The sequence below is a fragment of the Carya illinoinensis genome, chromosome 9 (genome assembly GCF_018687715.1).
Source record: "Carya illinoinensis cultivar Pawnee chromosome 9, C.illinoinensisPawnee_v1, whole genome shotgun sequence".
In the NCBI taxonomy this organism is placed as follows: domain Eukaryota; kingdom Viridiplantae; phylum Streptophyta; class Magnoliopsida; order Fagales; family Juglandaceae; genus Carya; species Carya illinoinensis.
Genome location: NC_056760.1, coordinates 44,293,038 through 44,365,126, shown reverse-complemented (window position 1 = coordinate 44,365,126; position 72,089 = coordinate 44,293,038). Strand labels below are relative to the sequence as shown.

Sequence of the window (72,089 nt, the reverse complement as noted above, 5' to 3'; positions counted from 1 at the left end):
TTATTTCTATCAAACAATTTTTCCCTACTTACATAATGCTTCAATATCTCATTATTTTCAAGTACATTTTTTTCTTTAGGAGATTCTATTCTGAGAGAATTTTGTACAGAAAGTTTGGATGGATTCATAACTCTTATCACTTATTTGTGAGTATGACTTTTTAAGGAGCATCAATTTTTTTTTCCTCTTCCAGTGAGTCTTATCGTTTGCATCAATAGATCTTTAATATTTCATATTTGTCTAAGATTCCTTAACTATTGTATTATCTGATTATTCTATAAGGACATCGATCTTTACTAGAGGATTAGTAGCTAGAATGTGAGACTACACTTTTTTTCTTTTTGTCAATAAAGGTATTCGATAATTCAATTGCAATAACTTGCAAATGGATGACCATTTGAATTTATAGTTCGCAATGATTTGTATGATGATCAAAATGAGATAGTGTCAAAGTGTTCCATGTTATTTGTTTGTGCGCTTCTAATAACTTTTCCCCCCTAATGGTGAAGAAGATTGTTTCATTAGATTATTTCATTAAAATGAAAATCTTCAAAACATACCTTAAAACATTCATAGTTAAAGGCTCGATGTATCTATTGATAGATGGAGAGTCAAAACCAACATATATTCAAAGTCTATATTAAGAACCTATGTTAGTGCATTAGAAAGCTGCAATCGAATATATACAATACAACCAAAAGTACGAAAATGAAAAATATTCAGTAGTTGACCAAATGGAATAGGAAATATTTATTATAGGCACTTGGCCTTATTCAAACTAATGATGCGGCATGCAAAATTGTATGTTTTAAAGCAGAGTTAGGTACTCTTATTTTCAAAAGTAATGGTCAAGTAAATAAATGCAAACATTTAATAAATGACACAATTAAACCATTTTGAGTATGTGTATGGACAATAGGATGTTCAATACTAATTCCAATTGATATACAATAATCATCAAAAAGTTTGAGATGCGAATTCTCCTAAATTATCCAAACGAATCGGCTGAATTGGAAAATCAAGAAATTGAGCCCGTTATCTAATAACTTGTATAAGAAGTTAGCAAATACAATATTTCAAGTAGAGAGTAGGTGAGTGTATAGTGCACATTTATCTTCATAGATTATTTGTAGAAATGATGGAAATTCAATAATTACCTTGGAAGGAAATTGTTTGATTATTAGATTCCTTAGGAACATGCTTCATATGGATAATCAATTGATAAAAGAATCTTCTGATTCTTAAGGGATGTTTATGAATTCTCAGTTATTCGATGATCATGATTAATCTTGGAGGACAAAGACAATTATACTAAAGTATAAAGATATTAAGATTAAAGCAATTCTGGTACACTACAACATGTGATTTAATTGTTTTCATTATTGTATAATATAATCTAGAATAGAAAGCTGACAATTTTTCTAATATAAGCTCTTAACCCAAATTTATTTTGTAATGTAAAGATATTCAACATTTTGTTTATTGATAGTTTCATCATATAACCATGATGACGAATATCTCTAAAACTGATTAAATGTTTTCTAGATTTTGAAAAATATAAAGTATCATCAATACAAAATTTAACTCATTTTGGTAATATGATATTGACTTTTTTGAAGCTTTTAATTAGGTTTGATGAACTGGATATATGTATTAACGTTTGCACTATTTAATGTAATTAATTATTGAAAATATTTCTTATATTTAAAAATTGTGTGTTGTACAATTGTCTATAGACACAGATTTTCACCAATAATTTTGGAATAGGTCAATGCATCAATATGTATAAAATATGTATAAAATAAGTTAAATTCTTGTTAATGTATAAAAAATATTATAAACAACAATATTTATAAAATTTTGTTAATGTAGAAGAAAGTTTAACAAGATGAAATATAACAATTCAAACATAATATGATAACATAATAAATAGAGTAAATTAATTGTTATGGCCATATGTATCACTCAACATAAGATTATTGTTTCCGTTAGGATCCACGAAGAAATAAAAAACCATCCGAGAAGAGTTAGGTCCATTAAATTTGGATTATTAAAACAAGTTAGATAATTTTCTGGATCTTTGTGATTGGCAGAATCTATTTCAATCTAGTTTTCCTTTTCCTTTATGGATGCTTGATATAGGTTTACTAAATGTTTGAACGTACGATAGGTAACTAACCAAAGTCATTTCATACAACGTATTTGACATTTATATTCATATTTCTTTACAAGCTTATTTTGCAAGCATTTGTTTTCATTTTGCTTTATTGCAATGTGGTTCCACTTTTAGATCTGATTTAGATAGTGAAACTATCTCAACTCATCTAATTACTACAATTTTTTCAAACTTTCAAACAAAATACAATAAAAAATTCAACATTTTCAAATACTAAAACAAAAATAATATTCTAATAATATTTTATGTAACTTTCAATTTTCATCTCATGTCAACTCATTATCCAAACCAGACCTTAGTGGTATGTAGGATTCTCTTTGAAAAACTTTTGAGTATGCTCTCCTTAATTTCAATAGTTTTGTTTTATCACGTCCAAATCACTGTTTCCTTTATTGTGATAAAATGACACTCCATTCGTTTCAGAGATTGGAGTAGAACCATTTGGACAAGACTAATGATTTTTTAGTAACAAATCATTATTTTTCTTAGCCAATAGCAAATAAGATATTAGTTCAGAATACTTTGTGAACTTTTACTCTTGATATTGCTACTGCACAAGCACACTCGAGGCATATAAGTTTCTTCCAATATATCCTCATAATTGACCTTTTCAATTGCAAACTAATTTTAAAAAATGCATAATTATATTCAATAACAATTTTGAAATCTTGCAACCACGGGTGCATTTAATCATAATAAAATTTTGAGATTATGGTCTTCTGGTACTCGTATCTCTCACTTAAAGTATCTCATAGAATCAATGATATTGAGTTTTCAATTCTTCATGTAGATGGTGGCGAAGAAAAATCATTGATTTAGTACGATTATATAGGGATGCTTCATTTCATGTCTTAATCATATTTCCAAGATTCATTGCATTAAGATGAATCTCAACATATTTGGTTTATGATAAATAATTGTTGCTAGAAACATTAAGGGTAACAAAGTCAAGTTTTGTTAGATTTGACATGATATATAACAAATATATTAAGCATTGAATGAGAAAGAAGTATTTAAAATCAAACAGACATAGAATGTAAGAATATTCATTGCATTAATATGATAATATTATGCTTTATATAATATCACATAGATCATATAAAAAAATATTTATGTCACAATAAGAAGATAATAATATTTATACAAAAGAAACTTACAATGGTCGAAAAATATTACACATGTATTTTGTCAAAAATAAAAAGAACACAACGATTGGATAGAGTCTAGTGCTGATAATAAGTTATAAAATAAAAAGAAGTAGCAAGAGGATTGGAAGAATATAATATATACTTAACTCTTCAGAAGTTTAATAGCATTCACTTCAAATTTCTTTTGTTGTACAAATAATTCTCAAGACGCCATTTTATAGGCAAAAGAAGCAAAAGAAGATAATGAATATGTAAATGTAATACATAAATTTTCAAAGGCGAAATCTAATTGATCATCCATTATATTCATGAATACATTTAGGCTCCGTTTGGACAGTGAAATGAATATGTAAATGTGATACATAAATTCTCAAAGGCAAAATCTAATTGATCATTCATTATATTCATGAATACATTTAGGCTCTGTTTGGATAGTGAAAGTGTTTCATATCATTTCATCTCATCATTATAATTTTTTCAAATTTTTATACAAAATATAATAAATAATTCAAATTTTTTAAATCTTAAAATAATAATAATATTAAAAAATAATATTTTACTCAATTTTTAATTTTTATCTAAAATTATCTCATATTATTTTATTATTCAAATCGGGCCTTACAAACCATCGATATATATACAAGAGAAATGAATTTTTACTATTAAAATTTTGCAATAGTCATTTTTTTTTTTTTTTGGAGAAATTCTACTCGTAAGCCCACTTTTCACCAACACCACACATAGGGGGTGAGGTTGCTTTTTTAATTGTTTTTTCAAAACGAGCCGTATTACCCCCTATCCCATCAAAATACCCATTCAAAACGTGCTTTTGACACCTTCCCATGTTTTCCTCATTCTCCACGTTACCTCCTCCACACTTTGGATTGGCAGGTCCTCCATTATCTCTACAATATAAAAGGATTTGGTAGGGACTCTTTTTCAAGTTGGAGGGGACGAAAGCTTTCTTCAGTTCAATATTCACTTTCTTTCTTGTGTGCTGTTAGAATATCAATTCAAAAGGTATTTAATAATCTCCAACTTGAATCTCTACATCAAAGCAAAACCATCAAAACTGCAACTGGGTTAGAAGCATTCGGCATACCTGGGAGGTTGACAAAAGTCGGTCTTGGGGAGCTTTCGGAATATCAAAAAATTAGAACTTTCGGCATAAACCTACAGTAGAACTTTCAGCATATCAAAAAATATGAACATCTGGGAGGGACAAATAATAGAGAATAAATTGTTGGAATCAAACAAACGTGTTCCAAGAATCATTTTTTTTTTCTCTACAATGTAAAGAGATTGGTTAAAATGTTGATGTTTGAGATAGAATGATTTGATTTTTTTTGTTTCTTTGTAGTACTCAAAACCATAGCAGTACTAAAAAACACAACAATATAGAAGGATTTGATTTTTTTTTCTCTACAATATAGAAGGATTAAATTTTTTTTCCTCTGCAATATAGAAGGAGTTGATATTTTTTTTTCTCTGCAATATGGAAGGATTTAATTTTCAAGACATTGCTTTGGAAATTGCAAGTCTACTTCATTGCTAAACTTTTGGGTATCCCTTGAGGATTTGAACCAAACCTTAGGTTCTAAAGTGAGAAGAAGGGATGCATGAAGTGGATTTTGCAATATTTATGGTTTGAGCGAATTTGCTAAGAAGCATTAAATGTCCAATATATGTAATGAAGCCTACTTTTTGTGTTTATTTCTTACTTACCCAAGACTCTATAGTTCAGGTAATCTCTACATGTCCAATGAGTAAGTTTCAGTAGTACAATGTTCAGCTGCATGTGAAGCCTCTACACAAACAATCCCGTAATATTTTGCAGGCCGAACTGGATTATGTTACACCACTTTTAGACCTACTTGCTAACTATTCATTTATATATTTTGGAATAAATGGCACATTTTCTACCTCTGCCTCTCTATTTAAATAAAAATTACAAAAATAGAGAGGGTATCCTAAACTAGGAGTCTTACAAAATTAGAAATTAGAGAAGCCTATAAATTCATTGAACCAAAAAAAGGGTTGTTCTTTTTGCATTATAACATGATAATTTAATCAATTCAATAATTTAGAAGTGCAAAGTGATGAAATGATTTATGCATTTCTGTTTAGTAACTTCGTTTTTTTAACTCAATTGAAATAGCGTGATGGACAAAGAGGGAGATGAAAGGCCACCCAGGCCATCTACATCAATTCCAACAACTCAGGTATAATAGATATTGGTCATAATAATAATATAAATGTTCGTTGTGTATTATAGGGATATTATAGTTCAGGAAATTTATACTACTCACCATTTATGATGCATCCAAATGCATATCCAAAGTCATATACATATATATGGGGTAGCCAGGTAGATTCCTTTCTAACTTTCTATTTTTTTTTCTTATATGCATTTGAGCTGTTCTAACATAGTGCCTGATTACAGCCCCCATCAATGCCACCTTTTGGAACAACGATCATATACCCTTCGTCGAGTAATACAAAGGAGTTGAGCCAAGTTCAACAAACCATCCCAGTAGATTATTTTTTAACTTTTTTAATTTTTTTTTCTTACGTGCATTTGAGCCGTTCTAACGTAATGCTTAGTTACAGTCCCTATCAATGCCGCCTTTTGGAACAACAATCATATACCCTTAGTCGAGTAATGTAGATGAGTCGAGCCGAGCTCAACAAACCATCCTGGTAGATTATTTTCTAACTTTCTAATTTTTTTTTCTTACATGCATTTGAGACGTTCTAATACCATGCATAATTATAGCCCCCATCAATGCCACCTTTTGGAACAACTATCATATACCCTCTGTCAAGTAATGCGAAGAAGTCGAGCCAAGCTCAACAAACCATCCTGGTAGGTTATTTTTTAACTTTCTATTTTTTTTTCTTACGTGCATTTGAGCCATTCTAATACCGTGCATAATTACAGCCCCCATCAATGCCACCTTTTGAAACAACGATCATATACCCTTCATTGAGTAATGCGGAGGAGTTAAGCTGAGTTCAACAAACCATCCCAATAGATTATTTTTTTAACTTTTTTATTTTTTTTTTCTTACGTGCATTTGAGTTGTTCTAATACCGTACCCAATTACAGCCCCCATCAATGCCATACCCTCCGTCGAGTAACGCGGAGGAGTCGAGCCAAGTTCAACAAACGATCCTAGTTGATTATTTTCTAACTTTAAAATTTTTTTTTTCTTACGTGCATTTGAGCCATTCTAACACTATGTCTAATTACATCCCCCATCAATGTCATGCCCTCCATCAAGTATTCCAGAGGAGTTGATAAGATCTAAAAAGACCCCTAAGCTTGCAAGTACAGAGTTTTTTGCATCGTTTAGATTTGAAAGTGAAAACAATTTTGGAGGTACATCACACATGAATGATCAAAGTTTTCATATGAGTAATGGTATTTAACTTTTAACCTGATTGATTTAACATCCAGTGTATGTATATAATATAAATGCTAATCCTAAGAGTACATTTTCATTGTCAGAAACTTCATTAGACGTAGAGGTAGAGGCTGAGGAGATTAATGAAGTATCAGATAATGATGACATAGTTGAGGAGCCCAATCTTGGTATGGAGTTTGCCACTGATCAAGAGCTTATGGCCGATTACAAATGATATGCCAAGCAACAACGTTTTGGTGTTATAACACAAAGGACAAAGAGAGAGGCATATGAGAGTGTGAAGTATCTGACAATTGGGTGTGCATGAGGTGGCAAGTACCATCCTAGCCATAGTAATATCTCAAGGCTACGGCTAACGATTAAAACGGATTGTAAGGCGAGGATAAATACTCACTTGGTGAAGGGTGTATGGGTGGTGACCACTATTGAGACTGGCCATAATCATAATACTATCAGCCCCAAAAAGTCTTGATTTTTTAGATCATACAAGTGTTTAGATAAATACAGTCAAATGATGCTCGATTTGAATGATAGAGCAGGTATTCAAATGAACAAGAATTTTGGTGCACTTGTTGTTGATGCGAGGGGTTTGAGAATCTTAATTTTCAATAAAAAGACTGTCAAAATTTTCTTGACAAAGCCAGAAACTTAAGATTGGGTAAAGGAGGTGGCGAAGCACTTACTGAATACTTTAAGAGGATAAGGTTAATGAACAATGATTTTGTTTATGAGGTTGATGTGGATGAGGAGTTGAGAATCAGAAATGTGTTCTGGGCTGAAGTACGAAGTCGAACAGCATATGAGTATTTTGGAAATGTTATCACTTTCGATACGACATACTTAACAAATAGATACGGTATGCCGTTTGCTTCATTTATTGGGATCAACCATCATGGGTAGTCTATACTATTAGGGGCTGGCTTGATTTGAAGTAAGGACACAACTACTATTGTTTGGTTGTTTCGCACATGGTTTCAGTGCATGGATGATCAAGCTCCAAAAGCAATCATAATAGACCAAGACCGAGCAATGAAGTCTGATATTGCATTGGTATTCCTAGACACTCACCATAGATATTGTCTATGGCATATATTATGAAAACTTCCTGAGAAATTGGGATCCCACTCTCAATTCAAAATCGGGTTGAAGACTTCTATTCTTAGTTCTATATACGATTCACAAACATGCGCTGAATTTGAGGAGAAGTGGGGGCAACTAATTCAGAAGTATGACCTTGGTGATAATGAATGGCTGCAAGGGTTATACAATGAGAGATCGTTCTGGGTACCAGCTTACTTGAAAGGTGTATTTTAGGCTGGTATGAGCACTACACAACGAGCATGAATGCTTTCTTCGATGGATTTGTGCATTCTAGTACAACATTGAAAGAATTCGTGGATCAATTTGACAATGCACTGAGGAAGAAGGTAGAGGTCGAGACTACAGCTGATTTCATGTCAAGCAACCAAACAATCCCATGTGTATCCCCATTTCACATTGAGAAGTAGTTTCAAGCATTATATACAAATGCGAAGTATAAAGAGGTTCAAAAAGAGTTGTTAGGGATGATGTGTTGTAATTGCATATTTGTCAGTAAGCAAGGTTGCATTTCCAGATTTGATGTTTTGGATGAAATTACCATTGAGGATAACCATATCAAAACTGTCAAGTACTCAGTTTATTATAACGAGGAGTACGAACTGAAATGCACGTGTGCATTATTTGAAATGAGGGGGATCCTTTGTAATCATGCATTGAAAGTTTGTCAGATGAAGAAGATTCATGTGTTACCAGAGAAGTACATATTGGATCGATGACGAAAAAACTTCAAGAAGAGATACACAGTGGTCAAAAATAGCTACGATGACATGTGGCAAAATGCAAACGCACGGAGGTATGAGCTTGTGTTGAAACAATGTCTAAAATTAGCAACCTGTGTATCCCAACATGATGACCATGTCAATGCATTCATGTACCATTTGGATGAGTTTGAGAATAATTTTAAAGGATTACCACTTGAGTTTGGTTTAGCCAAGGTCAAAGAAAACGTGGTCACGGACAAGGGTAAGAAAATATTAAGCCCACACGTTATTCGAGAAAAATGGAGGCCTCCATCAAAAAGGAAGGTTCCCCCTGTAGAGAAGGTTGCAACCAAAAGAAGAAAGAACCAGGTAGTAAATTTTTTCATATTAATTATATGTTTAGACTTGCAAAAAAATATTTGATGATAAATCACATCATGGTGAGGTATCGAAAGCTCAACTTGATGCTAACGTGGATCAACTTGGTGCTAACGTGGATCAACTTCTTGTTGAAACACAGTGTAGTACTATCACACAACCAACACCATTGGATAGTGAGGAGACCGTGGTTGTAACTTAGTAATTTGTTGTATTTTGGGTGTTGTGATGAAATATGTTGTGGGTGTATGCCCATTGTTTTTAATACTGTACCGTACCAGCCGATACAGATATTGTACTTGTTTCGTACCGGTTGAAATACCGGCCGCACCGGCCTGTATTTCAGCTTGTACCGACCTATGTATATGCCGGTATTTCAGCCTTTACCTTTTTTTTTCCAAATTGTAATCTCATTTTTGACCCTCAATTCAGACCAGACTATTTATAATTTATATATATATATATATATTCATATATAATTTATTTATATATAGACTATTATTTTGAAATATAATTTATATATATAATTTATTTATATATCGACTATCTTGAAACGGTACCAGTACCGAAATATTTCGTTCCAGTGCCTTAACTGGTACGACATCCGGTACGGTATTCAAAACATTGTGTGAGCCTCTTTAATGTAAAGACTTGTTGAGTTTGTAAAGAATGTTGTTTGGGAGGTGTAGCTTGTTGTTTTTTGGGTTTGGTGATGAAATATGTTGTTGGGTAGATTTTTTTGATAGATTTATTCTACTTGCATTTGTAGTGTACTAATTTGTTGTGGTTGTAAAGGATGTAAAGGGAACGAGTTTGGCTGTCATGCATTTTTGGAAAGATTTGTTCTATTGGTGTACTATTTTGTATGAAATTAGGTATTAGATATTTGTATGAAATCAAGCATTACATATTTTGGACAAGTTTCTTCTACTTGTTATTAGTAGATCAGTTGATTGACCTTGGTGAAAATATTCGCAGATTTGTGATGCCTATTAACACTAAACATATTTTTTTCACTACTTAGATTTTGAAACTGGATAGATTTTTTTCCCAATAAAATTGGATAGATTTTTTCACTGCTTAGGTTTTGAAACTAGACAGATTTTTCTTCTAGTAAAATTGGATAGGTTTTTTCACTGCTTAGATTTTGAAACTGGACAGATTTTTGTTCTAGTAAAACTGGATAGATTTTTTTCACTGATTAGGTTCTGAAACTGGATAGATTTTTTTCCCAGTAAAACTGGACATATTTTTTTCACTACTTAGGTTCTGATATCATGTTTGACTTATGTCATCAGTAATGCATATCAAGTACATTTAAATGTACAGTACCATTCTCATAAATACAAAAAAGTTAACATCCATTACCATACACAAATTGTTCCACAATTACAAAACATTCATAGAGAATTCTATAATTACAATAACAATATAAGGATACATCTACAATTAATAGTTACACGATACATCTATCAGCTGAATAAACCAAAAACTATTACAATAGAAGACATCCAATACAGACACAATAATATACATGCACATCTATTTTCTACAACCCACCTTCGACCTTCATCCTTTTGCTTGTGCAAATCATTCTCTCTCTGCATTAGTTTATCTTCTTTTCTCAAGACCTAATACTCACTCAACAATAAATCATCCTCTCTCTTTCGAAGTGCATTCTCTCTTGTTATAAATTTCATCTTAACCAGCTAAAGTATATCGGCCCATATGAAGAATTGACAACTTGCTTCTCCCTGCATACAATGCATGAATTTCAAACATTAAAATATGACAAACATATAATGCAATAAAAATTATTTACGAAATAAGGACAGTGAAAATAATGAGGAAAATGTCCATACTGAAAAAAATCAATTAACAGCACAAAGTTTACTACTAACTGCATTTCTTCAATATTCCATTCAAATCTTGATAAATGTTGAAGGTGGGAATATGTTGAAGCATGGTTTAGCTGGGGGACCGAAGAGCTGTTCTTTAAGGCGACTTCATTTTTCTGGATGGACCTCATTTTTCTAGATTGAGTTCTCTAAGATGAGCTGTTAAGAATTTTCATGGGGTAGCTGAGGGCATGTGAAAGAAGATACTTGCATTATAGAGACCTCAAGTGTGCTATAAGGGTCTGTTCTAAGCCAAGTATGTTTTACCAAATGGGTTTCATGAAAAGTGATTTTTTTTTTTTTCTTTTGGAACCTCATGCAATTAAGACTGGCTCTAAAACTTCACTTCTTTTAAAGACCTAAGGCTTCTCCCAAAGTTTTCATAGCTTTAAAGATGTATGAATAAGAAAAAACGTAAAAAAATTCCAATGATTAAGGTAATGGAATTCTATCATGTGCAGATTTGATCAATTGGAATTTGAAGTTGCGTTTCATACTTTTTTTAGCATACAGATTCACAATTGTGAGCTAATGTTAAGCTCTTGATGATGTGTAAAGACTTTCATTCAATGGGGAATATCTCTAATGTAGTGATAAACTCATACAGAGAGATTTGTATATAGAAATGTTAGTAAAAAATTTGGATCTGTAATTTAATATAATAAGGTGCACAACATATATCTAAGCTTTTGGGTTGGTATGGTATTCAAATATATTACATTATGGTAAAACTTTAAGACTCCCTTGGTATTCATTTTTCTAACCATAATATTTCTTCTAGGACGTTCCAACTCATCAATCACTATCGATCCAGCTTCTTTTTTTTAGCATATAATGCAATATGCCTTTCCTTATGCAAGTTCAACAATGTCAATCATAGTCAACATGGTAGGACATAAAATAATAAAGGAGATGATCAAGACATGTGGCTGCATGTATTATATATATGGATCATCTTCCGTAAGGACTTGATAATTCATGAACATCATGGCCGTAAATCTCAACAACCAAAGCAGACAGCCGGTTACAGAGCCCATAAGGAAGAGGATTGGCTGAGAGGTATACTTCTACACTACTATGAATCAACTAATGGAGAGTTCAATATAAGCATTGGTCAGAAATTTTTTTTATTTTTTGTAAACATAACCATAGAAGGTGGATACTAAATCTTGTATTAAACTATAATTATATTCTACAATTAATTAAAAAAACCTCCCAAGCGTACTTCCCCTAACATATACTTTGGGTAATATAAGAAACATCAAACACTATATAGGTAAGAATAGATTTTAGGCTGACAACCTTTGATCTTAGCAACCTTTATGTGCTCAATTTGGGCTATTAATGGGCATTGCATCTTGGTCCAACTTATTGGAACCATCGTTGTAAGGGTGAGATTCGGCCAGTCCAGACTAGCCAAACCGACCAGACCGGCCATTTTTGGACTGTACCAAATGAAAAATAAAATAAAATATCATTTTAATATATATTATTTATATAAATAATTTTATAAATTAATGATATAATTTTTAACTAATAATCTAATATAGTACTAAAAAAATAATACTATTAGTTTAATATTATAATATACTATAATTATACTAATGTAGACTATATAGTTATATTAAATACTATAAGTAATACTAATACTTATACTAATATAGTTATAACTAAATCACTATAACTATATATTTAGTATGAATGTAATATGATATTCTTTAATGTATAACTATAATATATAGTACTAGTATATATTAATATTTAACATACTATAAGAGTTATAGTATAAATTATAATATAGAAAATATAATATACTAAATCACTATAACAATATGACTAATACTAATATATAGCTATACTATTAGTCTACTATTAATACTACAGAGGCGCTTCACACCAGTCGGGCTGTAAATCACACAAAAACAACCCTCCATTCATCTTATGCCATATAGGAAAAACCAGTGTAAAATAAATGTACTCCACCACAGAGAATCATCAATTCGTATGGCCCCTTTCCATCTGCCCTTCTCCCATTCATCACCAATGCCGATGGACGCATCTCAGCACGATGCCAAAGCAAGCATCTCAACCCGACGTTGATGCCGACTCAACCATCTAAGTCTGAAGCCGATGCCAACGTAGCTCATAAATCGCACCCTTCTCTCTTTGTCGCTGCCCCTCTCTTCCAACTCATTTGCACCACCCTTTGCTACCGTTGTTCACCCCCTCATTTTTCATGGCTAACACTCAAGTATCTAATTTTAGTAGGAATTGTGAAATCCATACTAGATAAAATGAAAGTCTGATGACAATGATCTAACTCACTCTAGAAGGGAGCCTAAAGCCCAATATTAGGAAATATGGTTCATAATTTTATTGCAAGCACTCTTTCTTATACATTTATTATAAAACTGCAGTGATCTAGTTCACTCTTATGAGGGCCTACATTCCAATTTCCTTTTTTTAAAACATCAGAGTAAACTGTACAAAACTATACATTCTTTGCTCCAAATTTGTTGTATAAAATATGAAGGGATTATAGTGATAGCCCATGTTAACTGTAAATGCTTATTGGTTCAACGAGAAAGTTAAATAATCAATAAACTACTTTGAATATTTAGTGTAGCCCCGCAATTATGGATGGCCCACTTTGTCAAGTGGACGTTGTGATAAGATTTTTAATTGACAGTTCCCACCATTTCTCTTGAAGTCTCTTAATTGAAATTATGAGACCCAATTTGTTTGTCTTGCAATGTCCCACAACCTAATTATATTATGAAACAAAGCGCTTATGTGAATTCTAGCTCAATTCCAATTTGGTCAGCATTGATTTTCCTTATCATAGGATGAGTAGACAACACTTTTCATCTGTTGATTTTGCCACTATTAGCTACCTAAAAGTCTCCAGCAAGTGATTTGGCCACTTATATGGACCAAGGGATTGCTATGGTTAGAAGATTATGACTCTTTGAAATGTCCTAATGTGAATATTCCTCAAATTGGAACTGGCCTTATATGACACAAGAATGATTAAATATTCTTTAAATTGGAACTGCATGCTCAATTAACACAAAAATAGGAACGAGTGAATGTGGAGATACGAAAGCTGTTCCAATATTATACAATTTGAATAAATTAAAGATCTTAGTGCTTGTTTAGAGGGGCATAACAGAAATTTCTTGAATTTAATGGACCCATGTTAGATTCTTTTTTTTTTTTTTTGCTCAAGCATGGTGTTGACCCATGTTAGATAGATTTGTGCAGTAGACTATGTTTGCACGAGATAAGGATTTCGACGAGTAAGTTGGAAAGAAAAAGAACAAATAGTTCCTAAACTTACAAAGACAAAGATTGGATGTAAAGCAATTATGGGAATAAAAAAAGATGGTGAAAAGTGGATGGTCAACAAGTTTATGGTTGGACATAACCACATTCTACTTCATCGAGAAGTGCTAGTTTGCTCCGTGGAAATAGGAAAGTTATTAAAGTCCAAAAAAAACTTATCATGACTTTGAATGGGTCCGGTATACTGACAAGGAAAATTATGTCAGTGTTGAGTAAAGAATAAGGTGGTAACTTCAATGTTGGCTGTATTGACAAGAATGTTGAAAATTACTTGAGAAACAAAAGGAGAAAAGTATTTGAAAAGGGGGATGCACAAAGATTATATTCTTACTTTCTTTAGCGACAATTCAAAACCTGGGTTTGTGTACTCCATGCAAGTTGATAAGGATGAGTGTATAGGAAGTTATTTTTGGGTTGCACAATCAAGAACTGCATATCAGTATTTTGGAGATGATGTTACATTTGATGCCACATACCTGATCAATATTTATAAGATGTCATTTGTGCCATTTTCTGGAGTTAACCATCATCATCAGACCATAATGTTTGGTTGTGCCTTGTTAGTTAATGAAATAGTTGAATCATATACATGGTTATTGAAAACATGACAAGAGGCAATGCTTGGTAAAGCCCCTTTAACTATAATTACCTATGATGACAAGATAATGACAAAAGCCATTGCAGAGGTACTCCGAATACAACTCATAGGTTATGCTTGTAGCATATTTTACAAAAGTTTCTTGAACACTTGGCCCATGTTAATAACAAATTTTTGGACTTTGGCAAATATTTTCATCATTGCATCCATGAGACAATTACAACCGATGAGTTTGAGTAAGAATGAGGCTGTATATTATCCAAGTATGAACTAGGAAAAAATAATTGGTTGCAAAATCTTTATAGCAGACAGGATAAGTGGGTTTTAGCTTACTTGCATTCAACATTCTGTACCAGTATGTCAACAAGTTAAAGGAGTGAAAGCATGAACAAATTTTTCAAATATTATGTTCATTCAAGCACTACTGTTAGTGACTTTGTATATCAGTATAAAAAAGCTTTAAATGTATGTTACTTTAAAGAAAAAGAGAAGAATGTGCAAACAAATTTTTCGCAGGCGATATTGAAGACACCTCTTAAAATTGAAGAGGAGGCAGTATTGGTTTATACAAGAAAGTCTTTCATGATCTTTCAAGATGAGTTGTTCAATAGTTTATGGTACAAAGCAACAAAATTATCTAAAGAGGGTGAAAGCAAGACATATGGAGTGATAATAAGTGGTAAAGAGAAACCACTTTACCATGTGACATTGGAGAATGGTGACGAACATACAACATGTACATGCCATATGTGAGAGTTTATGGAGCTTCTTTGTAGGCACATATTGTGTGTTTTTGGCAAGAAAACCAAATTAGATAAATTGTCACAGCATTGGATGAAAGAAAGATGGACTATTAATGCTAAGACTCAACCCATTCCTAACATATCATTAATTGAAGGGCAAGTTCGGTAAGGACAAGATGATCCTACGATGAGAAAAAGCAAGTTGATGATACAACTTTATGACATTGTTGAACTTGGGTCACAGTTAGCTGAGAAACACAATCACCTATGTCTTGCATTGGAGAATATTCACAAAGAGTTACTTGTAATGGAAGATCATGTAGGATGTTCACAAAGAGGGGAGTCAACCAATGACATTCAAATAGAAAGAAGTCAAGTTGTATCGAATTTTTCACAAACGGTCCAGGATCCTCCACGGGTGCCAATAAAAGGACGGCCAAAATTTTTAATATCGAAGAACTCAAAAGAAACACAAACAACAAAGAAAAGACACTGTAGCAGTTGCAATAATGAGGGACATGCTAAAAATAATTGTCCTTCAGTGAGGTATAGTAGTTTTGTAGTTACTTGTATTTTATCAACTATTAATTGAAGAAGTTAATAAAATTTGTGTTTTTGTTGTTGCTTATGTAGGGATTTTGGGCAAAGAACTGATAACATATCGATACATTTAGAATCATAGTCGAACTTGTGCAATATTTTGTAAGTGATTTTATATGTCTTTTGTCATGTTTAATTCAGCTTCTATTTATCGGTTAATTTAATCCATCTTTATTTTACCTGTGATAGGGAATGTAGCAGTTTGGCTTACTTTACATGGTCCTTTCTTCACAAGTCTGCTCAGATTTAATTTTTGTACCAATGTGGCAGTTTAGCTACAAGACATTGCACGTACTTTGTTATTGGAGCTAAAACTAGAAAAAATGAAAAAACTTTGTTATTTTTAATTACTAAAGTTCAGTTTGGTGATGTGATGTAGTAGCTCGATATGAGCAAAGATCTTAGTTTAATTAGTCCAAAAATATGCACGTACTGGAAGCATATCAAAATAATGCCATTATTGGGCCAAACATGCATGCTAAGAATCATGTCAATATGAGCAAGGGGGATAAATTATTAAGATTCATGTTTTCATGAAGTCCAATGAGAGCCACACCCTCCCAACAGAAAATGGAACTTTATTCATGCTTATTTCACCAGAAAAAAAGGGAAATTATTTCTATCGGCTCTTAAAATTATCATCAATTCATGTAAAGCATCAGGTACTTGGCAGAAAAATTGGAAATTACTCGAGAACATTGCAAATTACATTCACCAACTGATCTCAAAATAAACTAAAGAAATTTTAGATACATTCAAAACATGAAGGATGTTCTCATTACATATAAGATATTTAATACATTTAACTGATCAAAGTAGTCAAAAAAGTATAATAGGTTACATGAGTTGTAGCATTGGCTGAGATACATTATAATTTGTTGGATACATAAAAAACACACTACAAACTATTATTAAAAAAAACCTTGTCAAGATTAATACTTTCAAAACTCCCTTGTACTTCTTCTCCAATGCTTTAAATTTGGATTCTTCAATGTGTAGCCGCTCATGAAGTACCTTGTCGTGCCTCCGTTCAACTAACTCCAACGTCATCTTACAGCAATTATTTTCTTTGAAGATCAATCCACTCAAAAAGGCCACATTGTTTATTCATCTTATGGTTTGGACAATTGAAAAATCTTCTATCAAAAGTAGTTGCTTTTCCAGAAATCCGTAGCTTCGCTTGGCAAGAATGAGAAGCAGAACTCAGTTGCTATCATGATATTGAAGTAAAAAGGACATAACCAGATTAGTATATATTAGACAACATCAAAGACATTTATTCAAGGGCCTGTGGTATCACAGCATGTCTAAGAAGAGACTGAAAGTAAACATGTTCTATTAAGGCAAGCCCATTATGCAGTACGGTTTACCATTCAACCTTATTTTCTATGTTCATCTCCCTTGCTATGCTCTGCATATTTTTAAACAGTATTAGTCCATCTAAATGGTAACTTGTGCATGCATTATTATTTATGCATGCCAAGCTGCACATGCGAGCCTAGTTTTGCAAGAATCAAAACCACATTCATGGAAGACCCCAAACCATCATATTTTACTACCAATAACCAAACTCTGAAAGCCTCTACAATTCGCCTTCAAATGGGAAACTTTATCTCCAAATCTCACACAACCTAACCTTCACCCCCCTCTCCAAAAGACAACCCTCTCCAATTACAGGGCTTGCCAATAAAAATCCCAAACTATCCAATTCAATTTTCTCCCTCCATACCCGATCAAGCCTGTGCTACCACTTTATAAGAGCCAATCTCTCTCTGAAAAAATAACCAAAACTTCACTCAACCCAATACAACATTCTCTCCCCCGAATTCAAACCCATAAACCTCCTCTCTAAAAACTTTCATTATGCTCCTCAACTTAGGGACACAAAAACAAGAGCCTACACAGCCCAATTAATCTTCCCCCCTCTACAACAAACAAGCCAAGTTCTATATCATACTTGTAAGGCAAATCTCACCTAAATAAAATCCACAACCTTCCCTTAAAACGCCCTTTTATCTTTGGGAATCAAGACACTGTCCTTTTAATGGAGATCTTTTGAAACGACAAGTGAGCCTCAGATTTAGAGGAAAATGAAATCTATGCATATAGTTTGGAGCAAAAGGGTTGCTTGTCCGGAGTTCTAGTGGTTGCACCAAAACAACAACTAGACTCGCACAAATGACAGTACACAATCAATAGATAAATGAATGAAACAATAACCTTATGAAATTGTGAGGCTGCTGCTTGGAGAAATCGCGAGGGCTTGGAGAAATCGGAGAAATCGCGACGGCTGGGAGAAATCGGAGAGGTCGTGCGAACATGAGGGCTGAGCTTCATCAAGAAATTGTGAGGGCTGAGCTGCTTGGAGAAAACATGAGGGCTTGGAGAAAGCTTGGAGATGGGGTTCAGGAAGAGATGGGGTTTCTTATTTCTGAAGCTCCAAATCCATTTCACATGTAATGCTGGTCCACGATTGTTTTGGTGGAAGTCTTATGTGTTGGGATGTGATTGGCTGGCTGTTATTTGAGTATAACCAGCCCGACCAATCTTAAGGATTTCTCTTAATACTATTAGTCTATTATATATTCTAAGACTCTCAATTCTAATATAGACTATATAGCTGTAACTAATACTAATATTATTAATATTAATAATGTAGAAAATAGTTATATTAACTGATTGATTCAACATAACTAATATTAATAATATAATATAGCTATACTAAATTACTAATAGTCTAATACTAATACTATTATATAGTTAGTACTAATATATAGCTATATAGTATACTTATACAATTGTATTAATACTATTAGTCTATTATATAGTCTAAGACTCTCAATTCTAATATAGGCTATATAGCTATAACTAATACTAATATTATTAATATTAATAATATAGAAAATAGTTATACAAACTAACTGATTCAACATAACTAATATTACTAATATAATATAGCTATACTAAATTACTAATAGTCTAATATTAATACTATTATATAGTTATACTAATAATAAATTCATAATAACTAAATCATTATAAATCTATAACTATATATATTTAGTATCAATGTATTATTATATTCTTTAATGTATAACTATTAACTATAATATATAGTACTAGTATATATTAATATATTAACATATTATAAGAGTTATGGTATAAATTATAATATATTATATATGTATAAGTTTATAATAGTATTAGTATAGCTAACTTAGTATGTAATATGTTAGTATTAAATCCCTATAACTACATAAAGTATTAGTAATATAGTATTTAATATAAATAGATAGAGTATTAGTAATAAGAGTATTACTATTATTTAATATTATGACATAAAGTATTAATAAATGTGTGGGGTTTGAAGAGATATAGTAAAACTAGTATATTACATATAGTATTACTGTTAATACATATAGTTATTAGTTATAGTATTAGTACTAGTGTATTATTTTTAGTTATTAATACAAGAGTAACTGAATTTAGGCCCATAAGCCTTTATAACGTAATTTACAAGATCTTAGCAAAGGTTCTGGCCAATAGACTGAAACTCTTCTTATCTCAGTTGATCTCAAACAATCAGAGTGCTTTTGTTCCTAATAGGCTGATTACTGATAATGTTGTGGTGGCTTTTGAAGCTATGCATTCCATGCAAACCCAGATTAAAGGTAAAGAAGGATTCATGGCTCTAAAGTTGGATATGAGTAAGGCATATGATAGGATTGAATGACCTTTTCTAAAAGCTATCATGGTAAGGATGGGATTTGATTGTAAATGGGTTGAGGTGATTCAAAGATGTGTTTCTACTGTCTCATATGCTGTTCTCTTAAATGGCATCCCACAAAGCCCCTTTACTCCTTCTAGAGGGATTAGGAAAGGAGACCCTTTGTCTCCTTACCTTTTTATTCTATGTGTTGAATCACTAAGTAATCTGATTCAACATGCTGAAGTCTCTGGTGCAATTACAGGTGTTCCTTTGGGTAGAATCAAGTGAGAATTAGTCATCTGTTTTTTGCAAATGACTATATTCTCTTCTACAAAGCCAACGCTTTGGAATGGTCCAGGTTATCTCATCTTCTAGACATTTATGAGCAGGCAAGTGGTCAAAGGCTAAATAAGGAAAAAACCTCAATTCTGTTCAGCAAGAACACAAAGGCTGAATCTAGAGATCTCATCACTCAAATTGCAGGCATCCAGTCCTCTCAACCTTATGACAAATATTTAGGACTCCCTGTGGAGGTTGTGTGACATCCTGTTTTTACGTGTATTTTCACTGAGGGAGTATTTTAATTTAATTAATATATTTGTTCTTTTATTTTAATTTATTGTATTTTAATTGGATTTATTTTAGTTTATTTTTTGATTTAAAATTATGTTGTTGTTTTTATTAGTTATTTATTATATTTTAGCTTGATGTGGTGTTTAAATTATTTTAATTGTTTTATAGCTTTTAAAGTTATTTTCGTTGGATCAGTTTCTTGACTCAAGATGTGAGAACTGGATCTCACTTTCTTTCTTTCCTTTTTCTTTTTCCTCTTTTTCTTTTCTCCTTTTTCTTTTTTTCTTCTTCTTTCTTTTTTTTTTCTTCTTTTTCCTCCCCTGCTTTCCCCCCCAGCCCGTGCGACCCGAACCCCCCTCCCTACGTTCGTTCCTTTAGCCGCGCCACCTCCAGCCGCCGTGACCCACCTCCACTTCCGGCATGTCCCTCCCACACCGGCGAGCTCTACTGCACTGGTGGTGTGCTAATCCGGCCACCCAATCTTTCTCTTTTCTCCTCCAAACAAATAGGTCTTCAAGCCTTTTTCACCTCTTTGAGCCACCATACACGGCCAAATCAACCACCAATGGATTCACCACATCAAGGGCTTCCTCCCCATGTCTTTCTTTTTCCCTAACACTCTCTTTTTCTCCAATGGGTCTCCATAGCTAGAGTTTCAATTTCACCACCGTATGCCGCCGTACATGGCCACCCATAGTGTTTCACCACTACCATCTTGTTCCTCTCATCACCATGACCTTCCCCAAGAAATTTCATGGCCAACGGAGTTGTGTATAACTCTCACTCTTCCTCGGCCTCTTTTCCTCAGAGTTGGTCGATCTCCACCGTGCGCTGTCACCCACGTCCAACTCTCACTTTCAATAGATTCATAAACCCCTCTAGGCCATTCCCTATCAATTTCAAGTCTTGGTTTGTCCCCGTTCAAAAGTGGGTATTTTACAACCCACGGCCACATTGTAAAATACACTGTTATGTTGCTTTTTCTCTGCCGTTTGTAACGTCGTGATCTTTCAAAAAATACCTTATAGCACTGTAAGTATTTTCCAAACTCTATTTTAGATTTAAATATATTTTTTTGCTCTTACAATAAGTTATTTGTCTAGTTGGTTGATTTCCGAATTGAGTCCGAGGAGTTTGAGGGTCAGATAGATTGAGGATGGAGTTGCTTGATTTTGTTGTTTTGTGATTGGTTGGATGTTTTGCATCTTGAGGCGTGCATTGCACGATGCATTCATGTGCATTTTCTTTAAATTGAGAAAATTCGGTTTTAATTGTGTAAATGGATTTTCGGATGCGTGTGTATCACGACCCCAAGCCGAGATGGGGTATTATCTTGATGGAGCTCCTCTGATCACTCGGGAGTGGATAATACTGAGTGACATCCCCTGGGTTGTCGCTGGGTGACGACCAGATCGCATGATACAGTAACGCTGTCGTGTCGACTCCGTGGTTCCTAGGCTGGCGGGGACTAGAGGATGGCCTGGTCCAGGTACGGGCTGGGCGCGAGTACTGGGCATCGCTCATTTAGGTGTCACATGCGTAGTCGTTACCTAAGGTGTGGCACAGGAACCAGAGTGTGCGGATGATCCTTAGAGGAGATCATGGTGTATGCAATAATTAGATCGGATTTTTGGATTTGGATACGGGCCATTTTCTAGAAAAATTGTGAGGTTATGTTTGAGGTTATGTGATCCATTTTCTAGAAAAATGGTGGTTTATTGATTTGGGCCATTATCTGGAATAATGGCAAGGACTGATTTTAAAGGTTACGTTTTAGGCCAAAATGGGAATTTGGTGTGCGTGGAAAAATGTGTTTTATGGGTTATGTGCATTTGCATTCTTTCATGCATATTGTTTGAGTTTAATATATTTTTATCTAGTAGCGTTTGGATCTTACTTACCTGCGGCACCATTTTGGTACCGTAGATTTTGATGCAGAGATCAAGGAGGAGAAGGAGGCTGAACTCGAGAAGGCGGCTCTGCCGGAGTATTGAGTTAGAGTTTTAGGCCTTGTAGTTTGGTTTGAAATGATATTTGTGGCTTGTAATATTTTATTATGTATGTTTTAAATGGGTTTGTATTAAACAAAGAAAAAATTTTGGTACTTAGTTATATGATTTTGTTTATCCGCTACGTGTTTTTGTTATACACCTGTTGCATGTACACACACTTGGCACTTGGCGATAGGATGGTGACCCGTGTCGTCATCATCCCGATGTCTCAATTTTCCCATTTCCGTATGTGAGATTTGGGGAGTCACAAGTTGGAAGATCCAAAACCAAAGCCTTTAGAAGTGTTATTGACAAAGTTAGAGAGAGAATCAGCAATAGGAAAATGAAGTACTTATCTCAGGTTGGCAAAGAAATCCTTATCAAATCTATCATTCAAGCTATCCCTACCTGTAGTATGGGTGTTTTCAAGATTCCTAAGTCCCTTTTATTGGAAATTGGTCTATTGGTTCAACAATTCTGGTGGGGTCAAAAAGCTGAGGAGAGGAAGATTCACTTGTGTCATTGGGATAAAATGTGCAAAGCTAAAGCAATTGGTGGGTTAGGATTCAGAGACCTTGAACATTTTAATCTTGTTATGCTGGCTAAACAAGTGTGGAGATTGCTTCATTTCCCTGAGTCCCTTGCTGCAAAGGTTCTCTCTTCTAAATACTATCCTGATGGTCAATTTCTCAAGGCTACAATTACAAGGCACCCATCCCTTATATTGAGAACTATCATGGCTGCAAAACCATTGTTAGATGAAGGATTATTTTGGCATATTGGTAATGGTGCAGATACTAAGATTTGGCACCATAAATGGTTGCCTATTCCAACATCCTTCAAAGTTCAAAATCATATAGATTTGTTGGATCCTGAGGAGACAGTTTTTGCACTGATCATGAAGCCAAAACCTGGAAGACAAAAGTGATTGATCAAGTTTTTCTTCAAAGGGAAGCTGAGATAATTCGACAGATTCCAATTAGTTTATGCAATAGTCCTGATAAAATTGTCTAGAGATATACTTCAAATGGGATTTTTTTCCTGTTAGAAGTGCATATCATCTGCAACTTGAGCTTCATCAGAGAGATAAATGTTAGAATTTTCACACCCTTGTTAACAAAGAAAACTAGAACAAGTAATGGAGGATTAAAGTTACTAATGCAGAAAAATTATTCCTGTGGAAAGCCTGCCACAATAGTCTTCCAACAAAATTAAACCTTTTCGAGAGAAAGATTGTTATAGACCCTTGGAGCCCAATTTGTAATCAACAGGAAGAGTCTGTGGAACATGTCTTGTGGGAATGCATGGCAGCTAGGGATGTGTGGTGTCTTAGTTCCTCAAAATTGCAGAAACAAAGTGTGCATTAGCTTAGTTTCAGAAATTTTTTATTACAAATGATTCAGGAATTCGATGATGAAGTTTTAATTGAACTAGCTATGGTGGCATGGAAATTATGGAGGAGAAGAAATGATTTGGTTTTTAAACAAACTTTTTCTAGTCCCAATCTTCTTATGAGACAGGCTACATAGAAAATAAAAGATCTTGCTGTTCTCTCCTCTCAGCAGGCTACTAATCCTCCTAATACTACTCCTCAAATTCACTAGTGGATTGCTCCCCGTGCTGATGTGTACAAGGTCAACTAGGATTCTGTTGTGGATAAAGTGCAATGCAAAGTGGGTGTTGGGACTATTATTTGTGATTGGGAAGGAAGAGTGATAGCTTGTATGAGGATGTGTAGACCTTTATTTCCTGATCCTTATATGGCAGAGGCTTTTGGTGCTTTGCATTCTACAAGGTTGGCTATTGATATTGGATTGAAACAGATCACAAACTTGAAGGGGATGTACTAAATGTTATAAATGATATTAAAAGCAACAAAGCAAGCTGGAAACAAACTGGTTTGTTGATTAATGATATTAAGCAAGTGTTGTAGAGTTTTGATTCCTTTTCAGTTGACTTTACTCCTAGAAGTTGCAACAGTTTGGCTCATTGCCTAGCCAGAGATGCACTTAATATTATTGATGTCTTTGTTGATATTGAGAATGTCCCTTCTTGTATTGCATCTTTATTGTAATCGATTGGTGATTAATACAATTGTTCATTTAAATAAAAAAGTTAATAACTATTATTAATTTACTATATACTAATAGACTAATATATATATATAATAGTATACTAAATGTATATATATTAAACAAAATGTCATGGGATTAAAAAAAGAAGAAGTCAAGGGTGGACCGGACCATCCCGACCCTTAGGGAGATAGGTCCGGTTCAGGGTGGGAAAACCATGGACCGAATAGATCCGGTCCTATCCACAAAACCTCATCGGGCCGGACTAGACCGGACCGAACTCATCCCTACATTGTTGCACCTATTTTACTCTCTGTAGACACAACACCCAATTCATTCTTTGCAATCGATAAATAATAGGCTGTGCATCTCCAAGGGATAGCACAATTATGCCTTTGTCAATCTCGTCTTGTTGCCAAACTTATGTCGACTCCCTAGAAGACAGAAAACTAAATCAGATATATCAAGGGTAGCAATTTGAGGGGCAGAATGTTTTCTTTGAGTCTTTTTTACAAACACTTGCTATTCATTTCTCAAAGTGGCGTTATCAGTCCATACTCCTACATATTTCCATAGCCTAGATTACAATAACCATAACAATAAGATTACAATCACTTGGTACGTTACACGGCATTTGAAAAAATGAGTGTTATTCGCCTTTGTGAAAAACATCGGCAGGAAGCTTTCTCTCTCGAGGTTGAGATTTGTCTCTTTTCTGGAGGTCAAGCTTAGTCTGTCGTGACTTTGGGAGTCGAGCTCCGTCCTACACCTGGTTTAGGGGATTGAGTTGCTGTCGTGGTAGTCAAGAGTCTTGAGAGAGGGATTTATGTAGGGAGGTTGATTTCTGAATGTTGAGATAGGGAGTGGTTGATTTTTGAAGGTCCATATTAAGGGAAGGAGAAGAGAGAGAGGGAGTGGTTGAGATTCAGGAGATGAGAGAGGAAAATCTATTTGGGGAGGTAGAGTCAAGATTTATGCATTGGACCAGAGTTGTTGTTGGACCGGTTTGTCACGTGGGTTTCGTGTGTTGTGTGATCAGATAGACCAGATTACAAATAGATTTTCTCTTCTTTTTTGGTAGTATATATATCTTTCTAAAACTTCATTCGAATGACGACCACCGTTGCACGTAATCCACGCAAAAGCTTATTTAAAATAATTGAATATTGGTTTGTATTTTTTAAAATAATTTTAATGAACTCCTCCGAGTTATGCCGCAACCAATCAAATTCTTACCCACGAGAATCCGAGTTATTCTTCTCCTTATACCCGATGCCAGCACCGGTGTGCCAGCGCACGAGAATGAAAATAAATTGAACTTGAGAGAAAATAAGAAAAGAATGAAAAAAGAAGGCCCACACCGCCAAACGTCTCAGTGGCGTCGACTTCACTTTCCTCTTCCAAAACCCGTCGTCTCGGTGCTCCTTGTTGGCGTAAAGAATGTGCTGAGAGGGAGTCGATCGGCATCGTCTCTCTGATCGGTCCAGCAAGAACCCTCATTCAAATTGGGAAATTAAAAGGAAAATTTAATCAAGAGATGGCTTCTACGGAGGGTCTCGTACCGATAACGAGGAGTTATCTGGCTTCTTATTACGACAAATACCCATTTCCACCTCTATCTGATGATGTCTCTCGCCTTTCCTCTGAGATTCGGTCGATGGCTGACGATTTGCTCAACCACCTTCCTCCCACACAAGGTTTCCACCTCTCTTAATCTGCTCCATCTATTCCACCCAACAAACAACCCCAACACCCCCCCACCCCCCCCCCCCCCCCCCCCCCCCCCCCTGGGGGCACCCACATTGTCCTTCCTTTCGGGATGCCTGACAAATGCAGGCTCACTGTCTTTCAAAAAATTATTGTAGATCTTTATGTTACAGACCAGTGTCTACAGAATTTTATTTTCTAGTGAGTAAAGACGCTGTCTGGTGATTTAGATCTACCCCCATCAGTTATCTAGTGCCTGTGATGTCGCTTATGTTTTCCTTGCTTGAAAACTGACAATATTATGTTTACGTTCCCGTGGTACAGCCTTGAATCTCAAAACGAAAGAGTAACCAAAGAATGGCTCTAGTTGCTGCTTTCGTCTTGAGTGGGGGCTTGCAAAATCTCCCACATTCATTTTTTTTATTTTTTTTCTGAACAAGTAAATCTCCCATGTACATTTACATTGGGTTTGAAATGTGTGCCTGAAGTTCACTGGATTGCAATCATATAACTATTATTACATCTAATTCATTGGGTCACTTAATTGCGTTTGCAATAGTTTGTTTTAGTTTTATTCTTACTTTTTGAATTGAATTATTATACTTGATCTCCCCACTTCGTGCCATTGCCATTCTAGATGAAAGCTTGCTGATAGATGAAGCAGATCGTCAGCCTCCGCATAAAATTGATGAGAACATGTGGAAGAATCGAGAACACATTGAAGAAATTCTTTTTTTACTTGAAACATCTCATTGGCCTGCAGTGGTAATATATCAGATTCCTAAGCCTTGATACGTATATTTTGTTTTTTGATGTAGTTGTGATACTTAAATAAGGTTGTAACACAATATTTTATTCCTTGTTTGGACTTCACAGTGTAGTGTAGTTGTTCTGTTCGATCATCTCTGCTTATAATACGGAAAACATATTTATCTTGCCTTTGTGTTCTAACTGCAGCTTCAGCAACAGTCAACACCTGATGTTGCTGACCTTGCTACTAATTTCAGACAGCTCAAAGATAAACTTCAACACACTTTGAAGTTTTTGGAGTTCTTCCAATCTAAGAATTCGGATCATGTGTTTAATACAGGTTAATTATCTTGTCTACAGATATATATATATATATATATAATATTTGTGTGTGTGTATATATTCACATATAAAGTTCAATAATTTTCCAATAGAACCTTACATTTATAGCTATGGCTATTTGTTTTCCACCCTTTAGTTGGTTTGCTAGCTCAATTATTTCTTCCCTTATTAATGGTTGGGAATCTTAGTCTTTTATTTACTAATGCATTTGAGTGTTTTCATGCACCATGGAATTTTTTTGGCATACTTTTTATACAAGAAATGCTAGGGCTATAAGAAAAAATTACAAAAATTAAGTTTATAAACTGATGTGAGTCACATGATTGGATGTACTAAATCAGATTTACTTTACAACAATTGGATTATGTCTTTTGCACTTACAATGATATTTTGATTACTTAGAAAGAGTTTTACAATTTGATTTATCATATCAATCCATGTAAGTTTATAAGCTTTCATTTTTAGCTAAGCAAGTGTTTATGGGCTCATTTTGTTGGTTCCAAAACCGCCATGGTAGTTTACAATTTAGCTTTCAAATTTTTTTTTTCTAATATTATAGATAAATTTAGGACTAAAATCTTACCAATTCTGGCTTATAAAAAAAATGCAATCAACCAATTACATAAAATTCAAGCGTAAAAATTATTTAATTGGTTGATTACTTATAATAAAAAAACATAAAATTTAAACATAACATTTTATAGATTCTCTTGTGCTTTAACAAATAGACACTTTATGCATAATCAAATTAAAGTACATGGCTGAATCAAAATCTAACAAAAAGGCCATGAAAAAAATAGCTTAAGAATTGTATGTTTTAACTTATGCTAACATAAGCAATCAAATATCAATCCATCTCGGAAGCCAACTTGGATTATTATTATTTTTTTATAGGTAAAAGTAAAATTTTATTGATATAAGAGGCATTGCCCAAATATACTTGTAGTGTACAATGAACATGCCTAATTACATCTAAGCACTAGTGAGAGCTACAAGTAAATCATGAAGGTTGTCCGTATTACAAATAATGGCCAAAGCCCAAGAAAGTATTGTAAAAAAATCGCTTCAGCTCATCCACAGAATGCTCCATGTCTTCAAAGCACTTCTTGTTTCACTTCAGCCACAAGCGCCACATAATGCAATGAGGGATCATTCTCTACACAGCAGTGATGTGAGCATTTCCCCCGATACCTCTACAATTGCACATAATATCTCTAACTCTTCCAGGCATGACCCATGCCACCCCTATCCTATTAAAGGTCTCATTCCATAAACACCGGGCCACTTCGCAATGTAACAAAAGATGATCAATTTATTCCCCATCACCCTTGCACATAAAGCACCAATTTGCAATAATGAGACCACATTTTCTTAGATTACCTGAGGTGAGAATCCTCCCAAGAGATGCAATGCAAACGAAGAAAGCAATCTTGGAAGGTACCTTGCACTTCTAGATAGCTTTCCAGGGATAGCTATGATCATTAGAAAATCCCAAGAGAACCTTATAGAAACAGTGCACCGAGAATTTTTCCTAAGAGTGGCTAACTTCTCATAGGAGAAATAATACCATTGATATGCTGAACATCAATGGTATAGACTGCACGAAGGCTCCTGTGATCCTGGACCACTGGTGGATTTCTTTGTACAGCTGTTTACAGAACGAGATGGGTGGATGCCAAAACTTGATGGACTCGGTTTCGACTCTATTGAGCCGCATACAGCGTCTTGTTTGGAAAGATCTTGTGAGGAAGAGGAGGTCTATGATGTAGTAAGAATAATGGTTAAAGACAAAGCACAAGGACTAGACGGCTTTTCGATGGGGTTTTTCCAAACTTGTTGGGAAGTAGTGAAAAGGGATATAATGAATGTGTTCCAGGAATTGTTCCTAGTTGGGAAGTTTGAGAAAAGCCTAAATGTTACTTTTATTGCATTGATCCCAAAGAAGATCGGAGCATCAGAGGTGAAAGATTATAGGCCCATTAGCCTCATAAATGGGGTATACAAAATCATCTCCAAGGTGCTTGCAAATAGGTTGGGGGGCCTTAGGTAAGATTATTTCGAAACCACAAAATGCATTTGTAAGGGGCCGTCAAATCCTGGATTCAATTCTTATATCCAATGAATGCATGGATAGTAGATTAAAGTCTAGTATTGTAGGGTTTATATGTGAGCTAGATGTGGAAAAGGCATACAATTATGTAAACTAGGAGTTCCTTCTTTATTTGTTGGAGAGATGTGGGTTTGGGGAGAGATGGTATTCGTGGATCAGATGGTGCATATGTAGGGCAAGGTTCTCAGTTTTGATTAATGGCAGCTTGGCTGGTTTCTTCAACCGTTCTGTTGGCCTAAGACAAGGAGATCTCCTGTCCCCTCTTCTCTTTGTTGTCATCATGGAGGCCTTGAGTTTGATGCTATTGGCCGTGGTTAGAAACGGTTTTATGGCGGGATTTTTAGTAGATGATCCTAATAAGGGCCTTATTATGATTTCTCATTTATTATTTGCAGATGACACTAATTTTTTGAGATGTAGAACAAGATTACCTAAGGGCATTGAAGGCACTTTTACTATGCTTCGAAGCAGCGTCAAGCCTGAGAGTGAACTTTGAAAAATTAGAGCTAGTGCCAGTTGGGACCGTTAGTAACACTTGACACTTGGCACTTGGCCAGCACTCTTGGGTGTAAGGCCGCTTATCTTCCTATGACATACTTGGGATTGCCATTGGGGGCTGCTTTATAGGCATTACCTATTTGGGATACAGTTATCGTGAAGATAGAAAGAAAATTGATAGGGTGGAAGAGATTGTACTTGTCAAAAGGAGATAGTGTGACTCTAATCAAGAGTACTCTTCTTTAGCTTACCGACCTATTTTTTGTATTTATTTCCAATTCCAATTTGCGTGGTTGCATGGATTGAAAAACTCCGCCGTGATTTCTTATGGAGCTGGTTGGGGGATGAATTCAAATTCCATCTAGTCAATTGGGATAAGGTACAAGCCAATTCCTTCATGTGGGTTGGGGATAAAGAATTTTCAATTTTCAATTGGGCCCTACTTGGAAAATGGCTATGGAGATATAATATGGAACCGGAAGCCATATGAAAATTGGTGGTCGATTGCAAACGCGAAAACTTGTGGGGGGGTTGGTGTACTAGAGAGGGGAATGGGGCCTATGGAGTGGGGGTTTTGAAACACATAAGACGTGGGTGGGGGTGTTTAATCGCCATACTAAATTTGTAGTGGGTGCGAGTACTCAGATAAAATTTTGGAGGGACATTTGGTGTGGGTGGGAGGCCCTAAAGGACTCTTTTCCATCCGTTTTCCGATATGATCAAGAAGTTTCAATGGTGGACCTCATGGTTCAATCGGGAGATCAAGTCCAATGAAATGTCACCTTTAGTAGAGAGGCCCAAGATTGGCAAGTAGATTGCTTTGAGGCTTTTTTAAGCCTAGTATACTCTGTGAAGCTGAATGGATTACAAGCTGATAAGATGTGGTGGACACCTGCAGGTAAGAGTACCTTATTGGTTCGATCCTTCTATAAGTCCCTTACACTTCTCCCTAATACCCATTTCCCATGGAGAAGACTTTGGAGGGTTAAGGCACCCCCCAAAGCACTCTTCTTCACTTGGACAGTTTCCTTGGACAAGATTCTGACAACTGATAATCTAAGTAAGCACTGGCTAATTATTTCAGATTGGTGTTGTATGTGCAAGAAAGTTGGTGAGACCGTGGATCATCTTTTGCTACATTGCGAGATAGCTAGAGCCGTATGGAGTGAAGTATTCTGTCGAGTAGAGTTAAATTGGGTAATGCCTGCTACAGTGGTCGAGTTATTGGCTAGCTAGACAATTCTAGGTGGTGCTTCACTAATCAAAGCTGTGTGGAAGATGGTCCCTATATGCATTATGTGGCGTATATGGCGAGAGCTTAATGAGCGGACATTTGAAGATAAGGAGCGGACACTAGAGGAGCTTCCATCTTTATTTTTCTGTACTTTATTTCTATGGGCCATAGCTATAGATTTTAATGGCCTAAATTTACATAATTTTCTTGTTTCCACTACTGTAACCTAGATAGGTCTTTATCTCTTGTATATCATCTTGTGTGTATATGATATTTCCTTGAATACGCACATTGTCTAAAAACTAGCGAGAGAAACCCTAAGAGAGAACATTGAGCCAGAGAAACCCTAAGAACTCCATCCCACCGCCACCCCACACCCACCTCTGACTGGCGAGTGACTCGTCTCTTCCATCATAGACAAGGCCGACGGGCCCTGACGCCCTCGTTGAGGGCCAGCCGATGTCGGTCCTACCTCTGGTAAGTGGGTTTTTTTCAATTTCTCTTTTCTCGTAGGCGTCAACGACTGTCGCCTGGGTCTGCCATCACAATAGACCTGACCGATGAACTCTAGAGACTCCTTTGAGGGGCCTTCGACGTCGGTCCTTCTTTGGCGGCTGGAATTTTGCTTCTGTTGTTCCTTTAGTGTAGTTTGCTGGGTGTTGCGACCTGTGTCTCTGACTCTGGGTATGCCATAGACTTGATCGAAGGACTCTGGAGACTATGGAGGGGCCTTCGATGTCGGTCATCCTTCAGCGATGGGGTATTTGTTCTGTTTTTTTTTTTGTATCTGCATTTAAGGGGTACCTCTGATTTCGTTGGCATAGATCTGGTCATTGTGGGTGTTTTTCCTTAAGATGATGAAGCGAGAGTAGTAGGTACCTCTAATTTGGGATTTAAAGATGACGGTGCGCGATGTGGATTTGTCTCAGTCGGAAGGCGAGAGGTGGTTGAAGGTGGAATAAAAAACTTTCGTTTTTATGAAAGAGGGAGGAAATAGTTTTCGTATTTCTAAACATAGCAAAAGGATTGCTAAGTTCATGCGTCTAGGTGGGATGGCAGCTTCGTGGGTGGGTAAGGGGATTGAGGATTGTCTTATTCTTAACTATCATGAAGGATTCTTCAGAGAGTTGGGGATGGATAATGGAGTACTCATCATTCAACATCTTAGTAACGCAAGAGGCAACTTCTTGCAACTCTCAGAATTTTGGAATGGAAGGAGGAAGGGCTTGTTGGTAATTCCAGAAGGCGCAATGGCATTGGGTGGAAAGGCTTTCTGCAGTCCATTCGAAGTGTTACTGGGGCTAAAGCCATTATTCTGAAGCATGTAAACAGTGGGAAGTTTGTTGATGGAAAGTTAGTGGGAAGGCCTTCCCCTGTGAAAGGTGCCTCGTACGCTGAGGTGTTGAGGTCATTAGTGGGTGGCTTGGCTGAGATTAGTTTCGCGACCGAAGAAAAGGGTAAGGCTCTTGTAGGTGACAAAGCATGTCAGATGACATTGGGAGATGTGGAAGGGGTTTTGTGGGATGTCAAAGCTCAATTGATGGGAGTTATGGAGTATGTGAGAGATTTGATGATCAAAGTGGATAAGGGGCTGGAGCTAGTTGTGGGTTTTAGAGGTGGGTCAAAGATGAAGGCCTCAAGTGTGCCAGCAAAAGGTGTTTCTTCGTCGTCACAGATAGGTCCGGATGTCGGCATTGTCCACACCGGTATCACTCAGGGCATTGGCAACTTGTCAACTAAGCCTCCTGAGGGAGTAGGAGGCCCTCAAGATGGGGCTGGTATTGTTGTCTAGGGTTCACTTTCAGTTGAAGATGCGGGTCCCTCTAGGGTCCTAAGTACTTTGAAAGAATCAAACGAGCATCTTTTAGAAGACAAAAATGGGGTAACAAAAGGTAGTGCATTCCCTATCTGTACTATTCCTGAGGGAGCAGTAGGGTTTGACAAAGTGGAACTACAAGGATCGTTGGGGGGTGAAGTAAATTTCAGCAATGCCATCATCGATGGAGGGGAGGAACCTTTTATGGTGACAGAAACAATGGACAACAACCTTTTAGTTGTCGAGGAGACTCGGGATTTGTCGTTGGTGCCTAGTGTGGAGGAAGGCTTAGAGTTGGGAGTGCAGTTGGGTACTATGTCTGGGGATAATGTTGCTCCCCTGGCTTCTCTTCCTCCGTTAAATGATATAGCGGGTTCACCATTGGATTGGGTTCTTAATAAAGTTAATGGGTTTAAGCAAATTGTGGGGATTTCAAATGATGCATATGAAGACCAAATTAAAGCACTATTCACTATGGTTGAGGCGAGCCACGCGCTTCAAACCAAATCAAGTTTCAAGAAAAGCAGGGAGTTAAAAGCGTCTTTCAGGGGCAATGCGAAGACGGTCTTGTAGAGGGATTTGAATTAGTTGTACGGGAAACAAGGGGCTAGGGTTGTGGAGGTGTGTTCCATTCCAATTCGTTTGGTATATTTAGGGTAGTTTTCACAGGCTTTTGGGTGATTTGGAGCACTCTAGTATGGGCTAGGTGTTTTCTTGTATACGTCTAGTGTACTTGGTTACTCCTATTGATATATATATATAAAATATTTTTACTTATAAAAAAAAAATCATCTTGTATACTTGGACTATGCCTATCCTTATTAATACTATCGTTTACTTATCAATTTTTATTTTTTATCTTTTTATTTCCACTTGGATTCAACAACAGCTTATCCCTCATCTCATTGCCAATCGAAATTGCATATAACGAATCAAAGAAACCAACAAACATGTCTAATTCCCAATCCTGAGCTACTCTAAAAAATCCCACATTCCAATGGATAACACCATTGGATAGTATCAATAAATAAGCCACAACAGCCTCTTCTTCACAAGAAATTTGGTAAAGCATATGAAACACTTGCTTAGGAGCCGTGTCACCGCACCACACATAATGCCAAAAGTAAACATTGTTGCCTCTTCCAATTGTGAATCTGAAAATTGAGAGAATCTTCCCCATCTAGCTTTTAGAGCACCAACCCCCCCGAATACTCCCATACTTAGACTCTATGACTTCTCTCCATAAGCCCTCTCCTTCCCTATGATACCTCCACAACCATTTCCACAAAAGTGCTTTTTTGAGGACCCTTACATTACGCACCCCCAACCCACCACATATTATTGGTGAGCAAACTTTATCCGAACTCATAAGTTGGAACTTAGTTTCATCCCCCATTCCTCCCCAAAGAAAGTTACGGAAAGTTTTCTCAACACAAGAAGCCACCCTTATAGGTATCGGAAATAAGGATAGAAAATAAGTAGGGAGATTAGATAATGTGCTCTTAATGAGAGTCAATCTACCACCCTTGGACAAATATATCTGTTTCCATCCGGCCAATCTTCTTTTGATTTTTTCTAACACACCATGTCAAATAGATTTTGTCTTGAATGCAGCTCCCAATAGAAGACCGAGGTAGTTCAAGGGTAGGGAAGCAATCTTACAACCCAGGATAGTTGCCAAGCCTTGAATATTGTTCACACCACCCACAAAAACCTTTTCAGACTTCGAGAGATTTACCTTCAAGCCTAGAACCGCTTCAAAACAAAGTAATACAGCCCTCAAGTACTGCATATGGTCACTGTCTGGCTCACAAACAGCAATGTGTCATCAGCAAATAGTAAGTGAGATATAGTGACACCTCCCACAAAGAATCCAGCAATAAAGCCTCTATTAACAGTTTTTTATATAATTAATAAGAATTTTATGACCAAGAAAAAGCACAACCCAAGTACATTGGATTTATACAAAGGAAATACCTACTACACCCTAGAAATCAGGAAACTAAGACAGAAAACAGATTCAGTATATTATCATCATTCCTTACGAAAATCTTAGCCCACAAACTCAAAGTAGAAAAGAAAAAATTTCGAAGATCTTCAAAAGAATGCTTCTTGTCTTCAAAACATCTTCCATTCCTTTCCAGCCATAAACACCACATTAAACACAAAGGAATCATTCTCCATCTAGCAACAACACCTGTCCTTGCCTCAAAACCATGCCAACAAGCAAGAAGATCCACAACTTCCTTAGGCATCACCCAATATAAACCTATCCGACCAATAACCTCATTCCACAAAGACTTTGCCACCTCACAATGTAAAAAAAGATGATTTACAGTCTTGCACATGACACACCAATCAATTATACACAAACCACGTTTTCTAAGGTTATCCGTGGTCAATACTTTCCCAAGAGCAACCACCCAACTGAAGAATGCCGCCTTAGTAGGTAGCTTCGCCTTCTAAATGCTTTTCCAGGGGAATACACAGCCAGAATGACAATTAAGCACCTTATAAAAAGAACTGACTGAAAACCTAAAATTTCCAGCATGATCCCACAATAGCCTGTCCTCTCTTCCCTGCATCACTTTTGAATTATAAATTCTTCCTAAAAAATCTGAAACAGCATTCACTTCCCACTTGTTTGCATCTCTAATAAAGTCAACATTCCATAGAATAGTATATTGAAGATAATCTGCCACAACAACATTTTGATCCCTTACAATCTTGTAAAGAGATGGAAAATCTGATTTACGAGCTGATTCCCCACACCAAGTGTCATGCTAAAAGATGATCCTCTTCCCTTCCCCCCCACCATAAATTTATTATGTTTATAAAACTCTCCCCAATCTTTCCTAATAAACTTCCATAAACTCACCCCATACGCTTCTCTAACTTCATTGGAACACCATTCCCCCCACCTGCTCCCATATTTAACAGCAACAACATTCTTTCATAAAGCATCTCTCTCTTCATGATATCTCCAAAGTCATTTTCCAAGAAATGCTCTATTAAATAACCTCAAATTTCGCACCCCCAAACCTCCACAAGAAACTGGTTGACAAATCTAGTTCCAACTAACCAATGAAACTTCTTTTCCTCTCCTATTCCTCCCCATAAGAAATGACAATAAATATTCTCAATTCTTCTAGCAACCCCAGCCGGCAAAGGGAAAAGAGAGAGAAAATATGTTGGAAGATTAGGCAACGTACTCTTTATCAAGGTAATTCTTCCCCCTTTAGACAAATATAACTTTTTCCATCCAGCCGACCTCCTCTCAGTCTTCTCAATCACCCCATCCCATATCAAAATAGATTTGTAAGGAGCTCCCAACGGAAGACCAAGATACTTCAGGGGTAGTGAAGCAATTTTGCACCCGAAAATATTAGCCAAATCTAATTACCTATGGCACCCACATGTACAAGTTTAGACTTGTTTAGGTTAATCATGAGAACCGAGATAGCTTCAAAACATAACAACAATACTCTCAAAGATCGAATATATTCTTGGTTGGGCTCACTGAAAATCAAAGTGTCATCGGCAAAAAGAGGATGAGATAATTTCATGCTATTCTGTTCCTCATTGCCCACCTCAAAACCTGACAAGTATATTCCTTCAACCGTCACTTCTAACATTCTACTCAATGCATCCATGACAAGGACAAAAAGAAAAGGAGATAGTAGATCTCCTTGTCTCAAGTGGGGTGAACCTATTAAAAAACCTAACAGGAGTGCCATTCACTAAAATAGAAAATCTCGACGTCGAAATGCAATGTTTGATCCACATACACAATTTCTCTCCAAAACTATCTCCCAAGCAAATACAATAGAAAATCCCAACTAACATGGTCATATATGCTTTTTCCATGTCCAATTTAATCAAAATTCCAGATTCATTTGATTTAATTCTGCTATCCACATACTCGTTAGCAACTAAAATCAAGTCAAGAATTTGTCTCCATCTTACAAAGGCATTTTGAGATTTCGATATAATATTTCCGAACACCACACTCATACGATTAGCTAACACCTTAGAGATTATCTTGTGTGACCCGTTCACCAAACTAATAGGCCGAAAATCCTGTATATCTACAGCCCCTACTTTTTTGGGAATAAGTGCTATAAATGAAGCATCGAAACTTTTCTCAAATTTCATAAATGTATAAAATTCATAAAAAACCTTCATAATATCATCCCACACATTTTTTTCCCAGATCTTTGTATGGTGGATATTTGCTTTCAGGCGGCAGCTCCCATTGAGCATTATTATATAATATACCAGAATAACACTATTCAAAACACCTGCATGCATGCACACATGCTCCTCTTCGGCGCCCCTCGCCGGAGTTGATTTCCCTTTGCCCCTCTGTTTTCCATTCCTCCCTTGAGTTCCTTTCTTTCTTCCCTTTTTACTTCTTGTTTTTTCATAGTTTTGATGGATGAAGCTAGGTATTTTACTATTGAGTCAAAAACTTTTCTATTCTCAAAGGTGGGTGCCAACAGTTTTCGCATTATAGAGAGAAATAGACGTATGGCTCTGTACATTCTTATTAACGGTGCTACTGCTTCTTGGGTGGTTAGAATGGTGATGGAAGCCATTGATGTTCGTCGGCGCGAAGGCTTTTTCAGAGAGTTGAGGATGGGTAATGGGGTGTTCACTCTACAACATCTTAGAAATTCAAGGGGATGTTATCTTCTGCTGGAAGATGGCAGGAGAAGGGCTCGATGATCATCCCGGAAGGAACTAAGGCTAGCGGTTGGGAGGGGTTTGCTTACCCCCTAAAGAAGGTGGCGGAATACGTGGTGGAGCAATCAGAAGGTGGTTACTGAAAGGGTGGGAGTTTCGGCCATGGGTTGGAAGCAAAAACTCTTGCTTCATACGCCTCTGTTTTGTCTAGTGGAAATGGGAAAAAATGTCTTTGCCCAGTGGAAATGGGGGGATCTTTTGATGAAGGCAAAAAGATGAGAGATGTTAAGGGTGTTTTTTGGGCTGTTAGAGTTCACCTTTCTGGAGTCCTTGAAGAAGTTTCCTATTTGATGGAAAAGCACTTTGCTTTAGTTTCGAATGGGCTGGGTGCTGGAAGGAGGCCCATAAGCCCTCAACTGCATAGGGCACCTGTTTGCCCTTACGGCCTCATGCACGGGCCATTAGCCCACGGGCCTCAAGGCCCCATGCACGGCCCGACTCTCATTCAGCCTCAGACAGGCCATCTCAAATAGAAGGGCAAGCCGATGCCTTAGGACCTACGATGTGCCTTCCCCATCGGCAGATGCTTCGGCCACCTTTGGGCTGGCACAGAATTTGCTGACGGTCACCGACGTACCTCTCGTTGTGGGTGGGGAGCACCAGAACTCACTGTTACGGGTGACGCCAGCTTCTGGTTTGGCGGAGGAGGATGACGCCAACTGTTCCCAGGCCACCGTTAGCTCTCTGTCACCTCAGAGTGGGCCGATGGACTCTGTTAAGCTTGGGAATGACACTTTCGAGCATTTTCCAGTGGAGGGTGGCAATATTAGTGATATGGGGCGTCGTCCCCACTTGAACCAGCCACGAAGGCACCTCTAGCTGCTCTTGTTCTTCTTCTAGGCCTCTTTGAGTCCCTTTCCAGGGTCCTATTCACTGAAGTGGAAGAGATAGATGACTCCTCTCTGGATGGGGGGTCATCGGACTTAGGGTCACCATTTGGGGCAGATCTACAGCTTGTTTGCAAGGAGCTAGGGGCTGACTCTGTGTCAACTGACCCGCGTGAACCCGAGGATGTGCCTAGCCCTCTTTGCTCATTGCCACCAGCAGTTTCAAGGGCTAATTTACATCCGGAGTGGATCCTTCAAAAGATCAACGACATGAGTCACTGCTTGGGTATGACCTGTGTGGGATATGAGGACCAGATGCAAGCACTAATCATCGCCATTCAAGCAGGTCAGCCGGCTCTTGCTAGATCTGCAGTTAAGAAGGATAGGGAACTTGAGAGATTGGCATGTTCAATAAATTACGAAGCACGGGAGGGTAGTGCGAGCAGGGGGGAGAAGAAAGGATAGGGTGAATCTTGGCGATCCATGAAGCCAAAAATCCTCACTTGGAATGTTCGTGGCCTGAATGACCCAAACAAGCGCCTCACAGTAAAGAACTTATTACTGGAATGGAAGGCAGACGTCATTTGTTTTTAGGAAACAAAACTTAAGCTTATTGATAGGCACATCATTAGAAGTTTGTGGAATTGCTCTTATGCAGGATGGACCACTCTCGATTCTAAGGGTGCTTCAGGGGGTATTCTGGTGATGTGGGACAAGAGAGCAGTTAACCTTGTAGAGGAATGTGTGGGGGAATTTTCAATAGCTTGCTCTTTCTCGAACGTGGACAATGGGTTTTGTTGGGGCCTTGCAGGTGTATACGGGCCAAAGGAAGATAGCAGCAGAAAACTCCTTTGGGATGAGATAGTTGGCCTTTGCAGCTAGGGGGATATTTTGTGGTGTATCGGGGGTGACTTCAACATCACTCGGTTTTCGAGCAAGCGGTCTGGGGTTTCTTGTACGGGTTCAGCCATGGCTGATTTCTCCACTCTTTTGTTTGATTTAGACCTGGTGGATCTCCCTTTGGCAAGGGGAGACTTCACCTGGTTAAACGGAAGGGCATGGTCGAGGTTGGACAGGTTTGTTGTTTCTTCTTCTTGGGAGGCTCACTTTATGCCAAAAATGGCTTCCCTGGCTTTGCTTGGATCACTTCCCCCTTTTACTAGATTGTGGGGGTCTTCATGAGGGAAGGAGATACTTTAAGTTTGAAAACATGTGGTTGAAGATGGATGGTTTTGTTGAGAAATTTAGAACTTGGTGTGCCTCAGATCAGCTCATTGGCACTCCTAGTTTTGTTTTAGCGGGGAAACTAAAAAGTTTTGAAACATCAACGACCAGTGGAACAAACTATTTATGGAGTTGCAACTACTTGATGAGAAAGAGGCAGAAAGGGTGTTGTCGGGTGATGATAGGGCAAGAAAAATGACTGTTGGCGCGGAGCTAGAAAAAATTACTCTTATGGAGGAGATCTCGTGGTGGCAAAAATCACGGGCCCTTTGGTTGAAGGAAGGGGATAGGAATACAAAGCTTTTTCATAGAGTTGCCAACTCTCATAGAAGAAACAATGGCATAGATGTTCTTCATGAGGAAGGAAGGTTGGGTAGAGATGCTGTTAAGGATCACATTGTTCACTTTTATGATAAGTTTTTGACAGAGCAATACCTTTGGAGACCCAAGGTAGATGGGCTAGTTTTTGACTCCATTGACCACACAAGTGTGGCTTGGCTGGAGAGGCCTTTTGACGAAGACGAGGTGCTTGGTATGCTAAAAGGTATGAACAAAGATAAAGCCCCAGGGCCAGATGGCTTTCCAATGGCCTTTTTTCACACCTGTTGGGACATTGTTAAAGAGGATCTAATGAAGGTTGTTATCGAATTTCATGCTTTTATGAAATTTGAGAAGAGTCTTAATGTCTCATTCATCGCTCTTATCCCAAAAAGAGTGAGGTCGGTGGAAGTGACGAATTTCCGCCCCATAAGCTTGATAAGTGGGGTTTACAAGATCATATCCAAAGTTTTAGCGAAGCGGTTGAGTGAAGTCACGGGAAAGATCATCTTGAAATCCCAAAATGCTTTTGTGAAAGGAAGGAATATTTTAGACTCAGTTCTTATCGCCAATGAATGTCTGGAGAGCAGAGTCAGATTTGGCATTCCAGGCATCTTGTGTAAATTGGATATGGAAAAGGCCTTTGATCATGTGAACTGGGAGTTCTTGTTGCATATCCTTGGTCGGTACAGTTTTGGGGAAAGATGGTGCCAGTGGATAAAGCACAATCTCACAATAGTCAGATTCTCAATCTTGGTCAATGGCACTCCTGAAGGCTTCTTCAACAATTCACCAAGATTGAGGCAAGGGGATCCTCTCTCCCCACTCCTATTTATTCTAGTCATGGATGTGCTGAGCAGAATGCTGGAAGGGGCGGTGGGTGGGGGCTTCATCTTTGGTGGGTGAGTGGTTCTTCACAGGAAAGCTTGACAGTCTCCCATCTGCTTTTCACTGACAATACCTTGATCTTTTGTGACCCGGTTCTAGATCAATTTCGCTCCTTAAGAGCACTCCTACTCTGCTTCGAAGCTATCTCCGGCCTCAAGGTTAACTTATCCAAGCCAGAAGTAGTCCCCATTGGATCGGTCAATAACTTAAGTGAGGTGGCTGACACATTGGGCTGCAAGATCTCATCCTTGCCTAAGAAGTATCTTGGACTCCCCTTGGGAGCCCCTCATAAATCCAAGATAATGTGGGAAGGGATCGTTGAGAAAATTGAAGGCAAACTGGCAGGTTGGAAGAGAATTTACTTATCTAAGAGGGGGAGAATCACACTTATTAAGAGTACGTTATCTAATCTTCCAACATACTTCCTTTCTTTATTCCCTATTCCTACAAGGGTGGTGTAAAGACTGGAGAAGATTTTTCATGATTTCTTATAGGGAGGGTTAGAGGATGCAAAGGAATTCTATTTGATCAAATGGGATGAAGTATGCACCCCCTTGTCTTGTGGAGGTTTGGGATTTAGAAATTTGAGAACTTTCAACAAGGTTCTTCTTGGAAAATGGTTATGGCGTTATCATCTTGAAGGAGGCGCTCTCTAGAGAAAGATCTTAGAGGTCAAATATGGGAGTGTTTGGGAGGTTGGTGCACTACAGAAGTAAGAGGGGCTTATGGAGTGGGAGTTTGGAAACTTATTCGAAACGTTTGGGATGATTTTCTAAGTAACTGCAGTTTTGTGGTGGGAAGGGGCACGCGAATCAGGTTTTGGCACGACAATTGGTGTGGGGATGTCGCCCTGAAAAACGCCTTTCCTTCTCTTTATAGGATTGCGTTTGATCAGGACTCCTTGGTGGTTGATAATATGTGCAGTACTACTGATGTCATTCATTGGTCTGTGAGGTTCACTAGAGCTGTCCAGGATTGGGAGGTGGGGAACATCACTGAATTCTATAGAGTGTTATATGCGCTGCAACAAAGGGCAGGAGGGGAGGACAAATTATGCTTGAAAGGCACTGGTAACAAGAAATTTTCAGTACGTTCATACTACAAGGCCTTGTCGAATCACTCCCCTAGCATTTGGAGGAGCAATGCCCTTCTCAAGGTTGCTTTCTTTGATTGGCTAGCTTCTCATGGTAAAATACTGACCATAGATAATTTAAGAAAACGGGGACTATACATAATGGATTGGTGTTACATGTACAAACACAATAGTGAATCTGTGGACCACTTCCTTCTCCACTGTGAAGTAGTGAAGGTATTGTGGGATGAAATTTTCTCGAGGCTTGGGTATCACATGGACTATGCCTAGGAGAGTGATCGATCTATTGTCTTGTTGGCGAGGGATAAGGGGCAATCGCTAGAGTGCAACTATATAGAAGATGGTACCTTTATGTTTACTGTGGTGCACATGGACCGAAAGAAATGGACGACGTTTTGAGAACATGGAACGCTCTCCAGAGGGTTTCAGGGCTTTCTTCTTTCATACTTTACTATTTTTGGCTTCTTCTCTTGTACTAAACGGAACAAGTCTCAATGACTTTTATGCTACTATCTATAGCACTTAGTTTTGTAACTAGGCTCTTTCTTGTATACTCGGGCTTTGCTTTTTTACGTGAATCAATAAAATCTCTTTTACCCATAAAAAAAAATATCATCCCACACTATATCCCAACAAGATTGAAAGAAAGCCATTGAGAAACCATTTGGATCTGGAGCCTTATCTCTTGCCATTCCTCTAACCACATCAAGAACTTCATTCTCTTCAAAATCTCTCTCCAACCATTCTGCACTTGCCTGATCAATGGAGTCAAAAAACAGTCCATCAAGCTTTGGTCTCCAAGAGTATTCTTCGCTGAACAACTTCACAAAAAATTTGACAATGTTATCCTTAATGACCTCTTGATCTGAAATGATGATTTCACCTCCATGAAGAACCTCAATAGCATAGCATTATTTCTTCAATGAAAGTTCGCCGTATGGTGAAAAAATTTCGTGCACTTGTTGAGTTGCACTCAACATACTACTCAATGCATCCATAAGAATGACAAACAGCAAAGGGGATCCCTTGTCTTAATCCCTTAAAGCTGTTAAAGAATCCTTCCGATGCTCCATTCACCAAAACTGAGTAGCGACCGTAGTTATACAATGCCTAATTCATGAAATTCATCTATCCCCGAAACCACACCTCCCAAGTAAATAACATAGAAAATCCCAATTAACGTGGTCATAAGCCTTTTCCATGTCCAGCTTACACGAGAGTCTGTGTGTACCCTCCTTGAGTCTACAATCTAGGCATTCGTTGGCAATCAACACCAAATCCAAGATTTGTCTCCTCTTCACAAACGCACTTTGGGGTTTTGATCTAATACCTACTCAAAACCTTACTCATGCAATTGGTAAGCACCTTTGAAATAATCTTATACACCCAATTAATGAGACTAACGGGCCAAACATCTTTCACCTCCATTGCCCCAACTTTCTTAGGGATAGGAGCAATGAAAGACACATTAATGCTTTTTTCGAATTTACCAAAAGTGTATCTCCTGAAAAACTTGCGCATAATATCTTCCCCCACCACATCCCAACAATCATGATAAAAGGCCATCAAAAACCCATCCGGCCTCAGGGCTTTATCCTTGGCCATCCCACGAAGCACCGGAAGTACCTCCTCAGCTTCAAAAGGTCTCTCCAACCACACAGAGGTTACTTGATCAATTTTCTCAAAATGCATACCATCCAATTTGGGTCTCCATGGGGATTTTTCAGCAAGTAGATCTTCATAGTAAGTGACAATATGGTTCTTAATAGCATCATAATCAGAGTATACCTGTCCCTCAACCTGAAGCACCTCGATAGCATTATTCCTACAATGAGAATTATCGAACTAGTGGAAAAATTTCTTACAACGGTCCCCTTCCTTCAACCAAAGGGCTCTTGACTTTTGTCTCCACGAGATTTCCTCCATTAGTAACACCTTCTCTAGCTCTGAAGTGATAGCTAGTTTCCTGCAAGAGTCCTCTTCAGAAAGAGAAGTGCTCACCTCCCTTTCCTCCAAGTCCTTTAGATCCTCCATAAGAGACATTTTTTGACTATTAATGTGCCCGAATACTTCAACATTCCACCTCTTCAAATCCCTCTTCAATGCTTGCAATTTCCTAGCCAGGATAAAGCTGGGTGAGCCCCCAAAAGAGTATTAGGTCCACCACAACCTCACTTTCTCCCCAAAATCCTCAACTTTCAGCCATATATTTTCAAACTTAAAGTATCGTTTACCCTTGTGAATGCCTCCACAACCTAGTAGAATGAGGAAATGGTCCGAGCAAACTCTATCCAATCTTTTCTGTAACACGGTAATGTGCCTCCCATGAAGGAGACACCAAAAATCTGTCCTAACGAGACCATGCCCGATTATTAGACCAAGTGTGCATGCCACCAACAAGTGGTAAGTCCACCAGATCCATATAAAAAAAATCAATTCAGAGAACTCATTCCTTGCCTCGCTATGCCGGACTTGGATTATTATATCAGGTTCAAAGCATGTACATCACATATGACAGCATGTGGTGCTATGTTACGGAAATGATATTTAATATCAACTGAAAAAATTACAAAAATATGTGTTTTTTTTTTTTAAACTCCTACGAAAAGTGCCAAAGGCAGGCTTTTGTAAATGCGCTTCACTCTTCATGGGCAAAATGCTTCAGCCCTGGCACTTTGCACTTAAGCATGCTTTTAGCAGCACTGGAAGCATATGCTTTGAAAATTGTAAGTCAGCATGGCTTTAGGGCCTCATGGTAAGTCAGCAACACTGGAAGCAATGCTGAAATTTGTGAATGCATTTGCAGTCATGACCTACATGCCTCAAGATTTTCGGGGAACACTTATTAGACAACAACGGGAGCGCTCGGAGAGAACTAAGCAAGCGGACGTTGACGCTTTGGTTAATTCTGGTGGAAGTATACGAGATCGATATGCTCTTCTATGGAAACAACAAATGGAAAGGTGAGGCTTCTTCATTTTCATTTTGGTAGTTTTTTCATTATACGAGTAATTTATGATATGATTATTGATTACCCACCCAGGAGGAGACAATTAGCTCAACTTGGTTCTGCCTCAGGTGTCTACAAAACCCTTGTGAAATACTTGGTTGGAGTTCCACAGGTAGTACTTTGTTGGCTCCCTCCCACCAGCTGATTGAATCACTTGTTTGGTTGGACTTCCCAGCAATCATAATACTTGTTTGGACTTGTGTTCTACCTGTTTCACTAGCAAAAATAGTCATATACTTATACTCCCATGGTTGTCTCATGAGACTCTATATACCGTTTCAGCACCTTTTCAACTGGTATTAGTTTTGGGCAAATAGTCATATGTTTGAGACAAATTATTTAAATTGAGATTGAAAAAATATGTATACCATTAGGACTTTATTGCTCATGTATCAATCGTTATAGTTAACTTTTTTTTAATTACATTTTTTGGCGCAGGTTTTGCTTGATTTTATTCGGCAAATAAATGACGATGAAGGGTATATGCTTTTTGTCTTGAAATAGCATCTTATTTTTTCCTTTGAATAATTATCATAGCTTTTCACATTCATTTGGAGATAGCCATGACTGTGAAATTCTTTAAATGATTGTGCTGAATGACTATAGGATACTGAAAAAGTTTAATTACTAGGCCTATGGATGAGCAACGACAACGGTATGGACCACCATTATACAGCCTTACAACAATGGTGATTTCTATTCGACTCTTTCTTTTGGTATTATGGGGGCGTTTTGATGCTGGAAATTCGTGAGTATTTTCCAACCTTTGTATCTTACTTGTTAAGTATTGTTGATAGTATCTACGAAAAATATATTTAGGAGGTGATGCTTTCTTTTAGTTTCTTTTGTTGGTTGATCAGAAAAAAGTTTCTTTTGTTAGCTCAATACATCTTTGGTGCATTTATATTGAGCAGAAGGGGGCAACAAGTTGCTTTCTTGGAACAAGCTATTGATGTCTACACTACTGAGTTTGAAAGGTTCATCAAATTCATGGGGTATTGTTTCTGCTTCCTGCATTGTGTTGAGTCTATTTATATTACTTATGAATTGATATTAAGAATATGGAAACTGTTAAAAACTTCTGTACTATCCCACCATTATTCCACTTGCCGATGGGAGGGTTATTAAATTTGCTACGTCAGCAGAATGGAATAATTAGGGGACAGTGGTGCAGTTTCTAGCATTACTCTTTTTAGATTTTTTATTTGTCTTTCAATTCTGCTTTTATGTTGACAAAATAGTCAGCCTATAAATGTTTGTTTCTCAATACACTTTTCTGTCTCCATTGAATGGGAGGCTTTTAATGAGCTGAGGATCTTGGAATTTTATGGGGATCCTCTCTAACCTTTTTTTCCTCTATAAATGAAAAACATAGGTTATTGTTCTATGAAGCAACAATGGTCTTCTTTATGTAGTTGAAGCATCAGTACTTCGAGCTTTGTGACGTGATATTCTATTTTGGCCTTTTGGTTCACTAGCAGTTACTTGTATCTCTGAATATCTTTTTTTTTTTTTTTATAAGAATTTATTAGTCCACATAATTAGGCAAAGCCCAAGTACACATGAAGTATACAAGAGAAAAACCAAATTGCAAGCCAAGTGCTGAAGTCATTAAACTAGTCCCATTCAATACAATAGCTGAAGCCCAAGATAACAAAGTATGAAAGAAAAAATCTCTAGACCCTCCTATCGAATGTTCCCTATTATCAAAGTAACGACAATTCCTATCATTCCAAGTACACCCCATTAGACATAATGGCACCATCTTCCAAACAGTCGTGATTTGACGATTGTCCCGAATTCCTCTCCAACATGAAAATAAATCTACACCCTCCTAGGCATTACCCATGTGATACCAAGCCTAGTAAAGATATCCCATAAAGCTATAGCCACATCACAATGAAGAAAAATGTGGTGCACCAATACTCCGTTTGTTTTACACATAAAACACCAATCCATTATAACGATGCCATGCTTTCACAACTTTTCGATAGTCAAAATTTTCCCTGGGAGGTCAGCCAACCAAAGAAAGCAACCTTGGGAGGTACTTTGTGTAACGCCCCAATGGAAGACCCAAACTACATGACCTATATTCTAAAATGACTAGTCAATGATACAATTGGAGCCCCATTAGAACCTTATAAAGAGTAATAATTTCTCATTCCCAAGTAATGTGGGATTACATTCACCACCTACCCTTATCCTTATCATATGGTGTATCACAATTTTCCCTCTTTAAATTCCCGACGTCTTCTTTGGGCCTGTCCGTTGTAGTTGGCACGACTCAAGTCCTACATTTCTGGTTGGGATAGACTCTGATACAATTTGTAATGTCCCAATGGAATACCCAAACCTCGTGACCTATACTCTAAAAGGACTAGTCAATGATACAATTGGAGACAATCCTTATCAAAAGTACTCTCTCTAATCTACCAACTTGTCTCTATTTTCTATTCCAGCTTGTGTGGCAGGACGCATTGAAAAACTTTACCTGGATTTCTTATGGAGTGGGAAGGGGGAGGAATTTAAGTTCTACTTAGTCAGGTGGGAAAAGGTGTGCAGACCACTCCCATCAGGTGGGATGGAGATAAAGATTTAAGAACGTTTAATCAGACACTTCTTGGGAAATGGCTTTGGAGATACAATATGGAACCAAAAGCACTTTGGAAATTAGTATTTGACTGCAAGCATGGCAGATCATTTGGGGGTTGGTGTACTAGAGAGGGGAATGAGCCTCATGGGGTGGGGATTTGGAAACATATTAGACGAGGGTGGGGAGTGTTTGCTAATCATACTAGACTCCTGGTGAGGGAAGGGACTTGTATAAATTTCTGGAAGGACATCTGGTGTCGGGAGGAGGCATTGAAGGATTCTTTTCCAGCTGTGTTCCTAATGGCATGTGAACCAGAAGTTTCAGTGGCGGACCTTTTGGTCGTTTAGGAGACCAAATCCATTGGAACATTACCTTTAGTAGAGTAGTCCAAAATTGGGAAGTTGACAGTTTTGAGGCTTTCTTTAGCCTACTTTACTCTATGAAGCTGAATGGCCTGCGTGAAGATAAGTTGTGGTGGACACCTGCGGGTAAAGGTAATTTCTTGGTTAGCTCATTCTACAAGACATGTATAGCCATACCAAACTCTCACTTCTCTTGGAAAAAATTGTGGAGGAATAAGGCGCCTCCCAAAGCACTATTTTTCATTTGGACGGTAGCCCTAGGTAAGATTCTGACTATCAATAATTTGCAAAAGCGTTGGATATTATTGTGGACTGGTGTTGTATGTGTAAGAAAGCCGGCGAGTCAGTGAACCATCTCTTGTTACATTGTGAGATAGTTAGAGCCTTGTGGTGTGAAGTATTCAGCAGAATCAGGTTAAATTGGGTGATGCCTGCTATGGTAGTTGATGTTTTGGCATGTTGGGGGATGCCAGGGGGACTCCCACAGATTAAAGCTATGTGGAAGATGGTTCCTATATGCATTATGTGGTGTATTTGGCGAGAGCACAATGAAAGAACCTTCGAAGATAGGGAGTGGACACTAGAGGAGCTTCGCCCTCTTTTTTTCACCACTTTATTTCTTTGGGCCATTGCTTAAGACTTTAATGGCCAAAATGTACATGATTTTCTTTTCTCTTCTCTAGCGAATTAGATAGGTCTTATCTCTTGTATTACATCTTGTATACTTGGGCTTTGCCTATTCGTATTAATACTACCGTTAACCTATCAAAAAAACAATTGGAGCCCATTGGAACTTTATAAAGAGTAAGAACTTTTCATTCCCAAGTAATGTGGGATCCCATACGCCACCTACCATTTACTTATCATATGGGTTATCACACTTTGCTTTTCCAAATGCTCTTCCAAGAGAAATCAATAGTAGAATGGGACAGCATTACCTTATAAAAGGATTTGATCGAAAAATTCTTATTTCCCTAGTGAATCCAAGCAATCTATCCTCCCCTCCAGCCTTTAAATTCAGTGCATATAACACAATAAAATGCAGTAATGCCCCCCACTTCCCAATCTTGAATAACTCTAATAAATGTCATAGACCACCAAAGAAAACAAGTAGATATGTCCATGTAATCAGCCACAGAGGCATCCTTATCCAATGCAATCCTATATAAAGAAGGGAAAACATTCTTCAAAGCAATATCATTACACCATATATCATGCCAAAATCTGATTCGTGTTTCCCTTCCCACCCCAAAACTAAAATTTCTGAAAAAATCTTCTCAACCATTCCGGATAAATTTCCAAACACCCACACCATACGCCCCTCTTACTTCATTAGATCACCAACCTCCCCACCTACTCGCATATTTGACATCACTAACATTCCTCCAAAGAGCATCCCCTTCTTGATGATACCGCCATAATAGTTTCCCTAAACGTGCCTTATTGAAAATTCTCAGTTTTCTAACCCCCAATCCTCCACAAGATAAAGGGGTACAAATCTTATCCCACTAGATAAAATGGAATTTTATTCTCATCTTCTAAACCTCCCCACAAGAAAGTATGAAAAATCTTTTCCTTTCTATTAGCCACCCCTGCAAGCAAAGGAAATAAAGATAGAAAGTATGTTGCAAGGTTAGATGAAGTGCTCTTAATTAGGGTGATTCTACCACCTTTAGACAAATGAATCCTTTTCCAACTAGCCGATCTACATTCAATCTTTTCGATAATCCCATCCTACATTGCCTTGGATTTATGACAAGGCCCCAAGGGAAGACCAAGATACTTCATAGGCAAAGATCTCACCTTGCAACCTAGAATATTAGCCAATTCCCTTAAATTATTAACCAAGCCGACATGGACCATTTCATCTTTTGATAAATTCACCTTAAGTCCAGAAACAGCTTTAAAACAAAGCAAAAGAGCCCTCAAGGAGTGAATCTGATCAGGGTCCGGCTCACAAAGAATCAACGTATCATCAGAAAAAAGGAGATGTGAGACATTTATGCCACCATTCGATGAACCTCCAACTGAAAAAACCGAGATAAAGCCCCTATCCGCTACCGTCTTTAACATTCTACTCAACACATCCATTACTAGAATGAATAGAAAAGGAGACAAAGGACCCCTTTGTCTCAAACCCCGAGAGCTATTAAAAAAACCTTCAAGAGTACCATTAACCAGAACAGAGAATCTAACAATTGTGATGCAATGTTTTGTACATTTACACCATCTCTCCCCAAAACCATACCTACCAAGAATATACGCCAAAATATCCCAATTTATATGGTCAAAGGCTTTCTCCATATCCAATTTGCAAAGAATACCTATGGTGCCGGCTCTGAATCTACTTTCCAAGCATTCATTAGCAATGAGGACCAAATCAAGAATTTGTCTTCTTTATTTTTTTCCGATAAAGTAAGAAGAATTTATTAATCCATATAATTAGGCAAGACCTAACTACACGGGAAGTATTCAGGAGGTGAACTTAATTACAAGCTAAGTGTTGTCAAAAGCAGCATAAAATTAATTAAAACCAGTTCCATTCAATATAGTAGCAGAAGCCCAAAGTAACAATTTATGAAAGAAAAAGTCCCTATTATCAAAACAGCAATCATTCCTCTCGTTCCAAATACACCACATTAAACATAGAGGCACCATCTTCCAAACAACTGCAAGAATTGCTCTCCAACATGACATTAATTTACCACCTTCTTAGGCATTACCCATGCAATACAAAGCCTATTGAAGATTTTATCCCATAAAGCCTTAACTACTTCACAGTGAAGAAGATGACGATCCGCCGATTCTTTGTTTCTTTAACACATGAAACACCAATCTAAGGCCAAGCTTTCTCAGCTTATTGGCAGTCAATATTTTCCCATGGGAGGCCAGCCAGACAAAGAAAACAATCTTGAGAGGAACATTACTTCTCTAAATGCACTTCCAAGGGAAAGCAATGGAAGAATGGGCCGACATAACCTTATAATAGGATCTGACCGAGAAGTTCTTATTCCCCGAATGAGTCCATTGCAACCTATTCTCCCCTCCAGCCTTTACATTAAGCGTGTATAATGCGCTTTAAAATTCAGTAATATCCCCCACCTCCCATCTTGGACAGCTCTAATAAACCTCACAGACCATTGAGGAGAACCAGTAGAAAATGTCCATGTTGTCAGCCACTAAGGCACCCTTATCCAACGCAATCCTATAAAGAGAAGGGAAAACATTATTCAAGGTAATATCACCACACCAAATATTGTACCAGAATCTGATTCGTGTTCCCCTTCCCACCTTGAATCTGAAATTTCTGAAGAAATATTTCCATTGATTTCGGCTAAATTTCCAAATTCCCACACCATATGCCCTTTTTACTTCATTTGATCATTAACCTCCCCAAATATTCTCATATTTAACATCAATAACATTCCTCCAAAGCGCATCCCCTTCTGCATGATACCGCCATAACCATTTCCCTAATAGAGCATTATTGAAGGTTTTCAACTTTCTTACCCCCAAACTACCACAAATTAAAGGGGTATAGATCTTATCCCCTAAATCAAATGGAATTTTTTCTCATCCTCTAAACCTCCCCACAAGAAATCACGAAAAAATCTTCTCCAATCTATTTGCCACCCCTACAGGTAAAGGAAATAAAGATAGAAAGTATGTTGGGAGGTTGGATAACGTGCTCCTAATTAAGGTGATTCTACCACCTTTGGACAAATAAATCCTCTTACAACCAGCCAATCTACATTCAATCTTTTCAACAATCCCACTCCACATTGCCTTGGATTTATGAGGAGCCCCCAAGGGAAGACTAAGATACTTCATGGGCAAAGATGACACCTTGCAGTCCAAGATAGCAGCCAATTCGCCTAAATTATTAACCAAGCCAACAAGAACCATTTCATATTTTGATAAATTCACCTTAAGGCCGGAGGTAGCTTCAAAACAAAGCAAAAGAGCCCTAAAGGAACGAATTTGGTTGGGATCCAGCTTACAAAGAATTGGAATGTCATCATCAAAGAGGAGATGAGAGACATTTAAGCTACCGTTCGATGAACCACTCGGCGCCCACCGAGAAACCTGAGATAAAGCCCCTATCTGCCACCACCTTTAACATTCTACTCAACACATCTATTACTAAAACGTACATGAAAGGAGAGAAAGGGTCCCCCCCGTCTCAAGCCTTGAGAGCTATTAAAGAAACATTTAGGAGTGCCATTAACCAAAATTGAGAATCTGATAGTTGTGATGCAATGTTTCATCCACTGACACCATCTCTCCCCAAAACCATACCTACCAAGTATATACACCAACAAACCCCAATTAATATGATCAAAAGCCTTCTCCATATACAGTTAACATAGAATTCCTGGGACGCCTACTCTGACTCTACTATCCAAGCATTCATTAGCAATGAAGACCGGGCCAAGGATTTATCTTCCCTTAACAAAGGCATTTTGTGACTTCTCCATAAGTTCACTCAACCGATTAGCTAGAACTTTTGAAATGATCTTGTATACCCTACTCACCAGACTTATGGGATGGAAGTCTTTTACCTCCACTAACCTTGCCCTTTTTGGAATAAGGGCAATGAATAAAGTGTTAAGACTTTTCTTAAATTTCATTAACGAGTGAAATGCAAGAGAAACCTTCATGGTGTCCTTCCTAATAATGTCCCAACAAGCTTGAAAGAAAGCCATTGTGAAGCCATCTAAACCCGGTGCTTTGTCTCTGTCCATCCCTCTTAACACACTAAGCACCTCATCCTCTTCAAACGATCTCTCCAACCAAGTCACATTTGAATGATCAATTGAATAAAAAACCAGCCCGTCAACCTTAGGTCTCCCATGGTATTGCTCTATGAGAAGCATATCATAAAAGTGAACAATGTGATCTGTAATTTCAGCGCTGTCTGTAAGTACTCTACTTTTGAATGAAGAACCTCAATGGCATTATTTCTTTGGTGGGAATTAGCTACTCTATGGAAAAACCTTGTGCTCTCGTCTCCTTCCTTCAATCAAAGAGCCCGTGATTTTTGTTTCTAAGAAATCTCCTCTATAAGAGTATTTTTTTCCAGCTCATTCACAACAGCCATTTTCCTTGCCTTGTCTTCAACCGAGAGGGCCCCATCACCTCTTTTTCATCAAAACACTGCAGCTTCTGAAAAAGAATATTCCGCTGATCATTAATGGGCATTTGAAGTAGGGGTGTAAAAATATACATTCGAGGGTAGGGAAGATTTTCTAGTTCAATTAGATGAGTTGGGGTACAGGTCCAAAATTTATTTCTAGTATGATGTATGGTGTGGAGATCTACTAATCAAAAAACAAAAAAACAAATAAGTATGGTGTGGAGATCAAGCCCTAAAGCAAGTCTACCCAAACTTGTTCAGAATATCCAGCTGTGCAGAGGTGTCAGTGGTACCAAGTAAATAATGGAATTCAACATTGGAGTGTATCTTTTATTAAACTAGTCCATGCTTAGGAGGTGGAATCGTTTCTTTGATATTTAAGACTTAAAAGGATCAGATGAGGTGGGTTCATTGAAGTAGGAAAAAGTTTGAGGTTAGATCTTTCTACCAAATTTTGCATCTTGTGACTGAACAATGATTTTCTTGGAGAAGTATGTGGTGGAACATGTCTTCCTCTAGAGTGGTTTTCTTTGCATGTGACAACTCAAGGGAAGATTCTGACTCTGGACAACTTAAGGAGGAGGCACCTTATGGTGATGGATTGGTGTTCTATGTACAAGAAGAGTGGGCAAACTGTCGACCATTTGTTGCTTCATTATGTGGTGGCTAGGGCATTGAGAACGCTGATATTCGATCTTCTCGGTATTGATTGGCTGATGCCCAAATGTATGGGTGAACTGAGAGTCAATTTGTGCGTAGATGTATGGAGGATCACCCCTTGTGTGCAATTTTGAAGACTGAAAGAGAATGCTACAGGAGCTAAAAACCTCTATCTATATCGCTCATCCGTTTGTTGCATCACTAGATTTTTTTTTATGAGTATATGCATCACTAGATTTTCTTTTCTAAATTTTCTAAATTCCCGTTCTCATTCCCCTCCTTAACTATGTGTTGTCCTTTGTATATTCTCAATGGACTTGGATAGCATCCCTTGAGTTTTTTTACTCCAATTCAATGGCGGTACATATAATATATATAAACTCTCGAAGAGTTGATTTAGAATCTTTTGTAGGTATTTCGAAATGAATCTTTTCAATTCTTGTGCTTTCGAAGAAAGCCAGAAATGGGAGTATAAGTGCAAGTTTGGCGCACACATTTTTGTTGAGTACTGTGGAGTTTGGTCCACACCGCTCGAGCGGAGGCATTGGCCGCTCGAGCGAAGTCAGGCAGAGTTGAACGCTCGATGTCAGCTCGACAATGAGCTAGAGTAGGATGCGGAAGAGAAGTTCTCTCAATGCGCGCTCGATACGCCGCTTAAGCGAACATGCATTTTTTAGGGTTTTTCGCCGTGTAACTATATATATGATGTTTTGCATCATTTGGCTGTACGAGTGAATACTATGGACGTACAGTGTTGAGATCCATCTTGTCGTTTGATATTTCTCAATAATAAAATCCTCTGCAGTTCCCGTGGACGTAGGTAATTTGCCGAACCACGTACATCTTGTGTTGTGTGTGATTGCATGTTTGTTTTTCTTGTTCGATATTATTTTTCAATTCATTGTCATCGTTTTTCACAACAATTGGTATCAGAGCCAGGTTCGGGTCTGAGGAGAAACGATGGCTAGAGATGATTTGAAGGTATCAGGGATCGAGAAGTTTGATGCCACGGATTTTGGATACTGGCGGATGCAGATAGAGGACTACCTCTATGGGAAGAAACTTCATCTTCCACTATTGGGGAAGTAACCGAAGAAGATGGATGATGCTAATTGGAACCTGTTGGATCGATAGGTTTTGGGGGTTATTCGATTAACCCTGTCAAGATCTGTTGCACACGTCATCAAGGAGAAGACGACTGCGGATCTCATGGCGGCTTTGTCAGGTATGTATGAAAAGCCGTTAGCGAATAACAAGGTACATTTGGTGAAAAAGTTATTTGATTTGAAAATGGCAGATGGTACTTCTGTTGCACAACATCTGAATGATTTTAATACTATCACAAATCAATTGTCGTTTGTTGAAATTGAATTTGATGATGAGATACATGCACTGATACTATTGGCTTCACTGCCAAATAGTTGGAAAGCCATGAGAATGACTGTTAGTAATTCTGCTGGTAAATCAAAATTGAAATATGATGATATTCGTGATTTGATTTTGGCTGAGGAGGTGTGTAGGAAAGATTCAGGCGAGACCTCGGGTTTGAGTTCAGCCATAAATGTTGATTCTCGAGAGAGATCACATGATAGGAACTCAAACAGAGGAAGATCAAAATCAAAGTACAGGGGCAAGAGCAAGTCGAGGCCTGGTTAGCAGGCAACTTGCTGGAATTGTGGCAAAGCTGGCCACATAAAGAAGAACTGCAAAAACCCTAAGAAGACGGAGAATGATAGTGCTAATGTGGTAACTGAAGAAGTACAGGATGCACTACTGCTTGCAATTCATAGTCCAGTTGATGACTGGATACTGGATTCAGGAGCTTCCTTCCATATATCTTCCTACTGGGAGCTAATGCGAAACTATGTTGCACGTGATTTTGGGAAGGTGTATTTGGCTGATGGTGAGGCTTTGAACGTAGTGGGGGATGGGAGACATTGATATTGCACTCCCTGGCAAGAACAAATGGACCTTGCAAAAGGTCAGGCACATTCCTGAGTTGAAGAAGAACCTCATTTCTGTTGGGCAGCTCGATGAGTGGTCATTCAGTGGTGTTCTCAGATAGATAGCACTTGGAAGGTCACAAAAGTGGCATTGGTACTAGCTTAGAGTAAGAAAACTAGTACACTATATATGATTACTGGTTTGATTGACATTATTGCTACTACCGTTGCAGAGAGCACAATAGATTTGTGGCATTGCAGGCTTGGCCATATGAGTCAGAAGGGTATGAAAGAACTTCTGTCTAGAGACAAGCTACCAGAACTGAAGACAGTTGATCTCAGTATGTGTGAGAGCTGCGTTATGGGGAAACAAAAGAAGGTCAGCTTCTTGAAGAGTGGCAGGACGCCTAAGACAGGAAGACTTGATCTTGTGCGCACAGACGTGTGGGGTCCTTCCCCAGTTGCATCTCTTGGAGGTTCTCGCTACTATATTACGTTCATTGATGACCATAGTAGGAAGGTATGAGTTTATTTTTTGAAGCATAAATCTGACGTATTTAGTGTTTTCAAAATTTGGAAAGCCATGATTGAGATAGAGACAGGCTTGAAACTGAAGTGTTTGAGGTCTGACAATGGTGGTGAGTATGTCGATGGTGGGTTCAAGGAGTATTGTGCAGCTCTGGGTATCAGAATGGAGAAGACCATTCCCAGGACACTACAGCAAAATGGAATTGCTGAGCGTATAAACAGAACCATCAATGAGCTTGCTAGAAGCATGAGGTTGCACACGGGACTACCACTCTTTGGGCAGATGCAGTCAGCACTGCCGTTTACTTGATAAACAGAGGGCCATCAATTCCACTGGATTGTGGATTGCCTGAGGAGGTTTGGAGCGGGAAAGAGGTCAAATTTTCTCACCTTAAAACTTTTGGTTGTCTTTCTTATGTGCTTATTGATTCTGATGCTCGTAGTAAACTTGAGGCTAAGTCAAAGAAATGCTATTTCATTGGCTATGGAGACGAGGTATTTGGCTATCGTTTCTGGGATGATCAGGGTGGGAAAATCATAAGAAGCAAGAATGTGATTTTCAATGAGAAAATTATGTACAAGGATAAGTCTAGTACAGCTTCTGCAGTAGCTCCTCAGGAGTCTGAGTTCGTAAGATTGGATGACCTACCAGAGGTCATAGTGCAGTGTAGAGATGTGAGTGATGGGGAGAGTGGGTCCAGTGCACCCATTCCTATTATTCCGCAGGCAGCTTCAGAACCGTCCACTCCTACAATTGCAGTTCGCAGGTCAAATAGGACTATACATCCTCCACAACGTTTCTCACCTACGTTGAATTACATTTTGTTGATAGATGGTGGAGGACCGCAGAGTTACGAAGAAACCTTGCAAGATGAAAATTCTAGCAAGTGGGAGCTGGCCATGAAAGATGAGATGGATTCCTTGTTAGGGAATCAGACATGGGAGTTGAAAGAACTTCCATCAGGGAAGAAGGTATTACACAACAAGTGGGTGTACCGGGTGAAAACTGAGCATGGCAGTAAGAGGTACAAGGCCAGACTTGTTGTAAAAGGCTTTTAGCATAAGCAGGGTATTGACTACTCTGAGATCTTTTCTCCTGTGGTGAAGATCACAACCATCAGGATGGTACTGGCTATGGTTGCTACTGAAGATCTATTTCTTGAGCAGTTAGATGTGAAGACAGTTTTTCTTTATGGAGACCTTGAAGAAGACATCTACATGCACCAGCCTGAGGGGTTTGTGGTACAGGGAAAGGAAGGTTCAGTTTGCAGACTAAAGAAGAGCTTGTATGGCCTGAAGCAAGCTTCTAGACAGTGGTACAAGAAATTTGACAACTTCATGCACAGTGCGGAGTACATTAGATGTCAGGCAGATCACTGTTGCTATGTAAGGCATTTTGACAATTCTTACATTATTTTTTTGTATGTGGATGACATGCTGATTGCAGGGGCTAGTATTGATGAGATCAATAATCTAAAGAAGCAGATGTCAGAGCACTTTGCAATGAAGGATTTGGGAGCTGCAAAGCAAATCGTTGGCATGAGAATTGTCAGAGATAGAGTCAGAGGTACGTTGAGACTCTCACAGGTTGAGTATGTGATAAAGGTACTTAGCAGGTTCAATATGGACAAGGCCAAACCAGTTGGCACACCCTTGGGAAGTCACTTCAGATTCAGCAAGAATCAGTCACCAGAGTCAGAGGAGGAACAAGATTACATGAGTAAGGTTCTTTATACCTCAGCTATTGGTTCACTTATGTATGCTATGGTTTGCACAAGACCGGATATTGCCCATACAGTGGGAGTTGTGAGGAGATACATGAGTAATCTAAGAAAGCAACATTGAGAAGCAGTGAAGTGGATTTTGAGGTACCTAAAGGGTTCCTTAGAAACCTGTTTATATTTCTCTGGAGAGAACTTGGAGGTGCAGGGCTTCGTTGATGCTGATTTAGCTGGAGATATTGATAGCAAAAACAGTACCACGAGCTTTGTTTATACACTTGGTGGTACTGCAGTGTCATGGGGTTCTAATCAACAGAAAACAGTTTCTTTGTCCACTACAGAAGCTGGGTATATTGTAGTGTCGGAGGCTGCAAAGGAGATGGTATGGCTACAGGGCTTCTTAGAGGAATTGGGTAAGAAGAATCAGAAAGGCACTCTCTATAGTAATAGTCAGAGTGCCATATTCCTTGCCAAGAATCCAGCATTCCATTTCAGGACCAAGCACATTCAGATCAGGTATCACTTCATACGGTCATTGTTAGATGACAGACAGTTGTTACTTGAGAAGATTTGTGGAAGCAAGAACCCTGCTGATATGTTGACAAAGGGTATTACGCTTGAGAAATTGAAGTTGTGCGCAATTTCAGTTGGTCTTCTAACATGAAGACAGGGCCAGTGAGTTGTAGAGGTGGAGGATATCATGTTTGAAGAAGACGGCGATACAGCTAGTGTACCAGTCTCCAAGTGGGAGAATTGTTGAGTACTGTGGAGTCTGGTCCACACCGCTCGAGCGGAGGCATTGGCCGCTCGAGCGAATTTAGGCAGAGTCGAATGCTCGATGTTAGCTCGACAGTGAGCTCGAGCAGGAAGCTTTCGCTTGAGCGGAGACATTGGCCGCTCGAGCGAAGTCAGGCAGAGTTGGACGCTCGATGTCAGCGCGATAGTGAGCTCAAGCAGGATGCGGAAGAGAAGTTCGCTCGACGCGCACTTGATACGCCGCTTGAGCGAACATGCATTTTTTAGGGTTTTTCGCCGTGTAACTATATATATGATGTTTTGCATCATATGGCTGTACGAGTGAATACTGTGGACGTACAGTGTTGAGATCCATCTTGTAGTATGATATTCCTCAATAATAAAATCCTCTGCAACTCTCGTGGACGTAGGCAATTTGCCAAACTACGTACATTTGTGTCGTGTGTGATTGCATGTTTGTTTTTCTCGTTTGGTATTATTTTTCAATTCATTGTCATCGTTTTTCACAACAATTTTTGGGTCTACAGTTGAGTAATTTTTGGTCTACAGTTAAAGCTTTTCCCCAACTTCTTTCCAAAAATACAAAACTCCTCATCTCAACATATTTCACTTCATTACTATAAGAACACATCACTTTGAAAAATTGGTAAACTGGGGTGGCTCCCCCATCTGGGGGTCGATTTGAGCTGCCCACACATTTGAGCTGCCCACGCTATGTGTGGGAGAAAGACCCTGAATTCATTATATTATAGGAAAAGAAAAAAGGAAAAAAATACTCATTTTTGTGTCCTTATATGCAACAAATGGTCATGCAAATTGTAAGCGAGAGTAAGAGATGGGTAAGTGAATGATTACAATCAGTAAAGTGGAAATGTTGGTGTTGTAATTAAGAAAATAATAAAATTATGGAACCAATAAAGATTGTAAAAACATTAAATTAATTAGGAAAATGCTGAGGTGGCTCTATGATAGCAAAATATATGCTTCAGAAATTATATGGGTAATAGGTTTTATCTTATTAAAAAAAAAACTCCAACCTAGTCTCTTGAAGACAAGACCTTCCACCCCCTAAGATGTTAATCCACCTCATTAACCCTTAACCGCTAATGTTCCATGGGCGTAACTTTGGCTTCATGGAGACTCGAAAATGTTACAAGAGAATTACGGAGAGAATTGTGGGATTAGTTTTGTGGTTGTTGTTACGTGAGAATTACGGCGAGAATTATGGGATTAGTTTTGTGGTTGTAAATTAGGTAGAATTAGTTGCCGAATGATGTAAAAAGTTGACCAACTGCTGTAAATAGTTGACATACGTGAGCATCCTATGTAAATGTAATTTCTATAGAAATGAAAGAAATCCAAGAGAAAGGGTATTGAGATCAAAACTGACATGGTATCAAAGCCCCTCTGAGTTCCGTCGCTTTGGTCTTAGTCAGGGTGCGATTTTTTTTTTTTTTTTTTTTTTTTTTGGGAAGATTTTTTTTCAGACTGATTCAGCAAGTTCTTTCTTGCTCTTAGTGGGTCTCGGTGGGAATTTTGGTGGCTATTGAAAATTTTCCAGAATAGCGCAACTCTGTTCTTGTTGTGGGCTAATTTTTTTTTTTTTTTGGTAAATTTCTTTGGATGGCTGCACATACCTCTATGTCGGCATTTTCTGGTGGTATCTGTGTGATTCTCTCGGTGCTCTTGGTTGTTGTGAGCTGTTTCTTTGTCGTGGGTCATCTGCTTGCAGCTGTCGGCATTCTTTGCAGTTTGCAACTGAGTGCTTCTCTAAGTGCCCTGAGTTATCCTCTTGGTGGATAATTTGTTTACAACTGTCGGCTTTATCTGTGGGTGGTGGAAGTGTGAATCATCAATTCTGGACTTGGTGGATGGGTTTTTCTTTCCGTGGGCTTCTTTTCTTTTTGCCGTGGCTTTGGGTTTCTATTTCACTCGTGATTGGAAATTTTTTATTTAGGCTTACTGTTATTATTATTTTATAATTTTAAGGCCTTTCTATTATTATTATTATTATTATTTTTTATTGCTTTGGCTTGGCATTTTTTTTTTTTTATTTAGGCTTGCTTTTATTATTTTATAATTTTAAGGCCTTTCTATTATTGTTATTTTTTTGATTGCTTGGGCTGATTTCTTTTAATAGACTCTCATTATGTCTATTGAAAATACTATTGTATGATTTACTGATAAAAATTTTCCAACATGGGAATTTCAGTTTAAGATGTTTTTGAAAGGAAAAGAATTATGAAATCATATTGATAGTTTTGTTCGAGTTCCCACTGATGATAAGGAATTTGCCCAATGGGAGGTCAAGGATGCTAAGGTGATCTCTTGGCTGTTGGGAACGATTAAGCCCCATCTTGTTACTAATCTTCGGTGTTTTACTACGGCTCAGGCTATGTGCGATTATCTTCACCGTATTTACCACCAAGATCATAGTGTTCGGAATTTCCAATTAGAGTTGGAAATTAGTAATTATAGTTAAGGCAATTGACCTATCACATAATTTTATTCTGGTTTTATTAATCTTTAGAGCAAGTATTCTGCCATTGCTCATGCAAAGGTTCCTACTGCGGCCCTCGCGGCTCTTCAAGCAGTTCATGCTAAGAGTCAACGGGATCAGTTTTTAATGAAACTTTGACCCGAATTTGAGCCTTCTCAAGCTGGTTTATTGAACCGAGATCAAATTCCTTCTTTGGATATTTGTTTGGGAGATTTGTTGCATGAAGAACAACGACTATCCACTCAGATGAGTGACTTCTGAGAAGATCTTTTTCGAGATTGTGAATGTAGCCTATGTAGCACAAGGGCAAGGGAGGAACAAGTTGCAATGTTTCAATTGCAAGGAATTTGGTCATATTGCTCGCAATTGTCCTAAGAAAGTTTGTAATTACTTCAAGAAAGAGGGTCATATCATCAAAGACTGTCGAATACGGCCTCAGAACTATCAATTCCAAGCCTTTCAGGCTGATGTTCAGTCCTCTGCTTCTTCTTCTGTGCCTTCTGATTCATCGTTCTCACACCAGCAATGGTTCAACAGATGATTGTGTCTGCTTTTACGGCCTTAGGCATGCAAGGTACGAGCACTAACTCAACTTCTTGGATTGTTGATTCAAGCGCTTCTAATCATATGACTGGTAATATGACGACTCTCCATGGTGTTCGTAAGTATAGAGGCATGCAAAATATCCAGATTGCTGATGGCAGTACTCTTCCTATTACTATTGTTGGTAATTTGGGCTCTTCATTTTGAGATGTTTTTGTCTCTCCTAGATTATCTACCAATTTAATTTTTGTTGGACAATTGGTAGATAATAATTATGATGCTCGCTTTTCTCGTGGTGGTTGTCTTGTACAGGATTAGATGTCGGGGACGGTGATCGCAAAGGGGCCTAGAGTAGGACGTTTATTTCCCTTGCAGTTTTCTATTCCTACTGATATTTCTATTGCTTATACGGCTACTGCCAATACTCATGAAATCTCACATAAGAAATTAGGTCATCCTAATTCTATTGTATTAACTCATCTTCTGAGACATAGTTTTTTGGGCAATAAAGACTCATATTCTTCTTCTCCAGTATCTTTTGATTGTACCACTTGTTGTCTTGGTAAAAGTAAAACTTTATTCCTGCACATGGTAGTCGTGCTTCTCACTGTTTTGAGATTGTGCATACTGACGTTTGGGGTATGAGTCCCGTTATTTCTCTTAGTCAGTATCGTTATTTTGTAACGTTTATCGATGATTATAGTTGATTCACCTGGATATATTTTCTCCGTTCTAAGTTGTGCTTGTTGAGACAGTTCAATATGTGTATCAAAAATTTACGCTCCGACTCAAGAAGGGAGTACATTTCTTATTCTTTTCAAACTTTTCTTAAGAAAAAGGGGATCATTTTCCAACGTTCTTGTCCTTATACTCCTAAACAAAATGGAGTCGCTGAGCATAAAAATCGTCATCTTTTATATGTTGTCCGTACTTTGTTGATTGATTCTTCTGTAGCTTCTAAGTTCTGTGTAGAAGCTCTATCTATTGCTGTCTATTTAATCAATCGTTTGCCTACAACCACTCTAGATTTTGATTCACCCTATTTTCGCTTATTTGGCATATCTCCCGAGTATCAATCCATTCATACTTTTGGTTGTGTTTGTTTTGTTCATCTGCCACATGTTGAGCATCACAAACTTGTTGCATAGTCTGTCACGTGTGCCTTTATGGGATATAATCCTACTCAGAAAGGATTTGTTTGTTATGATGCTCATGCAAACAAATTCCGAATCTCACGAAATGTGATTTTCTTTGATAATCAATATTTCTTTCAGTCTCAGGTTATTTCTGATCCTATTATCACTCTTCTTCCTATTTTTGATGATGTGTCTTCTTCTATTAAGCAATTTAAACCAGGTTTGGTATACCATCGACGTCCTTCTCCTGCTTCAATGCCCCTTCTAGATACTGATCCGTCATCTGATTTTGCGGCTCCTATATCCCAGCGCTCCACTCGGGATACACATGCACCAGATAGGTATGGTTTTCCTCATACTTCGCTTACTGCCACTCTTGACACTATTTCTATTCCTTACTCATATACCCAGGCAGCTACCCTAGCATGTTGGCAACAGGCCATGCAAGAAGAAATCCAAGCTCTTCAAGAAAATCACACTTGGAATCTTGTGACTTGTCCATCTGGTGTCAAACCTATTGGTTGTAATTGGGTGTACTCAGTCAAGTTTCAGTCTGATGGGTCACTAGACAGATATAAGGCCTGTCTCATGGTTTTTGGGAATCGACAAGAGTATGGTATTGATTATGAGGAGACCTTTGCACCTGTCGCCAAAATGACTACTGTGAGAACTATTTTGGCACTTGCTGCTTTGCAGGGATGGTCTCTTCGGTAGATGGATGTGAAGAATGCTTTTCTGCATGGGGACATGAAGGAAGAAATCTCTGTCTCCACCTCCTGGCATGTTTGCTAAACCTTCCTCAAAGGTTTGTCGACTACGCCGATCCTTGGATGGACTGAAACAGGCTCCACGTGCATGGTTTGATAAATTTCATTCTACCCTGCTTGCCTTTCATTTTACTGAGAGTCAATTTGATTCCTCTCTCTTTCTGTGCAAGACATCTGTAGGAATTGTATTACTTCTGGTATATGTTGACGACATTGTGATTACTGGCTCTGATAATGAGTTAAATGAGCAATTACAGCAGCATCTCCATGCCTCTTTTCACATGAAAGATCTTGGTCCTCTACAGTACTTTCTTGGTCTTGAGGTGCAGCTTACTCCGACTGGTACATTGTCTCACCAGCACAAAGATACACAGGAAGTGGTTTCACTAGCTGGTCTCCAATCGGGTAACTCTGTTCTTACTCCCCTGGAAGTCAATCTTAAGTTTCGTCAAGAGGAAGGCGAGCTCTTATCAGATCCATCCTTATATCGACAGCTTGTTGGGAGTTTGAACTACTTGACGATTACTCATCCTGACATTTCTTTTGCTATGCAGCAAGTTAGTCAATTTATGCAGGCCCCACGACATCTTCATTTAGCTGTTGTCCGCTGTATTATCCGCTATCTGAAGGGCACCTCTACACGCGGGTTGTTCTTTCCTAAAGACTCTCCCTTACAATTAGTTGGGTATAGTGATGCTGTTTGGGCCGGCTGTGCGGATACTCGTCGCTCTGTTATTGGCTGGTGCATGTTCTTAGGCAATGCATTTATTTCTTGGAAGAGTAAGAAGCAATAAAGAGTTTCCAAATCCTCTACTGAGTCAAAATGTCGTGCTATGTCTTCAGCATGCTCGGAGATCACTTGGCTTCGTGGATTATTAGGAGAACTTGGTTTTCCTCAACTGCATTTCACTCTTCATGCTGATAGTATTGCTATTCAAATTGCTGCCAATCCTGTATTTCATGAACGTACGAAACATATTGAAGTAGATTGTCATTCCATTCGTGAATCATTTGACAAACATGTGATTACTCTTCATCACATCTCCACCGAACGTCAAACTACAGACATATTTACGAAAGCACTTTCTCGGCACCGACATCAATTCTTGGTTGACAAATTGATGCTGGTAGATCAACAAGCATCAATTTGAGGGGGGTGTTATGAGAGAATTATGGGATTAGTTTTGTGGTTGTTGTTACGAGAGAATTGCAGAGAGAATTATGGGATTAGTTTTGTGGTTGTAAATTAGGTAGAATTAGTTGCTGAATGCTGTAAATAGTTGACCGACTGCTGTAAATAGTTGACATACGTGAACATCCTATGTAAATGTAATTTCTATATAAATGAAAGAAATCCAAGAGAAAGGGTATTGAGATCAAAACTGACAGAAAACACCCCTCCACTAGACTCTACCATGACTAGAGCTTCCTTTTTTTGAGTTGTAATTAATGTTACAAGTCAATCAATTAGCTCTTTGCTTCCTTTACTGGCTTATTTCAGCATCAGCTCTGGATAATGGCAACCTTCAATGGAAGCAAACAATGCCATTAGTTCCTTTTCAAGGCCTTCACATAAAGTGCGAACAATGTGTGTAAAGTCTTCATTTTCTGCATTCTCCAAGTTGATGTTTCCAGCCCTCTCTTTTCCAGCCTATTCTTTTCTCTGATTTAGGCAATGGAACTCCAGCTCTTCTCTGAAAAGGTGTGGGGAAGCAGCCTTAGAGAGAGTGAGAGAGAGAGAGGAGGAGAGAATTAGCTTTAGTGGTCAGGAGTGTCCCAAGTGACGGTGAAGAGTCTAGCTTGTATTTTAGTGAGTCTTCAAGGGAGGAAAGCGGAGTAATGGGAATGAATTCCGTCCCATCACTGGACTCATCCCTTATCCTACTCATTCGCTTCTCTTTCTTCAAAGCCACAACCCATTATAAGATTGTCCCCTGCCTCAGTTAGCCCAAATACCACCTCCAACACTCATATCTTGGGCTCTACCGAGGGAGGGAGAGAAAGAGAATGTACTAACTAGGTATCTAGATTACATAATTAATGGAGCTCTTTACAGTAGAGGCCCTTGGTTTTGTGGATGTCTTATATGCCACTAATAGAGAGGAGGGAAGGAGGGGACTTAATTACTGGCTAGGACTCTAATTCTGTTGTGTTTCTTTTTTAATTGGCAACTCTAATTTGCTTGTGTTACTGAGGGAAAATTGGAATTTTGGTTTATGGATGGAATGGGTTCTTTAGACCAGCGATTGCCCTGTGTGGCTTCTTGGCTGAAATTATATTCAATATCTTTTTGGAGCTGTTTTTATGCATAAGGCTCCATAGCAACATATAATGGAGGGTTAGCACTTGGGTATTTTATTTTCATGGAGGGGAAGTGAAAATAAAATTACTTGTTCTGATCAGCTCTGGCCTTAGGGATCTTGCAACTTATTCAAAAGAATGCAGATGTAGAAAAAGAAAAGTGGCATGCAAGATTAATGGGGGGAAAAACTTGCTGGACCATTTAGTTGGTGAAAAAACATTTAGGCGCAGGATAAGTCAATGTCGAGATGTAAACTTAGGAGATGTTTGGACATAGAGATGAGACATAATTCTCAAAACTTTTCATAATATCATTTCCAAGCATCACTCAAACACAAAACACATTTCAATTTCAAATTTTCAACTTTTTTAATGTAATCACTACCTAATCATTAGCCAAACACAAAAACCAATACAATTTTTACAAACTTCAAAAAAAAAAAAATTCAATACAACTTTTACAAACTTCAAAACAAAAACAAAAAAAAGTATTCAAAAATTATATTCATTTCTTCTTTTAACTTTATAATATCTTTATTCAAATTTTTTTCTCTCATTCCCCAAAACCCAATAAAACATCTTAACTCAAACCATCTTACTACTATTCACTAAATTCTGAGATACTTCAAGTGCCCAAATGAGCCCTTAGAGTATATGGTTGGGCTGTACTCTACTCTTGGTTTAAATGTGTTCTTTTTTTCCCTGGTTGCACAAGTCTTGCTTTTTATCTACGGGCAACCTTAGTATGTGTAGGAGCTTACTTGTCTATCATGTTTAATGTGAATTCACCTGCCTATGACAATTTTGCAAAGTTAAATGAGCTCGAGACAATTTTGTATGGCACCACAAGTGTTTCTTTGACTGTTGTTGCTTTGTTCTAGCTGTTTATTTATAATAGCATGTCTGTTTTTTTTTTTTTTTTTATCAGTGGGGTTTTTGCAAATTCACCGTTCTTTATATCAGCAGAGGTTGCTGGTGCATTAGATGCAAGGTAAATTCTCTGAACTTTTAGCTAATATTTGTCTCGGTACCTTCATTTCAAAGTCTTGTTTTGTTCTGTGCAGGAAAAGTGACGAATACAAAGAGATAAGTGTTCTGGCTGGGAAAACTTATGAGGTTTGTCTTTTACATATGCTCGGAAGATTTATTGCTCATCATTGAAGGTCATATATTTCATAACCATTAATGTACTTTCCTGTGTATTTTATCTGGACCTAAGGCATCCATTTGAGTGATGCACGTTAAATATTATGTGAACTGAGCCTTTGGAATAAACTATTATAGACTTTACCTTGTCCAAAATAATTATGTATGTATGTATGTATGTATGTATGTATGTAATGGTGCTATCTCATGCCTTTTGGTTGTTGGTCTTCTCTCTGTTTGGAAATGATGTGTTGCGCCTCATCCTGGGATTGAGATGCTATCCTTGCCAATGCGAAGTTAGGTAGCAGTAGAAGTCTTGTGGCCTAAAAAGTTTTGCCCTCGTGCTTGATGTGCATGTGGTTGGAAAGTAGCAAGAGGGCATTTGAAGGAATGTAAAAATCCTTCGAGAATTTTATAAGCAATCCTTTTGCATTCTTGTAAAAACACACAAAATTATCTATGTAGCTTTTAACAAATGTAAAAATATCCAAACTTTATAAGTTCCATGACATATTTCTAGTAGGAGATAAGTTTTCAAAAATACCCAAATTAAATCATGTAACTGGGTAGATTTGTTCTTTGTGCTAAGACATAAAATCTAAATATATTGTATATGTAGATGAGCTGTATTAGCTGTATTCTATTAGATGGTATATGCCTTTAAGGATGACCTTGTTTGATAGTTACTAAAGCATTTTAGTTGCAACTTGAAAGTGTATCTTTGTTTAGATGTCATGGTTCCTGAAACTCAGTTTGAAAAAAAAGGAACAGAATAGTCCTGAAAGCTATCTTGTAAATAGCTACCTATTTATGTACTGGACTGTAACTTTTAAACCATACAGCTTTTCTTCTCCTTCTCAGTTTTTAAAGTTTGGTTAGTCCAGTTAGGTACATTTGAAGACGATAGTTTTGACTCTCTAACATTATTGCAATTATCCATTTATTGTTTAATGTCTATCATGGTATTTTATAATTGCATTACCTTTGTAGGTTTCTTTGACAGTGGACTCGATAAACTCATACATTGCTTGGGATTTCTCATTGGTGCAAGGCAAGATGAACATGGTACTTTTCCTAAATGTTAAATCCAGTCCTTACATGACTGGGTCGTTTTCTTTCTTTTGTACAATGTGATTCACGATTTGAACTTAGTATTGTTTCCTTTGTACTCACTCTTGATGCTTCAAATTGATGCAATCAGAGGGGATGGCACTCGGTTCATGCTCCACGTATTATTCCTTTTTCTATTTTTTTAGGGTTAAAGACAAAATTAGACCCTGTGGTTTGGCTTAAAGTTACATTACTCTGTGCTTTTTATTTAAACTTTATACCTTGTTGGCTGTTGTTTTAAGATCAATCAAATTGGTCCTTCCATAGTTCCATTAGAAATTCTTTAATAGATTGTCATTTATACTAACGTTGCATGCCATGTGTCTTGAATCACTCATAATCATTGATAGGCGATTGAATTTGATATCTTAAAATGTAACACTGTTATCCATCTGTTAATTTTTAATATTATTGAAATTGTATGCTCTCTTTATGGCAATGCCTGACATAGTAGTTAACAGATCATTCTCCATCACTGTTGAGCTTTGTGTTGTTTTCAGGATATTGGATTTACTGTGGAGTTTACAAATTTTTCTGGGGAAAAAACTGTAAGTTGAACATTGTTTTTCTCCCTTGCAATCCTCTTTTTCCTGCTACACTGCAACTCCTATAGTGGTATTTTTTTTCTCCTTTTTCCTTCTGACCGTGATTTTTTTCCTTATGTTTATAATGGGCCATTCGTGGATGTCCCACAGCTGATATTACCTTCCCGGCGTTATGAGTCAGACCAAGTGAGTTTACTATGTGAAAAGTGTTAGGTCTACACAAAAATCTTACATAAAGAAGTTCACATGTTGACATGACATAATGTAGTACGTGATATCTACTCTACAATAAAGAGTTTTACAATATGAAGGATCACATTAAACCTTGTCAGTGTAAACTTTTGTGTAAGATTTGTGTGTAAACCAAATATTTCTCTATTATGTCGCTGCGAATGCTGCTTTGAATGTGGCTTAGTATATACTAATTGTGAATTCTCTCAAATTTCGTGCATATTCTTACAGGGAAACTTCTGTGCATGTATGGTGGGAAACTATAAGTTGATTTGGGACAATTCGTATTCAACCTTTTTTAAGAAGGTATGTGGACCTGTGTTACTGATTTCATTAAATGTTTTTGGTCAACCCACTAGAGTTAATATCATGCATTGCATGGCCGAGTTTTCTGTGGAGGTTGCGCGCAATATTTTGGACCATTATAATCTTCACTGGCAGTTGACACATTTCTACCTCTACAAGACTTTGAACCTTTTTCTTCATCCGTTTAAAGAAATAAATAAATGAATGAAGTTGTTTCTCAATTTGGGGCGAATGGCGAGTTTTAATTTGTTGTCTTGATTTTGCTTCGCCAGTACCTACAGGGTCCTTTCTTTTTTCTATTGCCTTCTGGTACTTTCATTCCAAAAGGTTGTGTCAATTTGAGCTGGAGGTATCTGATGCATATCTTTTTTTAATTGTGGAATATAGGTACTTCGTTACAAGGTGGATTGCATACCTCCAGTTGCAGAGCCAGTGCAGTCTGTAACTGAAGTGGAAGGACGAGAAGATCCCTCCTTGGACGTGGCATAATCCTTGATATTGATGCTTCTAAATGATTTTTCGCATTCATATGTATTATTATTATTATTATTATTATTATTATTATTATTTTGTATTTTTAATTGCATCTCCTGAGGATGGCCATTACTTGCCATCGTCGGGATTTACTACAGTTGATTGGGAGCAGAATCCTATAACTTGTAACATAATGTGTATCTTGGTACGGCGTCAAAATTGAAGCTTATTGTAATATCAATTATCACGACATGTCGATCTGAGAGAACCTAGGAAATAACGACAAGTTTTGTGTGGAACCGGAACTGGATCTGTTGTAGGTTTCACTGAGAGGCCACTCCATTGCTTGCATCTAATCAACAAATGCCAAAGTAAAAATAAAAATTGGCCGATATCAATTAAAATATTCAATTAAATAATATAACTTGATTAGGAAAAAAAATAACAATGGAGAAGGTGACCAATAGCTAACTTTCCGTTCATCTGGTGCCGAGGCAATCGAATGATTGAAGAGTAAAGCATTAAAACCATTTGCAACTAGATTAGCTAGGCTCATACATTCCCTGTAATCGTGATTAATAGAGAAATTAGAGCGTAAAGTTGTAAAATATAAGTAGTGTTGATCCTTTCCAGTTGACGGCCATCGTTAAATCTGTCCCTAGAAGTATGTCGCTTTCTTTCTTTCTTTTTTTAAATAATTTTATACAAGCGAGTGGGGGTTTCAAACTTAAGTTTTTTATTTAAAAAATTGAGTCATTTGTCGTCAAGGCATCATGTTCTTGACAAGTACATCTTGAATGTCGAGCTAATGGGACAAGAGTTATTGGAACAAGAGAAAACCATATTTAACAGTATATGGTTGCGCATAAAATGTCGTCCCTTTGCCCAAAGAGTTTTGTTATGTATAAATATAGTCGTGTACTAATCTGTATACTAATATTGATTTATTCATATTTAAAATTTAAATTAATATTGTTTTCAATAAAATTTACTTTTTGACCAATCACATAATATTGGTGCACAAATTAGTACATAATTGTGCTTGTAACTATATTTTTCCTTAACCAAAATCTAAAAAGAAAAGCACTCGAACTTGTTCGGATAACCTCATTTTACTTGAAAACATTTATTTGGCCTTAATTTCTTTTTATTGTTTTTTTTTTTTAAAGAGAATAATACTTCAATTCAACCAATAGTCCTCAGTAAAAGAATATCTTGAGTAGAGTCCAACACCTTGGGATTACAAAATTATCTATAAAATCCAAACCCAGGTATCTTGATTATTAAAACTCAAACAGTCTTACGGTCAACTTTGTATCTTCTGAATAACAAAAGAAGTTGACAAAGCTCTCTCTCTCTTCGCAAGATGCATATGTAATCTTGCAGTGGTTTGCAATTTTGCCAATCTTGCGAAATTAAGGAAGCGACTACTTGTAAAACATAAGGGTTGTCCCATTGTGTACGTACGATAGGTCAAGCTAACTGAGAGAGGACAAAATTGCTCTAATCATTATCTTTTTTCGTTGATGTTCACAATTTTGTAGCTTCCTTAGGTTTATTTATTTTGACCTAAAAAAAGAAGAAGAAGAAGAAGAAATGTGGCTTTAGAAAAAATATAGCTATTTTATGGATATTTCGTTTGTGTTTATGATTGGTGCAAAAAGATAATCCTATTTTTAGTTGAATTGTTTATAATATTTTGTGTGAAAATTTGAGAATGTTGTAATAATAAGATGAGATAAAATGAAACACTTTGATTATCTGTGTGAAAATTTGAGAATGGTGTAACAATAAGATGAGATAAAATGAAATACTTTAATTATCCAAACGGGTCGTTAATATTTTCTAGGTAATGGAAAAATAGCTCAAAATTGTATCTGTGTGGCCGCGTCAATATATATATATATATATATATATATATATATATATATATATATATATATATATATATATGTTTGAGTAGTTAGCAAGGTCCCAACCTCAATAAATCAAGCTTGAGGAAAGCTTGTTATCGGTCTTGAAGGAGGTTTGGGTATTAGAAACTTGGTCTTGAAGGAGGTTTGGGTATTAGAAACTTACATGAGGTCCTCCAAGCCTTTCATTATAAGGTTGCTTTGCGTTTTCTCACTTCTACTTCACCTAGGGCTACTTTTATTTACTATAAATGCATAAGAAACGCTCCCTCGCTTGACACTATAGAGGCTAAATCTTATCATTTTAGCTCTTGGAAAGTTATTTGTCACTACCTCCCTATCATTCACCAAGAAAGCCAATGGAAAATTAGGAAGGGTGCTTTAAATTTCTGG

General features: G+C 37.6%; 2 protein-coding genes across 2 annotated transcripts; both read left to right on the top strand.

Moving 5' to 3' along the window:
- The first annotated feature begins 22,804 nt into the window (after positions 1–22,804).
- Positions 22,805–23,317, top strand: LOC122277138 (uncharacterized mitochondrial protein AtMg00310-like). The gene has a single exon (XM_043087014.1). It carries the CDS (start codon positions 22,805–22,807, stop codon positions 23,315–23,317), a length of 513 nt encoding a protein of 170 aa, XP_042942948.1.
- A 2,440-nt stretch (positions 23,318–25,757) lies between these two features.
- Positions 25,758–70,082, top strand: LOC122275867. The gene is made up of 15 exons (XM_043085172.1): positions 25,758–26,158; positions 26,806–26,933; positions 27,126–27,258; positions 44,821–44,977; positions 45,058–45,136; positions 45,463–45,503; positions 45,656–45,772; positions 45,939–46,019; positions 66,900–66,962; positions 67,036–67,087; positions 68,108–68,182; positions 68,728–68,775; positions 68,923–68,958; positions 69,235–69,309; positions 69,697–70,082. Exons 1-15 carry the CDS (start codon positions 25,999–26,001, stop codon positions 69,796–69,798), a joined length of 1,347 nt encoding a protein of 448 aa, XP_042941106.1. The 5' UTR covers positions 25,758–25,998; the 3' UTR covers positions 69,799–70,082.
- Positions 70,083–72,089: the final 2,007 nt, after the last annotated feature.

Excerpts from the sequence above, each read along its gene's own strand:
- LOC122275867 (XM_043085172.1), top strand. The coding sequence starts at position 25,999 with ATGGCTTCTACGGAGGGTCTCGTACCGATAACGAGGAGTTATCTGGCT. Across the intron at positions 27,259-44,820 it reads GGATCATGTGTTTAATACAG|TCATGACCTACATGCCTCAA; the intron begins GTTAATTATCTT and ends ATGCATTTGCAG. Across the intron at positions 69,310-69,696 it reads ATTCAACCTTTTTTAAGAAG|GTACTTCGTTACAAGGTGGA; the intron begins GTATGTGGACCT and ends TGTGGAATATAG.
- LOC122277138 (XM_043087014.1), top strand. The coding sequence starts at position 22,805 with ATGGGTGTTTTCAAGATTCCTAAGTCCCTTTTATTGGAAATTGGTCTA.